The sequence below is a fragment of the Callorhinus ursinus genome, unplaced genomic scaffold, assembly GCF_003265705.2.
Source record: "Callorhinus ursinus isolate GAN/ISIS: 27379988/994484 unplaced genomic scaffold, GSC_fseal_2.0 scaffold8, whole genome shotgun sequence".
Taxonomy (NCBI): domain Eukaryota; kingdom Metazoa; phylum Chordata; class Mammalia; order Carnivora; family Otariidae; genus Callorhinus; species Callorhinus ursinus.
In genome coordinates this window covers 7,328,822-7,398,264 of record NW_027397070.1, presented here as the reverse complement: position 1 = coordinate 7,398,264, position 69,443 = coordinate 7,328,822, and the positions used below count along the sequence as shown (strand labels likewise).

The 69,443-nt window shown below is 36.9% G+C and overlaps 3 long non-coding RNA genes across 3 annotated transcripts; 1 reads left to right on the top strand and 2 right to left on the bottom strand.

The window, feature by feature from the left end:
* Window positions 1-21,121: 21,121 nt before the first annotated feature.
* Window positions 21,122-24,328, bottom strand: LOC112821796 (uncharacterized). Its single transcript, XR_003207550.2, has 3 exons — window positions 24,248-24,328; window positions 21,528-21,703; window positions 21,122-21,374 (listed from the first exon to the last, which is right to left on the bottom strand). It is a non-coding gene; the product is annotated as an uncharacterized lncRNA (long non-coding RNA).
* Window positions 24,329-24,592: 264 nt separating this feature from the next.
* On the bottom strand, window positions 24,593-46,708 carry LOC141373153 (uncharacterized). The gene is made up of 4 exons (XR_012378856.1): window positions 46,617-46,708; window positions 25,998-26,135; window positions 25,202-25,281; window positions 24,593-24,676 (listed from the first exon to the last, which is right to left on the bottom strand). It is a non-coding gene; the product is annotated as an uncharacterized lncRNA (long non-coding RNA).
* On the top strand, window positions 26,099-52,691 carry LOC141373154 (uncharacterized). Its single transcript, XR_012378857.1, has 3 exons — window positions 26,099-26,201; window positions 26,680-26,792; window positions 52,625-52,691. It is a non-coding gene; the product is annotated as an uncharacterized lncRNA (long non-coding RNA).
* Window positions 52,692-69,443: the final 16,752 nt, after the last annotated feature.

Below are 69,443 nucleotides of genomic sequence, written 5' to 3'. Positions count from 1 at the left end.
GGTTGACCTTGAGGCTCTGTGAAGGCAGGCAGTAAATACTAAAGCAGAGATGTAAACAGACTGCCTAGACATTGAAGGGATACCCCAAATGTACACGTAGAACCTCAGCAAAGTCTGGAAAACTTACTGCTTTCAAGAATTTAAGGAATTCTCTGTCCAATCATTAGCTAACTATTAAGCTAATTGAATAGTGACTTCAGTAACCACAAAACAACAAGAATACAGGCTTTCCGGAATAACAAATAATTGAGGAAAGTCACTTAATGAACAAATAGTAGCAGTAGCAACAACAATGAACCCTGGAGTAGAGAATCTGATTTCTAGAGTTGTCACATTATGTTAATTTAAAATGTCGAGTTTTTAACAAAAATTTGTGAGGCATATGAAAAAAAACAAAAAAATATGGCCCATACACAGGAATAACAGCAGCCAATAGAAACTGCTTTTGAAGGAGTCCAGATGTTGCACTTACTATACAAAGACTTTAGATCAGCAATTTAAAATATGTTCAAAGAACTAAAAGAAGTTATATCTAAAGAACTTTTAAAAATGTATTAGAATGGAGTAAATGGAACTGTATAGAAGCAAAGTTTTTGTATATTATTGAAGTTAATTTGGTATTAACGTGACCAAGAATATTATAAATTAAGATATTAATTGTAAAGACCAGAACAGTCACTAAGGAAAATAACTCAAAAACATACACTAAAGGGTGATATTGAACTAAAATGGTACACTAGAAAATATCTGTTTAACACACAAAAAGCCAATAATGGGTGAATACAAGAATGAAAAAAGATATAAGACATATAGAAAACAATAGGAAAATGGCATGTGTAATCACGTCGTATCAGTAATTACATTAAATATAAATGGATTAAATACTCCAATCCAAAGGCAAAGATTGGCAGAATGAATTAAAAAATGCAATCCAACTATATGCTGTCTGTAAGAGACATATTTCAGAATGAAAGATTCCAAAGATTAAAAGTAAAAAGAATATAAAAGAATATACTGTGAAACATTAACTGAAATAAAGCTGGAGTGACTATACTAATATCAGACAAAATAAACTTTTAGAAAATAATTGTTACTAGGGATAATGAAGGACATTTTCTAATAATGAAAGGATCAATGCATCAAGAAAACATAACAATGATAAACATATATACACCCAATGACAGAAGCCCAAAATACCTGAAGCAAAAACTGACAGAATTGAATGGATAAATAGGCAAGGCATCAATAACAGTTGGAGACTTTGGTACCCCAATATCAATAATGGATAGAATATCTAGACAGAAAATCAACAAAGGATTAGAAGACTTTAAAAATACTATAAAGCAAATAGACTTTACAGACATTTATTTAACACTTCACCCAGTAATGGCAGAATATACATTAATTTTAGTGTACATGAAATCTTCTCCAAGATAGACTATATAGTGGATCAATTTTCAATAAATCTAAATACATTGAAATCATACCAAGTATGCTCTATGACCACAATGAGATGACATTTGAAATTAATAATTAAAAAAGTAGGGGAAATTCACAAACATGTGGAATTTAACAACAAACTCCTTAGTAACAAATGGGTCAAAGAAGAAATCACAAAGAAAAATTAGAAAATACTTTGAGATGAAAGAAAATGAAAATACAATATACCAAAGCTTGTGGTATACTACTAAAGCAGTGCTTAGAGAAAAATTCGCAGTAAACATCTATATTAAAAGAGAACAAAGATCTCAAATTAATAACCTGAGTTTGTACCCTAAGAAACTGGAAAAGGACCTCTAAACCCAAAGCAAAAGAAGGAAGAAAATAAAGATTAGAGTAGAAATCAATGAATTAGAGAATAGGGAAAGAAATAGAGATGAAGGGTTAGTATCTAAAATCTATAAAGAACTTATCAAACTCAACACTCAAAGAACAAATGATCCAATCAGGAAATGAGCAGAAGACATGAACAGACATTTCTGCAAAGAAGACATCCAAATGGCCAACAGACACATGAAAAAGTGTTCAACATCACTCAGCATCAGAGAAATCCAAATCAAAACCTCAATTCTTAACAAAACACTAGCAACCCTAATTCAGTTAGAATGGCTAAAATTAACAAGTCACGGAACGACAGATGTTGGCAGGGATGCGGAGAAAGGGGAACCCTCCTACACTGTTGGTGGGATAGCAAGCCATTGCAGCCACTCTGGAAAACAGTATGGAGGTTCCTCAAAAAGTTGAAAATAGAGCTACCCTACAACCCAACAATTGCACTACTGGGTATTTACCCCAAAGATACAAATGTAGGGATCCGAAGGAGTACGTGCACCCCGATGTTTATAGCAGCAATGTCCACAATAGCCGAACTATGGAAAGAGCCAAGAAGTCCATCAACAGATGAATGGATTAAGAAGTGGTATATATATATATATATATATATATATATATATATACACACAATGGAATATTATGCAGCCATCAAAAGAACAATATCTTGCCATTTGCAACTATGTGGATGGAACTGGAGGGTATTATGCTAAGCAAAATAAGTCAATCAGAGAAAGACATGTATCATATGAGCTCACTGATATGAGGAATTCTTAATCTCAGGAAACAAACTGAGGGTTGCTGGAGTGGTGGGGGTCGGGAGGGATGGGTGGCTGGGTGACAGACGTTGGGGAGGATATGTGCTGTGGTGAGCACTGAATTGTGTAAGACTGTTGAATTACAGACCTGTACCTCTGAAAAAATAATACATTATATGTTAAAAAAAAAAAAAGATAGCAGGAAGAGAAAAATGAAGGGGGAAATCGGAGGGGGAGACGAACCATGAGAGACTATGGACTCTGAGAAACAAACTGAGGGTCCTAGAGGGGAGGGGGGTGGGGGAATGGGTTAGCCTGGTGATGGGTATTAAAGAGGGCATGTATTGAATGGAGCACTGGGTGTTATACACAAACAATGAATCATGGAACACTACATCAAAAACTAATGATGTGTGGTGATTAACATAACATAATAAAAAAAGAAATAGAGAAAAATTGATGTAAACAAAATCTGGTTCTTTGAAAAGGCTGACGAAATTGGGAAATCTTTAGGTAGGCTGAAAGAAGAAAAAAGAGAAGAGAGAATATATTACTATTGATATTACAGAAGTAATAAGAACTATAAGGGAGTACTATGAACAATTGCCTGGAAACACATTATATAACTACGTTAAGTGGGAAAATTCCTAGAAAAGTTCCAAACCACCAAAACTAAATAGACATAAAGAAAGAAAGAAAATGTGAATAGATCTGTAGTAAGAATATGGAATTACTACTACAACTACTACTACTGCAGCTACTACTACTTAATTCCCTGTGAAGGAAAGTCCAGGCCCAGATGGCTTCACTATGAATTCAGTCAAACATTTAAAGATGAATTATGCCAATTCTTTACAAAGTCTTCCAAAAAAAAGAAGAGGAAAAAATGACTTTCTACTTCATTCTGAGCCCAGGATTAGCCTGATACCAAAACCAATCACAAGAAAGAAGCACTATAGACCAATATTCTTTATGAATATAGATATAAAAATTCTTAACAAAACACTAGCAACCCTAATTCAACAACATATAAGAAGGATTTTACATCACGACCAGGTGGGATTTATGTCAGGAATGCAAGGTTGGTTCAATATTCAATAATCAATCAATGTAATAGTCCATATTAATAGAATAAAAGAGAAAAACCACATGACCACTTTAATAGATGTAGAAAAAGCATTTGACAAAAATCCAGCATCCTTTCATGATAAAAATATTTAATAAACTAGGAGCAGAAAGAAAATTTCTCATCTATGAAAAAGCGCTTTTGGAAAGGACATTTATGAAAACCCACAGCTAACGTAATACTCATAATGCTTAATGTTCAAGACTGAATCTTTTGTCCCTAGGGTGCAAAAATCCATTCTCATTACTTCTATTCCACTTTTTTTCCGGGAGGCTATAGTTGGGAAATTAGATAAGGAAAAGGAATAAAAGACATGCAGATTGAAAAGCGTAAACTAAAACTACCTCTATTTGTAGATGACATGATATTTATACAGAAAATCCTAAGGAATTCACACAAACAAAATTATTAGAGTTCAACAACATTACCAGATGCAAAAACAATATATAAAAAATTGTGTTTTTATACACTGGCAATGAATATTTCAAAATCAATTTAAGAAAACAATTCCACTTACAGGTGGGGGATGGGTTAGCCTGGTGATGGGTATTAAAGAGGGTATGTATTGAATGGAGCACTGGGTGTTATATGCAAACAATGAATCATGGAACACTACATCACAAACTAATGATGTAATGTATGGTGATTAACATAACATAATAAAATAAAATTTAAAAAAAGAAAACAATCCCACTTATAATAGTATCAAAAGAATAAAGGCTTTGGAATAATTTAAGAAGTGCAAGACTTGTGAAAAATACAAAACACTGTTGAAAGAAATTAGAGAAGACTTCAATAAATGGAAAGACATCTTGTGTTCATGGATTTAAAGTCAACATTATTTTAATGGCAATGCTTCCTAAATTGTTCTACAGATTTATTTCAATTCCTAAAAAAAATCACAGCTGCCTTTTTGCAGGAATTGAAAGCTGATCCTATAAATCAGACCTTGGGACATTATTCAGTCATAAAAAAATAAAGTTCTGATACATGCTATAACATGGATGAACCTTAAAGATATTATGCTAGTGAAAGAAGACAGACATAAAAGGCCACATATTGTATGATTTCATTTATATTAAATGTTGAAAGTTGGCAAATCCTATCAGTGGTTGCCAGGGGTGGGGGGATTGGGGAATGGGAAGTGACTGCTAATGGATAAAGAATTCCTTTTTAGGTGACAAAAAAATGTTCTGAACATAGATAATGGTGATGTTTGTACAACTTTGTAGATATACTGAAAATTGTTGAAGTGTACACTTTTAAAAAGTGAATTTTATGGTATGTGAATTATGTCAATTTAATGAATGAATGAGTTAATGAATTGAATCAACTGAAAATCATCCATGAGCCTTTGACTGGATCTTCCCTTCCACATTAAATCTTTTTCCTGACAGCTAGTCATCAATGAGAAACACAATTCCTTGAATCATAGCTATCTACAAATGCCATTGTATACTACCTCTGGCTGTTATGTGCTGGACTAAATATATTACTGTATCTAGTTTCATTAAAAACTAACATGGTCAAATTCTGAGAAAACTGTATTGAGCTTAATTAATATTTTGTTTTTTTTTATTTTTGAATTGTTAAAACTTTTTTTAAATTTTTTAATTTTTTTAAAGATTTTATTTATGTATTTAATTGACACAGAGAGAGAGAGAGAGAGAGAGAGAGAGAGACAGTGTGAGAGGGAACACAAGCAGGGGAAGTGGGAGAGGGAGAAGCAGATTTCCCGCCGAGCAGGGAGCCCGATACGGGGCTTGAATCCCAGGACCCTGGGATCATAACCTGAGCTGAAGGCAGTCACTCAACCAACTGAGCCACCCAGGTGCCCCTGAATTGTTAAAACTTCTTAAGGCTTATATTTTTATATTTAAAATTGGGGAGAATGTTTTTTTTTTGTAACTACCGTTTTTACTAGCCAAATTATTCACAGGTAAGGATGTATTCAGGGCTACTGTAGACTGCATGACCTCCCAAAAATATATTATCTTCATATAAAACAATATTCATCTCATTAATAAACAAATTCAGATGTAGTCATTATGATGTGTTAAGTTCATATTTTGATAATAATGATATGCTGTTCTTTTGTAGCAATGGTTGGGTAGCCACAAATTATGTCATGTCAATAGAGAACTAAATGTGAATTTTTGTGATAAGTCACTGAATTATTGTGGCCATTTATTAGCTCAATGTCAGTGGCTTTTCTGGGTGTATACATGAGGATGTGTCATGATGTCTGTGGAGTTGAAATGTCCTTTTCTAATTCAGATGATAGTGTATTGGAGTAAGCATTTATACACTGGTTGTAGATTAATGTGTAATACAGCCATATAAAACATCTATACAGGGGTGCCTGGGTGGCTTAGTAGGTTAAGCGTCTGCCTTTGGCTCAGGTCATGGTCCCAGGGTCCTGGGATTGAGCCCCACATTGGGCTCCCTGTTCAGCAGGGAGTCTGCTTCTCCCTCCTCCTGTCCCTCTGTGTGCTCTCTCTCTCTCTCAAATAATAAATAAATAAATAAATAAATAAATAAATAAATAAATAAATATTTAAAAAAAGTAAAACATCTATACAATACCACATTTTTTGATGAAATAAACAATTCTGTTCATTTGTGTCAGTTATGAGTTGTCTTAGAGATGATGAATCAAATGAAATGTTCTCTCAATCTGGATAATTTCTAGTAATGCTAAATCAAATGGATTGAAATAATTTTTTCATCTGTGCTTCTAATTGAGTCAAAGCTTTTGATTGACAAATCTGGAGATTTTTCAATGTGGGTGTCTTTTATGTTTATCTTTATTTACCTATATAGTGATCCATTAGCGGAAATAATAAATTTTCATAACCATAGTGAACATTAATGTTGACTAATCAGAAAACATACATTTAGTCTTTTGGTTGAAATATATATGTTTAAATACAATTTAAATTAAAATAATCATAAAAATAATGAACATTAGTTGAAATCCTGCTCAAAATACTTTACATGCATTGACATCTTAAAGGTGAAGTAACTAAATGCACAAGAGGGTAAGTAAGTAGCCTGAGTCCACCCAGACCACCCAACTAGCCAGTTGCTGAGCTGAAATTAAAACTAGGCAGTATGTTTTCAGAGGCCATTCTCTTAACTACTTTTCAACACGCTTCTTCATAAAAATAAGGAAACTAGGACACATTAGTGGTTATTAGTTTTAATAACATAGTTATTAGTTTAATAACATAATAACTAATAACTAATTAGTAAAAACGAATAACATAATAGTTATTAGTTTTTTTCCATGAAAAAAACAGAGGAGGAATTAGGTTGGAAGAATTTGCCAAAGTGTAGTTCTCAGATTATTTGTGGATCTTCACAGTTACTAGCAATTAGCATGACAGCCATTTCTTACCTCCAGTAAAAAAAAAAAAAAGTCAAATATTTAAAAGTCATATCAGGTATATCAGATATTTGGTCAACCATAGATTCAAATATTAGCTGATATTAATTGGTATGAGTATTAGTAAGAACAAATTTCCCACTGCTTCACAAACTTCCACCCAAACACCTCAAAAAAGAGAGAAGAACGAACTGGCATTCCAAGGAGACCTAGGGAGGGACCACGCTTGGACTGAAGTATCTTGCTGAAACTTTTATCTTACAAATATATATGAGAAATTCTTATGCAAAATATATTCAATTTCACAAAAAATCTGTTTAAGCACAAAAATAGGTTTTACCCAACACTTGGCAATAACTTGACATTCTAGGAAGATATACCATGTTGAATCTGGATATGCTAATTGAGTTTAAGAAACACAGGATTTTACCTCACATCCATTAAGATGGCTACAAAAAATACCCAAAACAAACGAAGTAACAGGTATTGGCAGTGATGTGGAGAAATTGGAATCCTTGTGCACTGTTGGTGGGAATAAAATGGTGCAGACTCTGGAAAACAGTATGGTCTTTCCTCAAAATATTAAAAATAGAACTACCATATGATCCAGCAATTCCACTTCTGAGTATATACCCAAAATAATTGATTTTATTTATTTAAAGATTTTATTTATTTATTTGAGAGAGAGAGAGAGTGCAGGGCGAAAGAGATAGCATGAGCGTGGGCATGGGGGTTGAGGTGGGCAGAGGGATGGGGAGAAGCAGACTCCCCGCTGAGCAGGGAGCCAGAGCTGGGCTCCATCCCAGGACCTGAGATCATGACCTGAGCTGAAGGCAGATTCTTAGCCAACTGAGCCACCCAGGTGCCCCTACCCAAAAGAATTTAAAGCAGTTTTGAAGAGATGTTTGCTACAACATGGATACACCTTTAGGACATTATGCTAAGTGAAATAAGCTACAAAAGATAAATACCAAAGGATTCCATTTATATGAGGTACTTAGAGTAGTCAGATCAATAGAGACAAAGTAGAATGGTGGTTGCCAGGGTCTGGGGTGGGTGGAATGGGGAGCTCTTATTCAATGGGTACATAGTTTCAGTTTTATGAGATGAAAAAAGTTCAGGAGATGACTGGTAGTGATGATTGTACAACACTATGAATGTACTTAATGCCACTGAACTGCACACCCTGAAAATGGTCAAAGTGGCAAATTTTGTTATGTGCATTTTGCCCCAATTAAAAACAAAAAGAAGGAATATAAAATAATAAAAAATAAAAATAAATTGAAACATTTAAAAAAAGAATAAAAAGAAACCCAGGATTATGTGATAAAGATATCAATTTCCTGTGCATAATATATATTATTTCACTGCTATTGTCTTCATCCAAACTACTTGGATCAATGTCCTACTGGGTCACCTCTATAGCCTCATCCTATAGGGTGACCATATAGTTGTTAACCAAACAGGCATCTTTGAGAATGAGAGAGAGCACTATTAATAATGTCTCAACACAATTGGCATAAACCAGGATTGTTCTATTCTCAACAAAGAAGCCACAGTCATCTTTAAAAACTGTCAGGTCATGTTCCCTGAAAACCTGCAATAGCCTCCTATTTCCACATGTAGCTAATGGCTACCATACTGGATAGTGCTGATCTGGATGATGTATATCCCCAACCTATCTATTTTTTCCTTAAAAATTGGCTCTCCTTCACTTAAAGGGGCTTAATAATTTCCATAATTTATAGCTAATGTGTAAGCTCCACTAGAGCAGGGACTGTATGTTTATTCACTTCTACATCCCCAGCATTCAGTCCAGTGTCTGATGAGGTAAGGGCCTTAGATCTGTTGAAATGAAGAATGATAATATTAGCAGTATTCAAACAAAATATGATTTCATTTTAAGACCAGAAAAATGTTTAGAAATACAGCACAACATTTCAGGAATTGTGTTCTGGAACTATCTATTTTTTCTATTTCCAGTTTCTCTGGTGAATATTGTAGTAGATAATAGAGAAATATTTGGACCAAAACAGAAATAAGTTGACATCAACGTATCAAGATTACGTCAGTGTAACTGGTATACCATGTCGGAAAAGTGGAAAACATATTTGAATTTCCTTAGCCACTGCTGAGTTTTTCATTTTTCTTGGGATTGCTTGATGCAATGGAAATATTCAATATATTGACTTCTAGTTGAAATATATCCATCAGTTGGGACATATTTTACAAATCACTACCCTTTGCAGCTTTCACTTTTGGAATATGAATGAGGAGGGAATGGGAAATATTGGTGGCCTGCAGGAGTCACAAACAAATACAAATCCGTGTGAAGTCCTACTTATCCTCTTCTTTATTTAACTTGGCTCAGATGAGGAATATGTAAAGCTCTGTAAGCGTGTGTATGAGAGGGAAAGAAAGAGAGAAAATGGAGGGGGGAGATAGAGAGGGAGGGAAAGAAAGGGTTGAGGGGAGAAAGAGAGAGAGCGAGAGATGGAGAGAGAGAGAGGACAAAGTGCTTATTCATGAAAGTCAGAGCATGAGAATATGGTACAGGGACTGGTATCATTATGGCTCTGTGTTCCGGGCATAGTTTTCAGACTGGGTCTATTATAAGTCAATGGATTTTTCAACTTTATTATATTAAAAGGAAATTATGAGTAGTATCTGTATTTTATTTATTCCCGCATTCCTCACAGCACCAAACTCTCAGTAAATGATATTTAAAAATGATAGATTCCCAATTAGCATTTGTTATCAGTCAGTGGCTACCAAAATTACATTTCAGTAACAATATGTGGATATTACCCAAATTTGCAAAGATTTGTGACTATAAATAGTGATTTAAAAGCTCAACATTTCACATATGCAATGCAAGTATCTTCTTGATGTATTGAATCATTGTCATAAAAAGTTTTATCAGATGACTAATGATGCAAAGGTGAATACTGAAGATATTCTTGTTAAATGGATGGGCAGCATACCCAAAGGCATTTGAGGAAAGAATTTACTAAACATTAATCTACATGCAGCCTCAAGCAAGGTAGGTAGGAAGTAAAGACCAATGGTAAAGATTTTTCTGTTATTTTTTAATTCGTGGCACAAAATTAGGTTAGCTCATAGGCGCACAGAACTTAATCTCTTTCCTCTGTGTCATTCTCTTCTTTTATAATTTGTATACCATGAAGAGGTTGGAGAAGCCTGTTAAAGTACAATGGCAGGAGAACAGAAGATCAGGGAAGAAATCCAGTAATTAACTTCACTCTGCCTGGCAAGTAACCCATTGGAAAGTTGTGGCTCTGGACAATAAGTTGGTAGGGGCACTTGGTTATTGCAGCCTTTCATTTGATGTGAGCTGCCTGAATGCCAAGAGTTTGATCAGTATGTGTTAATCTAGTTAAAATAGGCATTTTTTCTCAAAATAAACTGGATGCATAATGTATGCATCTCAAATCCTGATTTATAGCAAACTTCAGAGATAAGGATTTAGGTAGAGTTGCATTTAAAACAAACACTTCGCTATCATCTGTAAAAATGTGGTTAGTCTAACCTCAAGATCTAGTCTTTCCAGTCTTTTCCCTTTATATACACATGTACTCACACATATACGTAATGAATGATGACGGCATATAATAAAATAATACTGCACTCTCAAAGCCAATTACCTTTTAACCTACCCAAAACAATACCCATTTACACTGATTATGTGGCAGTTGGCCCAGCTGCCTTATGACTTCTCTTCTACTGAAGTTGCATTCTATAAGTGACAGAAGCTTTAACCTTTATTTAGTGGGAGAAGCCATTAATCTGTCTTCAGACTTTCCCCTACCTCCCACAGAAAAAACAATTTTCTCTTCAAAAGTTTGTTTGGAAATGAAACTGAATTCTGTGTTTCCTCTACAGATGGTTGACCTCTTTCAGTTGGTGGCTGCATTACTCATTTAAACAATTATACAGGTCAATATAGTGTAATCTAAATTATTTAGTCTCTTAGTGTTTTTCAGACACGACTGACAGTTGGAGAGGATCCAGCTGCTGGTTGTACCTGGATTTGAACTCCACCCAATGATAACAGTTTCAGTCTGAATTCCGGAGCCCATCCATTGACAGTACCTACTAACCCACTTGCTAGTCTTGCACGTTGGTCCCGAGGGAGTTCTAACTTAATAATCAATATGCGGACACAGGACGATTAATTATTTTTGAATGAAAAGTTTAAACTGTGTGTGATTCTCAAGGACTCGTTATTACCTGGAAGGTTTTTCCTTCTGAAGCCTAACTTTAAAACACCTTTCTTTTTTGTTTGTCCCCCACGGGGAGCAATTCAAATCTACCAAATAGACTAGCAAAATATTATGATAACCTTTTCCATCCTAATTTGTACTGGAGGCTGAGTGTGTACTAGGATCAACATTAATTACTGTATAACATTTCAGCAGTGTGGTTCATGGAAATGTCAGGGAGTTAGCTAAAGGGGACTTGGGGTCTTGGAAACATCAGGGGGGAAATAGCTAAAGAACACGTGCTCCCCAGGACAATGGGGATTTACAAACATGAAATTTAGGACTAAGGTGCAAATAAAACCGAGGACTAGGATATGAATACTCAGCAGATCCAGTAAAAGATTTATCAAGGTGGAACAAACACAATGCAATACAGTCTGGTGGTCTTTCCACCATCTTTAAAAATTTTATAAAATTAGTAAAATTTAGGTTCCAGCGGTGAACTCAACAGCTTGTGAAAATGATTCTTTAAATAAGGGATCTAGTTTGTTAAAGTTAATATATCAGTTCGAATTAATGAATTTTAAATTCAGATTCCTTTTGTAGCTTGAATTCAGACTAATTACAGGTTTTAAATTGTCACTAGTCGGAGCTCAGCCAAGGCATATTTCCTCTCTTCTTTACTTATACCCTGAGAATTCATGAATCAATTTTTTTCTGGGTCATGACTTTGCCCCACTAGGAGTAGAGAAAACCCTTCAGTGAGAAGAAAATCCAATGGCAGGGATCCCAGTCAGTCAGAATTTATACGCAAAATGCAAGGAAGTAAACGACAGAGGAAATTTCCCAGCTCTGAAGGAAAAAGGCTTAGAAATCACATATATAATCGAAACAGTAATGAATTTAGTAAATACTTTCAGGCGCAGCAGTATACACTTCTATCCTGGTAATTTAGGATTACTGAGTATTTTAGGAAAGGGACTGTTTTTTGCAAGCCTTTTTTTTAAACAGCAGAGGTCACCTTAGTACAAACCTCTTTAGGGGGGAAATGCTTTCTGTTCAGTGGTGATAAATTAAGTACTTTTAAACCATCAGCAAGTCTTCTCTTATTTCACTGAAGCTCAAAAATCAAACCCACATGCTTAGTTGGATTTTTTTTAAAGTTAGACAGAATGAAATTGTTTTAAAATTAAATTGCTTTCAAGTCTATATCCTTTTTTAAAAAAATGATTCTTTTCCAAAATGAATGAGAATAAATAGTATGAAATAATCGTGGCATCAATTATACCTGCAACTTGCTCAACAAAATTCCATGTTGTATTTACTATTAGAACAATATCCAGTAAATTGTTCTGGCTCAGCTACTGGGCCTTATTTTAAAACTAATTGTATCTATAAAGTATATTCACTAACAGAGAATAGCTAGTAGCTAACTAAATGTAAAAACTTCCAAAACGGGGAAAAAAGTTATTCAATAAAGCTCCATTTAATAAAACATGAATTAGTTTAGATAAATTGATAATAATCTTAATTTTTGTTTTGTAACTCTTCTAACTTTAAATTATATAGTTCATCTAAAGTTGCATTATAAGCTAGTATGGCTTTCAGATATTTTATGTTTCAGATATTTTAAGACCCGAAGGTGTACAATAGAATGTTTGCTTTATACGATTCCATGTAAAATATTCTTTTAGTTTCTAAAGCTTTTTAGGATATACTTTTAATTAGTAATTATGTCTAGTTACAATATAGAATCTTTAAATATTTAATCCATATTTTCTAATGGACTCTTTATCTACAAGATATAATCAATTTTAAACAAATACTTCCAATATCCTTTTATTATATATGCCAACATATCACTTTTATATTATAATGAACAACGTAACTATTTTGACAATGAGAATAAGATTTCCTAACATTTTCTCCTTTTTCTGCCCTGTCCTTCTCTCCCAACAGATGACAAAGTTGCTCTAAGTTTCCAAACTAAGACTGCTAAGACAATTGCCATCTTTCAGTGAATGGAAGGAATATTCAAAGTAATAAAAATGCCCAGGAAATTCTTAAAAGCTATTTTAGATTTTAATCACTTTATTAGATTTCTTGCTTGAGTGACTTGTGCAGAAAACATTTTATCTATTTTGTTTTCCTCTGATTACCAAACTGTGTTAGACACAAAAGTCTACTTGAAACTAGCTTACAGTTTAAAGACAGGTTTAATAACAGGTGAACACTGGAAAATATGCAAACAAAATGGCAGACATGAATGACTTCATTTAAGGCATAATTGCTTCTCATCAACCCAAGAAATCATGCAGAAACAGTCTCTGTTTTACCCAGCCAGGAAGAGACCAGAGAAATCACTCAGGCAGAGATACTAAAAGGAAGGTCCATTCTTGGGTCTCAGCCAGACAACCACTCCACGCACAGATCCAAGCGTAAAGACAATAGTCCTTAGAATCACAGTTCATCATAACAGATAATTATACAGCAAGTAAGACAATAAGGTTTTTTGGCCTCTGACTATATAGACTAATTGCTGGCTATGGAGCTCTGCCTGGAAGGCATAAAGCACAGCCTCTGCAATGTCTTCTTATTATGTGAGGACTGGTGTAATTTGGGTGGACAAGAGGTTTAGTGTCTAGTGAATTCCATATGGTGGCTTTTTTCCCCTCTTTTGTGGATTCCTTTTTTTCCCCTGACAGACATATAGTGGTTTTCCAATAGCAGTATTCAAAGTGGCTGCTGACATATTTACCTGGAAGGAGTTTTAAAAGGAAATAATCCTGCCTAGTATTCCAAAGAAGTTTTCAGTTGATTTTAAAAATTGATTAGAAAAAAAAAAAGACATAAGAAAATCTGACCATTAAAATATAGGGTTTGCCTTTATACATTACAAAGTATTAAAATTAGGATATGATCTTTGGTTTTACTTAAATGCATATGGGTGTCAGCAGATTTGCTGAGTAATACAGGAAAACCCCAGAGTGAGCAAACAAACATTGCTTTCGAAAATGCATCTGGAAGGAATAAAGTCCCACCATTATTTTGATTTTGTCTTGTTTTGTTTTTTTTTGTTCCTTTCACTTTCTAACAAGAGCTATCATGATCACTTTATTTATTTATTATCAGGAAAGATGAAAGTTGTCTGCTTTGAAGATATTTACTTATGAGAGCGAGTTCTTGGCAAGATAGAAAGGAGGAACAGAGGCTCTGGAACAGTGACCTACTCATCCCCCATTAGAAACAAGTATGTCCCTCTTCAATTTGTGCGGCCCCCAACGCCAACCAATTAACTTGAAGTTGAGTTTTGACTCAAACTTGTGACCCTTCAAGCCATAGATCCCTCCTCTACATCTGGAGTCATTGAACCAAGTTAGGGTAAAAATAATCTCCGCTATTGTTTGTGTGTGTGTGTTGCTTCTTTTCCTTCCTTAAAAAAAAAAAAAAAAGAAAAAACAAACAACAAACAAAAACAACCCTCCCCCCCAAAAAACAATTGATGTTTTTAAGATCTACTGGAGTCTTTAGGATTCCTAGAGCCTTCTACATGATATTTGTATGTTTTCTATTCTTTAGGAGGGAAAAAGGGCTGGAGCACAATCATTTTTATTGAATAAAGTTTGCACTTCATGAAAGGCTTTCTTGCTCCCATGTACAAGCGCTGACCATTACATCATGCGCCCTGAGGCTTGTGCTAGAAAAGAGAAAAGAAGGCGAAATCAGCAAAAATAAAAGAGTCTTCCTGACTTGAATTGAAAAATGTGCTTGTTTTTTGTTAAACACCACAAATTTGCGGGGAGCCTGGCAAGTGTAATAGCATTCTGAGCATATGCTCCTTCGGAGGCACAAAGCCCTTGCTTAAAGAAATACACGCGAAATGTACACTTTGATCCCCAAGATTTGTTAAAAGAAAACTATAGTTTCCAAGCTCTGTCATCAATTTTGAAGTTAGTTTAAAAATTTGATTAAATAGGATTGAATATGCAGTACCCAAACCAATTTTACCTCATTTACTTTTATTGTAAATTAACTTGAAAATTTTTTTTCCAGTGGAAAAAAGAAAGAAGGTGGATATCTTTTGAAACAAGGTGAGCTGAGGATCAAAAGAAGCAAAAAAAAGAAGTCCTAAGCATAGTGAGTTTGCTCGGTTTCTTTTCTTATCTTACTTCTATTCTCTACAAATGCAGCGACATTTGGCTATTGGAGATGTTTGGTACATAAGGCTATGTATAACATATATACTCAGACATTATAAATAATATTATAATAGAGGTTCCAGGAGTGTAATGATGTGCATATGTCCAAAAAAGGCCTTTGAGTCATGTCTGCAGTTTGGTGGCTATTAAATACTCATCTCATTTTGACCCTGCATGTCTATTTTTAATTGGGAATAAAGTGAATTCACTATTTATTTGTGGTTTGATTTGCAGAAGAAAATGAAAACAAAACCAAGCCCAACAAGGCCAATCACTCTGCTATTGTGGCGGTATTTTAATGTATTCTCTTATTCTGTGTGAATTTTTTTTTTTTTGAAAGTACACAGATCTTAAATATCGTAGCTAGAGAGTTGATATGGTTTGGATTTCAGATGATAAACACTACCAAACGGTGTCATATTAAAATGTAAAAACTATGCATGCGTGCCACAGCCTCTGCCTGCTATGAGTTTGGTTGTACGAATGTTTTTTTGACTTCTAAATCACACATTTGCTAAAATGAGCTCTGCTAGATATCAGTTTGTGCACAGGCACAATGTGTCTCAGTCAGATTCATAAAACAGATAGCTGAACTAGACTTTGACTTTTGACATCAACAATCTGACTTCAATATTTCTCCACAAAAAGAGACTCCTGACTCGGTGCTGTTTCCCTGTGATGGATAGCTTTTCAGCTGCTGACAGCACGGAACATAATAAATGTTTTCATTAGCATTGGGGGCTGCATATCCCCACGTCTTAAGTTTTCCAGCTAGTGGCTTTGAAATGCCACCCAGAAACACCTGCAGCACTGCCTTGTCTCTGCAGAACTGCAAAGCCACTGTGAAAAAATATTATTATAAAGTTGTCTGTATATCAGCATTTCTGTGCTAAACAACCTTTTAATTGCCTACCCTCTAATTTTTCTCTGCCTGGAAACACTTGCAGCCACATATTTTAATTTAAGCTGCTCTGTTTGACTCCTCTGATCATCTGGGTTTTCATTGTCATTGCTTCACAATAATTTAATGTCATATATAATGGCATCAAATTGAGGAAAGCCCTAAAAGCTGCCAATCCAAAGTGATCTCAGAATGTTCCCGCGTACAAGCCTAGATAAGCTTGATTTGTTTGTGCCAACATTATTCATCACATTCTGTGTCTAACTGGGCCAGTGTTCTCTTGCTCTTGCATTTTCAAATCCTCTTTCAACATACACTGAAGCTTCTTAATCAGTGTGTTTTCTATACTTTAGTTAACAAAATGGTTGAAAGTATGCGTTTGCGACAAAAAGGAGAGGGTATTATGATGATGCTTACTTACCACACTACTATCTAAACATTTTACCATATTGTTTTTTTAATTGGTTCTTGTTTTAAAATTTTCATTTTGTTTGCCACTAGAAGAGGAGAGTTGGACCACATACGCAATTCAACATTTGCTTTAGATTTTCATTTAATAATATTATGGAGAGCTAACTACCATTAATGAAAACTTATTTGTGAGTCTACTCCAGAGCTGATCATATATGTCTTCTTGGGAGGAGAAGAGTTTTATTTTATAGCTAATTAAAAGTTTCTAAAGATGCCATGGATTTTTTTTTGTGCAAATTAAAATTAATTAGAGTTATTAAGGAGCCATGAAAAGAAGGATTTGAGAAATAGTGAGAAATATTATTTAAACCCTAATGGAATTCAGTGAAACCCACAGGTCTATTACAGGCCCCTGATTTGCCAGGATCACTGCAGGGAATCTAACATTAATAAGCACACTGGTAATTAAATCATTTGTTACTTTGTCTGTAATGTTGTAATGTTTCACTGATACTCTGTCAGAGCTCTTTGTGCAGATCAGAGCTAATCAAAGGTAATCAATTTTCAGCATTTGAGAAATCTGTAAATGATTATACATTCATCAGATCATTTAGTGGAGTGCAAGGAAAGTGCAATGCAATTAATCTTCCTGCATGAGGAGGAATTACCACCACAGAATTCAACAGTTATAATTAATTTCATTGTCTTGCTGTGAATTTTGATTGCTTTTCTTTGGACTGTATAGTACAAATGATGATTCATTGCAAAGTATTTGCAAAGCAAACACACCAGTGTGCTATGCAAATTAAAGTAGCTGTATAACAGATAGGTTTCAAACTTCCTATTTACTCAGGGTTGTTGAGTACTAATTTGCCAAATAATAATTGCTTGTTAACTTTATACACTCTTCCCTTGAATATCAAGATTGGTAACCAACATAAATAGAAAGCACGTGCTATTTTGTATCTTATGGTATGTATGCAAAATACTAGTTAGCACTTAAACTTGTTCACTTTACCAAATAACTTAAGCATTAAAAATGATTATTTACCTCTGAAATAATTTGCTACTTATTTTACTTACACAAAATAGGTAGTAGCAATAGATTATGCATAGAAATTTTCTTGTGTGTTGCTTTTTCCATTATTGTGACTATAAACGTTTAAGAGACTTTCACTGGAAACATGATGCATAGAATCTATTTATATCTCAACTGTTGCTTGTTTAAAAGATACGTAATTTTTGGTACATAGTAGGGTGTTGCCAGAATACATTCTCCATAATTTACAGATTTCCTATAAAATTTCTTTTCAGTTTCCCAATCCTCTGCCCATTTAAAGATGTGCCTGTGGAAACAAAAATCGATTCAAAACGACTGAAAGGGTTCATGTCACATTTTGTGCTAAAATGAAAAGAATTTAAAAATGAAATTAAGGTTAATAGCAAACAATGAAAGAATGTGCATAACTTTCACATTAATTGTTTGCCAGATGACTACAATTCCAAGGTACTTAAAATGTGGAGAATACTTTTTCTTTCCTTTAAATTACTTTGTGAAATCCAAGACTCCAATGTTTTCTCCAAAATTAAACTCTGTAAGCCTTAAAATCAGCTCAAATTTCTAAATGTCTAAAATTCACATAGATCCACAAACATGAAACCCTATTTTATATTATTTCTAAATCAAGAAGTTGAGATAGGTGCATGATTCCCAATCAAAAACCAATATAAAATGTCACTTTCCCCTCAAACACATTCTGTGTGTGATGTCACTGAGGCCTTTGGTTCAATGCATGTTGAGGAACAAAGTCACTTTAATTTTTTTAACCAATGAATTAGTTTAAATTAGTTTAAACCATTGCTTGCTAAAACCACAAGGGTTAATATAAGGCTTTGCTATTCTGAAAAATAAAAACAAACCAAAAAAGCTCGAATGGGTTAACTGACTAAATTAACACATTCCAAATAATGTGCGATTAAAATGTCAAGGTATTGTCACTTAGAATTCATGGTAAGATAAATAATACTAAGAAATAGAGCAAAATAATGCAAACGTAATAGTAAATCAATGCTATTTTTTTCTGGAGAGAATTAAATTATTAAATTGTCTGGAAATCCAAAGAGATAGTCAAAGGGCAAATGAGGCCCCAACCACTATTTTGCTGTCAAAATCAATAAAACAACTGGGAAAATTCTTTGATAGCATCAAATCTTGCATATACTTTAAAACATTTACCTAATGTGGAGATGCAATAATTCTGAGATTCCAATAAAAGACAAATAGTATACAGGTCAAAAATTCCTTGTTTCTTACGTTTAAGTGTACCTATATTATCTATTTTTTCATGGGAAATGTTTCTTTTCAATTTGTTCAGTTGTCCCATCTTTGCTAGTCTCTTCTCTTTAATGATTTCCCATTATTGCTGGGATCATGGCATTCCTATTTGACAGTTCTCTGTAGTTTTCGTGTTTGATGCACCATGCTGATCTCAGGTATTGCAGTTGGTTCAAGCAGTATTATGTGCTAAATATAGTTCAACTAATTTAACATTATCTGAACTGCCAAACTTAGAAAATTCACTTAAGAAAAAATAATCCTCTCATTTGATGCCTTCCATCATAATTCCTTAAGATTAAATTTGCAAATATTAACCCATTTGATCATGTTGACTAAATTCACTGATCAAATCATCTGGAAAAAGTCTCTTTGAGTTAGTAGAAGAAATAGAGACATAAACACAGTATACAAAGAAGAGGGAATAAAAGTTAACACATAATGCAGCATGTTTTGTGTGAGGATCATGGGCTTTGGAGTGAAAAAGACTTAGTTCAAATCCTAGGTCAACTTCTTTAAAGTGGTCTGAGCTTGGGAAACTTTTCTTATGTAAACTTTCTAAGTCTCATCTATCAGATGAGAATAAAAATCCATGTTGCGGGAAGTTGTTTTATTGCAAATGTACATTAACATGGTTGGCACATAGTAGGCACTTGCAAGAATGAAAGTTGCTCTTCTGACTCATGCAGTGAAAAAAAGAAAATGTGTGAGGTGATGATGGACATGGTAGAAGTAAGGGCCCTAACTTCTGGGTTTTATCTGTGAATGTAAATACACATAGTTTTCTCATCATATTGGCCTCTTAGTTACAAACATCGGTGGAACAAAAATATAGAAAGTTACTAATTGAGGAATTTAAAACACATGATTTGGGGTGGGGATAGAAATGTTATAGGTTTCTCCTTTCACTGTTTCCAAAAAGGTTTTCTTTCTTTTTTTTCCATTTATACCTTTGAACTACCTCAAACTTCTACTTCAGAATGTTCACCAACTTGGGTCTCTTGCATAGCTATTTTTTAAAAAGTTTCTATAGGTCTCCTTCATTTGCATCAAGACAGGCATGTTAGAAATGGTAGAATTATTTCAATAATTTCTACTAGCTGTTTCAGCATTATTTTTTATTAATAAAAACTAAAAATATCATTTTTGAGATTTACCATTAATTTAACTAAGCAATGATTTTCTAGATAGGATTGTAAAATCTAAGACTTTCAGAGAACTTTGGCTTATCAGAAGTCAATTTGAAAAATTCATCCAAGGGTCAATATCAAGTAGTCAAAATGGAAGCTCAATATTTTTTAAAGTAAAAATATTTCTGGAAAGATAGATTTTTTTTGAAAGATAGATTTTTATGGTATAGTATCTCCATAATTCTTGGTTTGCTGTCTTCTAAATCTCTTGCCAAATTTTCTAGTTTGAATATAAATAAAAACCCTTTAGAAGTGAAAAATAAAATCAGGAATAGTTTTATAAGACTGGAAAAATCTAAGTTTTGTTTTGTTTTAAGAAATTATAAATCCCCCCAAAAATATCCCTTATCTGTCATTTAAAAATTTGATGAGACTTGACGTTTCCCCCAGTGCAAATTTCAAGGAAACTGTCTATAACTCAGTAATTATCTTTATTAACAAAATATATTTGATGAATATTTGTTTCCACTGGTAATTTCCCTCTACTAAGTAACAATTGTTTTTCATTTTTCCTATTTTTTTTTAATTCAGAAAGTCTAATTTCATTTTGTTGGATATCCAAGTGACTTTGAGGAATCTCCAACTATAATAGCTAATAAAATGCAATTGAGGAATGGGCCATGTATGTTTTTGATAGATTTTGCAAGTGTTCTGTTAATTTAAAGCACCAGTCTGAAAATTTTTTTTATATAAGATGGAGAACAATATAAATAATCTATCTGACTTAAAAGTATATGAAAAAAGAAAACAGAAAACTTGATAGGTTCTTACAATATCATAATTTATGTGAAACATGAAAAAAACATGCATACATAACACCTTTCCTGTCTGGCTTCATCTGTATTTCTTTGTTGTCAAAACAGGTTTCCATATTTAACTTCTTTTTTTGATTATGCCTTTTCCTTTATTTCATGGAATGATATGTTATTATCTCTGAAGTGTAGATTTCTGCCAAGTTCTATGCACTTCAGTGTTAAGAGTATGGCCCACAACTCTGGGAATCTTTGTTGAAGCTGTAGAAATAAAATGAATAGTATAAAAGCTTGATGGCATCTGTGGATAGGAAACTCATTAAAGGCCCCAGCCCTCTGTTTTATTTCCAACCACATTTTCCCTGTGGGATTTCAATGTCTTGCAGGATGAAACCAGCAGGACTCATTACTTACAAAACAATGTTTAGAGTCCTTTCGTAGTGCTGGAATGCTTCTGCCAGTCAGGTAAAGAACCTAGGCCTTTATCCTTTTGGGGACAATGCCGGCCAGCTCACAAACTGCTTGGAAAAGTCACGCCTTTGAATGTAACTGCAGGTGTTGCTCCCCAAAGGCTGTTGGTTGGTACCCTCCTATGCAATGTACAATGGGATAATAGAAAATTCACTTTGGAATTCAAACAAAGTCTTAGAGAAATGGAAATAATAGGAACACAATTTTGAGACTTCCTTCGTTTTTCCCACGAACTATGGACCATGACTAATACCCTCAGGGCAAAAAACATCCCTTTGCCTTTAAGGGATGTATACAATTCAGTGTTTCAGATAAATAAGTTTCATGACCTCACCAATTCTGTGGCTTCCATTCATTTACTAGAAAATAAACTTAAGCAAGAGAATAAGGCCATGTTATGGACTGAACTTTAAGACAGTCAGTGTAATAAAAGATTAGCGCAAATGGGTAGAAAGTATAACAAGTTGTTTTATTTATTTTATTTTATTTTATTTTATTTTATTTTATTATTTTATTTTATTTATTTTTCCTAAAAGAAATCATTGCTTTAACTGGGTTCCCTAAATCAAATTAGTATAGTTCTGACTGAATTGCCTGTCTCTCTTTGGCAGTGTGGCTAGTGGCATTTTGGAAATATTCTTAGAACTTGTAAAATTCCTGCAAGAATAATAAGGACCTTGCCATTGTGGAATCAAAGAGATTCAATCACTTAAAGTAGTACTATAGGCTTGTCAAGTGGAATTGCTTTTACAGATTTGCTGAATAACTCATCCATAATGGCTGAAAATTTCAGCCATTTTGTTAAAACACCCAAGGCAGAGGAGATTAGTGCGCACTGTAGAAAAGCATATGTATAATCACGAAGAAGTTTAGACCACGTCTGCACCATGAAGTACCATTTAAACATCCCAAGTTCCAGTCATTACATTATGGAAAACAATGTGAGCTATCTGAAAAATGAAGTGTGGCTTGCTCTTCGCTGGCTGATGAGACTTCGATAGCATTTAAGCTTGGTAAAATGTATTTCTAAACAAAGTTGCTATCTTTACAGATGACAAGGTCATGTAGAATTTGACTGGAGGGAATTTAAAAAACAGTTAAATGTGGCAACGATAGAGAAGAAGTTAAACAGTGAGAAAGTGCTAACCTAGTTGTTGAAGAATTAATATCAATTAGAGTCCTATTAATAATAATAGGATCAGCTGACAACAAACATCTGGGTTGCTAAAATGAGAAACCATTAAGCTCTTCCCTTTTAAACACATTTTGACAATGGAGACATGTATGTTATTTTTCAATGGGTAAGTTTCAACTTGAAGGCTTCCAGCATTTATTTCCACAATTTTATCTTAATTTTGAAAAAGAAATCAGGAAATAAATTGCTGTCTTAAAGACTGTCCCTCGAGCCTCTGGTGCTTTGCAAGAAGCTATTGTAAAAGTGGGTTCTGGAGGGGAAAAGTGTATTTTTAAATGTCAAAATCACCGTATTTTCTAGGTGGGAAATGTCATGAATACTAGATTTTGTGCAAAAGCTCAAGTAGGCTTAAAGGAGAATAAATATTTTCCCTCCTCCTACATTTTGTATTTTGAATTTTGGGCGCTATATTTAGTTTGAATTGTATATGGTGTTCAATAGAATAAAAACATGTATATAAAACTTATCTTCAGCTTAAATTTAAATTCATCTGCTTGCTACCTTATTTAAACAATAAAAAGGGAAAATATTCCCCAGGAAAGATGTTTAAATACCAGTATGTAAACAATGATGTCACCTTGTAATTTGAATGAAATATTAATGGAAAGAAGAGCAGAGGAATATCAGAATATATTATGAATAGAGTAAATGCAACAGAAGGGTATTTTCTATCAAAGGAAAGGTGGTAAGACATTTAACAGATACAATTCATAGTCTCAGTACAATTAATGCATTTGGGATAGAATATATAGAAGTCATTTAGCTTCTTTGTTCCAAGAATCTCAAGAGCCTATACACATGTGGATTGAAAAATTGAGTCAGATGGATGATAATTCAATCAACAATATCTTTTGGTTTTCACTATTTGCATAGCTTTTGTCAGAGGTCATGCAATAGGTCAGCTGCACTATCAAGAATCCAAACTTTAATTCTAGCATTATTTCTCCAACACTCTTAGGTTCTCCATAGCAAAGTTGTCTACAGAAAAAGGATCGGAAAATTTCTCTTACACACAAAGCTATTTGGAAAAAATGATCAACTCATTAACCCATCTAATGAGTCATTCAGTAGTAAAAGTAGCATTTATTTGACATGTTCTAAATATTCCAAATCAGACTGAGCCCTTCTCTACCAACCTTCCCCATTCCAGTTAGCTGTGTCTAGGATTTTAGAGGAGGCCAGTAAATAGTAACTTCTCTTTCTCCTAAATTTAGAATCAATTACAAGCTAGGTCTTTGATTGTACACCTGGAACTAATATAACCCTGTATGTTAATTATAGTTCAATCATAAATAAGTAAGTAGGTAAATAAATAAATAAAAGATAGGCATTCGAAGCAGCTGGATGAAGCCAAAAATGCTAGCTTTAACTGGTAAATGGTGGAAAATAGGGTCTGACTAACAGGTGAACCACACAAAACACCACTCAGCAAATAAACCTCCCACCCCTCTCAGGCAGTGTCACATACCTGCAGGCCTCCCTAGCAGGACTAGAATCTCTTGACTCACAGGAGGGTGGACCTAGACATTCTCTCTGTTGTCAGGCAGACCTGAAGGAGAAAAATGCTGAGCTTTCTCCTGGATGCATCTTCAGAGAAATTGCTCCCCCTTTCCTGAGACTTAGATGTGAAGGCTGCCTGGGTCCTCTTGGACCTTTCTCTTCCTAGGAAATAGAGGGGAAAATTCCCTCTCCTTTAAGGAAAAAGGAGGAGTGGGGAAGAACATGTGTGTTTCTTTTTAACTTGTCTAGATTATTTTCTCATGTAGGCATTTAGGGACTAGAGAGGAGGATTTTATTTATTTATTTATTTTTTACCTCCATATCTGCATGTAGCTTCCTGTACCTCAGCTCGTGGTGCAGCTTCCTATGTGAGGATGTCTCAGCCAGATACCGATAGCTGGAAGAGGTGTAATAATGATGGTAAACCAATGAATTTTGTTTTGAAGGGGCTAGAGGAGATAGGTGCCCATACTTAGGTCTTGATGCATCATAATATGCCTCTCCCTCATGCTCATATTTTTGCAAGCTGTTCCCAGTTTGTTTGTTTGTTTTCCCTCACTGGTGAGTGACCCTTCTGTACCATTCAAATAAATCAGTTGATTTAGGAAAGTAAACTTATTTGAGAAGGACATGGATCCCTACTACTTAACTTTTTTTTTTTTTTTTTTTACACATTAAATCAAACCAAAGCATGCCATCACAAACAGGCACTGAATGGAACTGATTTCTGTTCTTCACGCATTAGATAGCCTGTTCTCGCTACCCAAGAGCCTACCTAGTTTCAGGGCCAGCAACATCAGAATCATGGGGAGGTGTTAGAAATGTAGAATCTTGCGTACCATTCTTCAACTAGAATGTGTACTTCACAAGGGACTCCAGGACACGTTAGCTTTTGAGAAGCGCTGGTTTAGGAAATTATTACCTTCCCCCAAGAGGTCAGCTGGTGGAGGAGACTCGGCCCTTGCTCTGCGGAGGCTCTTGTTAGGCAAACGACTTTTGGAGCTGTGAACAGAGGAGCGGTGGGGCCACACTGCTTGTTCTCATAGTTGCCAGGAGTGTGTTAGTTTTAGTCTAGTAGCTGGGACGGGATGTGGGGGGACAGGGCCCTACACCAGAGGTCCAGGACTATGAGCAGCACTGCGCATTATTCAGACAATATGGTCCTGAGTTTGAGTCCTAGATTCACCCCTTACCAGGACCAGGAGCTCAGCAAGTGGCTTGATCTCTCTCAGCCTCATATTCTTGAATGTGAAAATAGGAAAATGATAGTGACCTTGAGATTTATTGTGAAGATTACTTGAAGAACAGTATGGTAAGTACATGATGTAAGTAGGGAAATAATACATTTTGGCTTCTTTCCCCTTTACTTCCTGCAAGTGAAAAAGGTCCTTACTTATTTTAATAGTCTCAGTTTAACATCCTGTTTCTAGGTCAGCCAGTGTGAGAGATGTGGAGGGAGGGAGGTTCGTTCTTCCCTACCTGAGGCTCTCACCCTTTGTGACTGTCATAGTCACAGAATAGACTGTCATAGTCTATTCTGCTGCTGCTGTAGCACAAATACTCCTTGCCTGCTGATTGATCACCGACTATTCTCACAGCAACCAACGAAGTGGGAATTATTACCGTTTCTGTTTTCATAGATAACAAAGAGGCACAACAAAGTTATGGAAGCTACCCAAGGTCACCTAGCTTCTGAGAGTTCACGTTAAGATTCATACCCGATGCTCTACTTCCAGAGCCCATATCATTGGAACTACGCTAGAGACGGAATCGGAAGGATTCAGTCACTTTCTTTTATTGTGGTTTCTGTTGTGATCAAGAATGGGTATTTTCAGGTGAAGAGTAAAGTCCCGAATCTGTGAAGAAACACAGAAGCACATGGATGAGAAGCCAAGCCCTAAATCCCGACCTTATTTTCCTAGGTAAGAGTCACAACCCTCCCTCTAGCAGTAACAATGTCTTTACACTGTAAAGGTAAGTCATTTCATCTTTACTAATTCTCTAGGGAAATAAGCAATTCTTGCTTTTCACGGCCTACTTTAGAGAACTCTAGATGAATAGCCAATGGCTGTGGAGGACAAAATGGGCCAACGGCCTCCCTGGCCTTCCATTGTGGTCAACAGGGGGCTGTAGTCAATGCCCATTTACCTCCACGTGGAGAGCAAAAACGAATGTGAACTCAACTTACTTTTCTAGCCTCTTCATTAACACTGTTATTATTTCTAAATTTCATTATCGTTATAAATGATTTCTAATATACTTTCAATGTCTTAAAAGTTTCAAAACTGTACTGAAGGTGATATTGTTTTAATGGAAAACTAAAAACTCTGAATGCTGTTACTGTTGTGTTACTCATTCATTCATTTAACATTCATTAATATATATTGGACATCTTCCTAGGTTCTGAGCCTTATCATAGGCACTCAGGATGAAGCACTCAACAAGACAGAGAAGATGCCCTGTTATGTGGAGCCTACCTTCCTGTCAGAGGAGACAGAACCTGTTCTCTAGAGGTAAAGCCTCTGATGTCTCATTTCCTCAGGCTTGATGACTTTTAGTTAATGATGAGAAAAAAAGACCTAGAATGTTTGGTTTCATGAAATGCACCAATATTTTTTTAGCCACATGAAAAAAAAAGATTAATAAGTCTTTACTGGATGAAAACTAACCCATTTTGGCAAGCTCATGGCTTAGCACAATCAGAGTCTGTCAGAAAACACTGAATGGTGGTAATAATTTAAGTCAACAATATAATTTGCAACTGCATGTAAGACAGATCAATCAATATCGAAATATATGACCTTGGGTTTCTAGAAACATGTCATATAATGTCCAGAAAATACAGTGTACAACATGAAAGCATCTATCTAGCAATTGGTCTATTTATTTATCTATATACATAATACCTGATAAGTTTATTATTTTTGACACAACTGAATTTTTTGCCAGGTGCTATTACTTAATAGATGAAGTGAGAATTTTGATCACCTATACTTCAGTTATGATAACTCTTTGAAGGGAAATGTGCCTTGGAATTTTCCAGGTTATTATTATTCTGTGGAAAGGTAGTATTTCACATTGCTTGAAGAAGGTGCTCATAGTTTTACTTCTCATCCAAGACCCTTACATTTTCTATTTTAAACACTTCTTTTCCTCTGTTCCTGACATTTGAATTCATCATTCACGTTTGTGACATGTTTTCATATTATCTTTTAATACCGATGTCAGTACCAAACAGTAATAAGGGTGCAAACATCTGTTGTTTACTCTGAAATGATTAGCTTCCATATATAATAATAAAAATTTACCCTATTGCAATAATGTTTAAAAAAAAAAAACCCTTGCAAACATTTTGGACTCTGGTGATACCTTTAAAAAGGCAATGAAAAACCAGCTATATAAAGTTTGCCTGCAATTTGCTTAATCCCAGTACAATCTAGAATGAGTGGGAATAAAGTTCATTCCAGATAATTCTTACATTAAGGAGAGTCTATTAAATATATGCATAGGCCCTCTTGGTGTTGAACTCACCAAGACTCAGAAACAATGCAGCAAAGTGACAAAATCATATAGACTTTTGGTGTGGAAGGCCTATCATTTTACTGTCCTTTTCTATGTTGGCTGGTTGTTTCGTTGGTGACATTTAAGGACAAGGCACATTTGGTTGATAATATGCCGACTTTAAGCTGAATAGAAACATCTGGAGGAATCACATTCCTTTCCCTGGCTAACCTTTATTCCTCCTTTGAAATTCTGCTCAGGCATCATTTTCTGTAGAAGGCCTTCCCTAAGCCCCTAGGTTAGGTGAAATGTTTCTCTTGGAAACTCACAGCACCCAGTGGAGCCCGCTAACTGAGAACTCATCATAGGGTTATATTTGAATCATCTCATATATGAGCATCTTCCCTATTAGACCGCATGCAGAGACCCAGCCTTACTCATCTTTGTATCACCGGTACCAAACACAACCATCTATTGCCTGGTCGTAGATAAGTGGTCGAAGATAGACAAAAGGACAAGAGTTTGAACATCAGGTGATGTGCAAGGCAGGCCCAGGATTAAGTGATTATCTCTGTCCTTTAAGATCCAGTCATCTAACAGTCTAGGCATAAACAGATACTACCCTGACGCTATGCATAGGCTGCAGTGGGGGACAACAGAGGAAATTAATCAGCCTGCTAGAAAGGGAATGCCAAGGAAGCCTTCAGAAGATCTAAGGTGGGCATCAGGTATGGAAAGATGAAAGGTATACTTGTTGATTGCCTTAAGAGTAAGAGAGCAAGACAATTTTATGAAACTATAAATTGTTAAATGTGTCTTGAGTTTAGGATTTTAAGAGTGGTAGATGGTGCTGGAAAAGTAGGAGTTATAACAGGATGGACATAATTTGAAATGCGAAGTATTTAGTTTTTTAAGCTGCAAAATGAGAAGCCACTGAAAGATTTTAAACAGAGGAGGAGTGTTATGGTAAGATTTAAATAGGAGAGTGGTAATCCAAGGTAGGTAGTGTGATGGAAGTTGTCTTATTGGGGGCACATTGAAGAAACAAGGAAACATTTGGGAAAGGACTAAGCTGGAACTAAGGCATGGGAGTCAGGGATAGATCAGAGGTGTACTGAATAGATAAAATCAGGGGGACTTGGTGAATTAAGGATGAGGTGTCTGCAAAGTGAATTGAATTTCTGGACTGGTTCACGGGGGTATGAAAGTGACTTTCACTGAGAAAAGCAATACATGAGGATAAGGATGTGAGCCCCATTTTGGAGAACGTGTATTTGGGGAGCCTGGTTGACAAGGAAAAGGTCCAATAGACAGGTATTTGGGTCTGGAGTTCAGGGGCTAGGTGTGTGGTAGTGATACAGATTTGGAATTTGTCATGCTGGTTGAAGCTGTGGGTGTTATAGTGGGCACAGATGCCCTGGGGTCGCTTTTGCAATTTCTGTCTTCTAGCCAGCATCCCTACACCAGCTTCCTTATGGTTTTGTATCTAGTGGCCTGAACCCATGGAGGGAGGTACTGTGGCTGCTTTGTCTGCAGGCTCAGAGAGCAGGGGTTGTCTGGTTATTTCAGTGCCCATGGTAGACCTTCGCCATTGATTAAGGGGTAGAGGTGTACAAAAGCCCAACTCTGTTGCCTCCAGTTGGGGCAAACTGTGAGGTATAATTTGCCTTTTGGGACTCTTCCCCAAACTGTACCTGTGCTTGCTTTGTTCCCAATCCCCACTTTATTTCCTTACTCCCTGACTAACCTCCCTGGAAATTGCTTGCACACAAATAAATTCTCATCTCATGGCCTCTTTTTGGGTATGTCTACCTAAGGCATGTTGTGACTAAGACCAGTCAAGTAGAGTATTTAAAATGGAAAGGAAAAATATCCACGAGAGGAACTTAGGGGAGCGTCCCAGTTAAGAGGTAGGCTAAAAGAGCCAGATCTTGAATCCGACAATTATGGGTAAGGCCGTCATCAGGGCTGAACACTGTCCCCTCAGACCATCTGGTCTCCTCACCCCTCACTCTCTTTCTGACAGGACAAAATTCCTGCGGTTGCTAAATGTGAAGAGATGAGGGATTGCCTGATGAAGTGTCACAAAGACACTGTTAGCAAGGATGCTGAGAAGCATATCTTTGGCCATAATAGGAAAATGAGCCCCGGATGAGGGCCAAGTGGTTATTATGTATTTGTGTATTTCAGGAAGAATGAAAATTTAATACTTCCTATATGGGGAGAAGATGCCATTTCCTCCCTTTCACTCAGTATTACGTGGTGACATGTTTCTAGGCACACAAATAGAGATCTACATCATTATTTTAAATTACTGCATTGCATACTATTATGTATATTAATTATGGCTAAATAAATAACTAGTCTTTCATTGCTAGATACCTTGGCTTTTCTTATTATGAACGATGCTGTGATGAACGACCCAGGGCGTATATCTCTTTCTGTATGGTTGACTGAATATCTTCTCAGGGACAATTTCTTCAAGTGGGATTTGTGCATTTTGACACTGGTGGTTATACGAATTTTTTATTACCTTGGCATACCATATTCATGTGTATAACTTTATGTTCTCATGATTCAACATCATCTCTATTGTAAGCCCCCATTTCCACTGGATAATGGAAAATGCCGCCGAGTCAGTTTCAGGTTCAGTCAGTTCAATAAACTAACCTTACACTTGGTTAATGCAGGTTAAAAATTTAGCCATGTGGAGGTTTAAATTTTCTGCTCTGGTTTTCTCTCATCATATTGTCTCCAGAGTCAGTTCCAAGTTCCAGGTACATTTTGCAACTGCCACCAGACTCAGGAAGGGGGGGCCTCCTATTCTGGCTCTGAGCTGGCTCTGCACTGGCATTTTCTCCAGATGTGACTAATCAAGCTGCCTCCCTTGACACAAATGGTGTTCAGTGTTTCTTCAGTGATAACTAGTCTGTGGTTTTATTGGAACACTGCTTGGATCTTTGGCTCAACTGATTTCTCTGTGATGCAGCCATGTCCTCAGGTTTCTGGTTGGACCATTAACCGACTCTGTGTCCCCTTATCCTGGCTGTTTGACCCCCGAACCCCTGCTGGTTCTCTCAGCCAATCTTCACATTCCACTTGGTACGTGGGAACTTTGGATTGCCTTCCACATCAATTAGGGAACATAAAGACCCGTAAGAAAGGTAGAAAGTCCAACAATTTTCTCTTTATCGACCTTTTTGCTTAACTTTCATGAGAAAAGAGATCAGGTCACTAGGTAATTCTGAAAAAGAATGAGTTTGCAATGAAGGAGAGTAAAGTTTTGAAAGAGCAGCTGAGGAGAAAAGTGAACTATGGAGAAGAAATGCCAGGAAGTGTTAAAAGTGCAATATAAGTTCCAGACCATAAATTTCTAGTGGAAAAAAAAGAACTGGGCAAATAAGTAACATTTTCTCGATCATTACTCAGTGATAGGAAGGAGTTGAGGACTGGGAGAACACGGAAGGCTGTGGGACTGGAAGCTGAAGGATGTCAACGAATTGCGGAATAAGACAATATAAATGAGCTTGGACAGGTGGCAGGTGTGGTCAAAGAAGGTCATGGATTTTAATAGTTTAAAGGTAGGACATTTTGGGGGATGAAACAGTTTTTTGTGGGAGATGCTTGATGAAGAAGTGAAACCCACTAAACTGAGGAAGCCAAAACTCACCGTGAGACAGGGATTTCGTATGGAAATTGGAGCTTCTTAGAACAAAGGTTGAACTTGGGATGGAGAAGACAAAAAGCCAGGTTCCGAAGTGTTTGAAACATGTAGAGAAGTGACAGGGAATGAAGTGGAATGAAATAAAGATAATGTGAGGGACAACAGCAAGGGGGAGTAAAACATGACATCCTAGAAGGCAAATTCCTGAAAGGGGGAAAGATTTGATATGAGGGAGGAACATAATGGTCTGAAAGAGAAAACCTGAAATGGGAGGAGTAATTAATCCCTCCATTCCACTTCTCCAACTCCAGACATGCAAGATAGAGCCAGTTCTCAGGGGGAGAGCCAAATTTGTGTAAGGGCAAAGAGGCAGAGGGAGTTCATTTGGCAGCCGACTCGGGGAGCAGGAAGAAGCAAGCGATAAGGAAGTGGGAGTACAGGAGAGATGAGTGACCGGGTGGAGCTTGTGTTTGGGATGACGGGCAAAGCAGGCGGGGCTGCGAGAGAAACCTAGCTGACTGCGCTAATGTTCTGAAGAGAACGTTCATATGCAACTGTCTGCTATCGTTGCCTGGGGTCTCAGGAGTTGTAGGCCTCTTTATTGCCTCTCTGTGGCCTTGTCAGCAGAAGGTAAGTTAGCTTGAGGTATCAAACCGAATATTGATTAAAATACATTTGAGCATTACATCCAGAGTTGGGTGTTGAGAGCAAGCATGCATAGGCTTCATGTGTCAAATAAAAGTAGAGTTCACTTGTGGGACAAAGTGGTCGGAATTCTGATGTGAGCCCGGGCAGACCCTAGCCAAAAGTTGTTGAGTTTCTTAGGTTGCATGGTGTAATTTGCAACAATATTATTAAAGACATCAAAAGTCATCTTTTCCAAAGCAGGTGGTAATAGCAGCAAAAGAAGCAGTCTATTTTATCTAGAGTTTTAGGCTTATAAGAGAGGGTGAGGTGAACACCCTGCCAATGTCACAGGTAAATTTGACTAACTCTGTTTGTATTCTGTCATCCTTCAATTCTTATTTTGTGGCTATTACAACAAAATTGAACCCCTAATCTCATTAGGAAAGGAATACAAAAATAATAAGTCGAGAAATTAAGGGAAAAAGAAATGACAGCATGCTTGTTATTCTCTCGCTATCATTCCCACTTCTCCAAGAGAGTGGCCATAATATCAGGCAAGTACAGGTGCAATTATATGTTATGGTCCTGTCCCACAAGGGCACAGCTAAAGATCTCTGACTTGATTTGGGTCTTGGCTTTGCATTTCTGTTCTGTCTTCAATCAGTCATTTCCTGTTTGGTGTGAGTTAACAGTTCCCTTGGTGGATTTTTTTTTTCTCCCTCTGAGTCATCTTACTTGATAATGTCAGCCATGGGCTCACTGGCACATGTTGTATTGTCAATCTGTGATTCTCACTTTGGGCCATTTCTGTTGCTTGTGTCTCTTCTACTTGCAATTTCCCTTTGGTCGCCATCCCCTATTTTAGGAGAACTCAATCCACGTGCAGAGAAATATTATAGGTTAATCTCAGCAGGATGTGTGAGAAAGAGACCTTGGAAACAGGATGAAACTTGGAGTGTCATAATTCTATTTGCAGAGACTTGATCCTTGCTTACATGGACTGATCACAGTTGCTGAAAAAAAATAACTCTGTGATATTTTCATGGATTCAGCCATATGGCACCGCCCTACCTGAACCATCATTCTGTTTTCCCTTACAGACACTGAGGAATGCAATATGGACATCCCGTCTGACTACACAGTATACAAACTCTTTACCTAATGTTGCAGATGGGTTTCATATATCCAAAGGGCTGTTTATTAATGTGGATATTTTTTCTCTCACTTATTTACATATTGCTCAGAAGCCTGCCTACAACATGGAAATGATTTGCATGCATCTCATATCTTAGGAGTAAAGCACACTCCTACACAATAGGGCACATCATTTCACAGAGAGGCAAGTCATTTTGGGGTCTCCATTACCATGTTTTGTGGGGGCAGTGCCATAAACGCACTCTCTAAACAAATCACTCTCTACAATTTACTTGAACTTTTGAACAAATATAAAGAAGTGCCTAAATGCTTGGAAATAGTAGGGAGTGGTAGATAAACAGGACTCTGGGGGGTTTGGTAGAAGGAGTGCAGGCCTTGGAATAAGAAATGGTCCAAAACTAAAGAAATATTCCTGGATGATAAATTTATCTCATTATATATTTATCACCTGTGCAGCCTTGGAAAATATTTAACCTGTACCCACCTGGTTTCTCATCTATAAAACAGGAAAGATAACATAACACATATCATGAAAAGTTACAAGGGCCAGACAGTATGGACATGTGATTAAAAATGGTGGTGGAAATGGAATTATTAGAAATAGTGTTGCTAAAAATTAAGCATTATTATTATCTACATTTTCTGAGGACAAGAGTATTGACACTTCCAGGACGTCAAGATAATTGTCTTTGCTTGTCTTTACCCTGTAAGAGTCCTTGAAATGTATATTCCTAGTCCCCGTGCAAGTGTCTGGCAAGTAGCAGATACTCAATCCGTGTTTGTTTAATTAACTATAAAATTGATTCATTCATATGAAAAACATTTAATGTGCCTAAATAGGTATTCATATTTAAGGAGATGAAATCAAAATTTTATAGACAATCACTGGATAATTTTCTGGCAGAAAAAGAAATCAAATATGAAAAGAGATGTAGATTTTTTTTCCTCTTTACTTGCTTCAAACTCTTTTGATTTAGAAGTGGAAACCTGACACTTGGAAAACAACAAAAGAATAGGAACATCATTCATTGAATCTCTTCGTTTTTATCCACTGCCTTCCTTTAATAGAATGCTAGCTTTCCTGAGAACAGGGATCTTGTCTGTTTTATTTTTGCTAAAATCCTTCGCTGTGCCTACAACAGTGTCCTGGACATAGCGGTTGCCCAATAGTTATCGAATAGCTTTTTATCTCTTTGTATCTAATATCTGGAGAGAAGTTTATAATAATGCATCTTTCTTCCTCTTCATCCTTAGAATTATGAAGCTCACGGTCCTTATATTCAGGATTTTTTTTTTAAAGATTTTGTTTATTCATTCGACAGAGAGATAGAGAGAGAGCACACTTAAGTAGGCAGAGCAGCAGGCAGAGGGAGAGGGAGAAGAAGCAGGCCTCCCGCTGAGCAGGGAGCCCGATGTGGGGCTCAATCCCAGGATCCTGGGATCATGACCTGAGCCGAAGGCAGATGCTTAACCAACTGAGCCACCCAGGTGCCCCTCAGGATTTTTTTTTTTTTAATTCCAGTATTCATTTTTATTTTGAATGAAATATTTCTTCTTTTACTATTAATTTCTGCTTCTATCACTTGGTTAAACAACATCCAAATAATTTACCCTGCATACTTAACTTTGTTTCAGTCAAAATGCTTAAATTTGGTTATCCATAGCAATCAAATTACTATTCCTTTTTTGGTTCTGTCCGTGGAGACTCAGTCCTGGATTTTCAGGTATTCTGGTTTGGAGCAGACCTTAGCACAACAAGCTTTGTAGGAAAAAAATGTATATTAATTATTTTCTCAGGACTTAATTTTTTTGTTTCTATCAGATAAAACTTCCAGATGGATGACAAATCATAGAATCACATTTTCCTGCTATCTTATGGCACACTGAAACACTTGATTTGCGAGCTGGAACACAGCGATCTGACCATGTAACTGTCAACAACATAACCGGTATACACCTTATGCCTGGATCCTCTAATTTGCACATTTTTTTTCTGACACATTTGGAAAGTCTACAGTCTGAATCCTTCGATTCATGTTCACTTAGATGTTAGTGAAGTTTTAAAATATACCAACTCTATAGAAGTGGGATGATAACCAGTAAGCAAAATCATAGATGATTCCCAAAGCCAATTAATGTATTTTATTGGAACTAGAGTTAGGGCCAGCATCAGTTAAATGTTTTGCTTTTCTTAAGATCTTCTTATAGTAAATTTTCTAATAAGCATAGCTGGCCACAAGATGAAATGTCAGGCATACTAGGAGGGACTCAGCAGTGGAGCAGAAAGGTGGATTCTAGGTCCCCCAGCCCCTTGTTTTAGTTGAGTGATATTGGGCAAGCCATTTAAACTTTGGGCCACTGATTCCTCATAGAAAGAAGAAAGGGTTTCAATGAGGTAGTTTTGAGATCCTTTATAATCTCTAAATTTTTATGATCTACCAACCAGATAGGTCAATTCTAAATGATTAAAAAAACGATACCTTGTTATATGAAACAAAGCAAGTCTTTCAATCACAATAAGCCCTTTAAATCACAGCAACCTTTCCTTAGCCTTGCTTACATTTATATGACAAAACACCATGTCAATGACAGCCTCCGACCTAGATGATATCATTCATCAGTAATACACTTTAAAACATTCAAGAGGTTCAAAGGATTGCTCAGAATTTGTCTCATAATTTGAAGAAAAATAAACTGACAGAAATAGAATCCAAGGTCTGGGTTAGTGTGCTCTGGAAAATATTAAATGTTAAAAACAAACCAGCAATAGCAAAAATAACAGTAATTTGTGGATCATGATAGAGCTTAGGCATGTGTGTGGCTTATCTCTATATTCTAACATGTTGACAACAGTGCAATAATGATGTTTAGTTCAAACAATCTTTTTATGGCAGGCAGTATGTGAGAAATATTTTTGATATATTCATCATGTTTTTGTGTTTCAGGATCATTTTGCAAAAGCAGGCTTGAATCCTTCCTAAATGCGTGGTCCTTCGATTTGAACTGATAGAATATTATGACTTCCTTTGTCTTCTGTTTTGTGATTTTGCCAGTAGTTGAAACAAGGAGAACAATAGAGTGTACATGAATAGAATTGAGCATTTCAGAAGGTGTAAAGATACTGAAAGCTGACAAAAAAGGAACACTAATGAACCAAAAAAATTGGTTTAATTTCTCGAGTTAGGGATTTCTATATCTATATCTCAGTATCTTTTGTTTTCCTTTAAAAAAAGGACAAATACCTTATTCAAAGGGAATTAATACTTTCACTAATAGCTATATAGTACAATTTCTTTCAACTCAATTGGACTTTATGTAACAGATACCGAAAAGACAAGGCAAAAATGATACTAGTTTTTGCAGGGAAAAGGCACAATATAAAAATAATGGGACCTTAAATACATGTGTTAAAATTGTTTATTGATTTATTTGTACATATTTTTATGTGTAATGTGATTCTTGCTCTAATCCTTATCATTAACAACCAGCTTATCGGGTTATCATTAGCAGAAAGTCAATTGCTACATTAAAATGACCTTTCATAGCATACAAGTAGTTTGTGCTAGAAATCTGGGCAGTTGTTTATGGGGACTGTAAGTTTGTCTTAGAAACCCTCCCAAAGGCCTTTGTTCACCTTTCTTCAAGCACCATTTTGCCTCCTGTTCTGTCAACTGGAACCTCATGACCTTTCCCTTTAGTTCTCAATGCTGCCAATTTTTCAAACAATGAACTCCTTTCTCCAGAACTAACACTCCAGACTCTTCTCCCTCAATCTATTAATTTGGATATTTTAAATGTATACTGCAGTGTGAATAGATTTTGCTCTAGTGTAATTTGCACTTTTAATGCTACTTTTCAATGGAAAGGGATCTCTAATCGGTGGGTTTATCTGACGCCCAGGTGTAAGCCCCCGTTTATTTTCCTTCTTAAATGTCTCATCCTGCCAATAAAAGACCTTATTTAGGGGCGCCTGGGTGGCTCAGTCGGTTAAGTGTCTGCCTTCGGCTCAGGTCATGATCCCAGGGTCCTGGGATCGAGCCCCGCATCGGGCTCCCTGCTCAGCGGGAAGCCTGCTTCTCCCTCTCCCACTCTCCCTGCTTGTGTTCTCTCTCTTGCTGTGTGTCTCTCTCTGTCAAATAAATCAGTAAAATCTTAAAAAAAAAATAAATAAAAGACCTTATTTGGTGGGTGATGGTTGTTAAGGAAGGCACTTGTGATGAGTCCTGGGTGTTGTATGTAAGTGATGAATCACTAAATTCTACTCCTGAAACCAATACTACCCTATATGTTAACTAACCAGAATTTAAATAAAAAATTGGAACCAACGAGCTCATTTGGTTATATTTGAATTTTTTTTGTTGAAAAATAGTTTATTTCTTCACCAGAAAAGTATTTGTCAGGAAAACATCTCATGTTTTTCCCCTTAGTCTACATGGTCCCTAGTTTTGTACTGAGATATTACTCTCTGCCATTACACTAGATCCCACAGCTAATGGGTCCTAGGTGAGAGCATTTTAGTTATTTGTTCCGGGGCACAATGGGTCCAAAGACTTCACCTGCCAAGAAGAGCAATGCCTTTTCATGCTCATCTGTGTGGGATCTCTGTAGGCACTTCCAAAAGAGGTGAGGAGAATTGGAATTGCAGCCCCACGGTCTGCCTCTGCTTCTCTCTGCTCCAGCTGGACTTTCATTTTCCCTAGCCTGCCTCCAGGTCCCTAAAATTTGGTATAGGAATGATGGACCTGTTCCACACTATCTCGGGGGCCACATAGTATAGTTTCTAGCTGCCTCCACTTTTGGCCTTTGGAAGTAAAATTTCTTTCTGTCCAGCAAGGATATACCTTCCCTTTCAGTGTGTAGGTTGTTAGTGGTGGCAGTCCCATGGCCGTGAGACCCAGTCAGCACTGAGTTTGCAGCCTTCATACACTGGTCCTCTGTTCCTGGACCTCCATCCTCAGAATGGGGGGCTTAACTTTGCCTGGCAACACCAACTTTGAGCTTCACTCATGATGTGTTTTCTCTTAGGAGACCTTTGTTTCTCCATGTAATCTGGCTTCCATTTTCAATCCCTTTTAGTCTATAAGACATATTAGTATATGTTTGGACTCCTATTGAAGACCAGGTTCAAGTTCTTCTCCATGATGTTCACATATGACACCCAAATCGGAGGATGTGTCTCTTGACCTCTGCTTAAGTTTCTGTAAGCAGATAATGAGGCTCTGTCTTACGAGTGTCTGCTCCGGCCCAAATAAATCATGTGACACCACATTTCTTCATTTGGTCAGACTAATTTATTTATTCAGAGTACAGGAGGGAAAAAGATCTCTCTCTTCACTGCTAGTCTAAATATTCTATTAGTCAAGCTGCCTGCTTTGTTATGCGCTCGGGGAGAGTGCATGGCAGGGCATGTGGGAGTTATCATGACTCTATGATTTTTATTATAAATTCTTAGTTGCACATTCTAGACCAATAGATAAGAACAGGGTGAGTGGAACCTTCTTCCATGGTTAGGGTCAGAGGAGAAAAAAATTGGGAGAAGCAGGGTAAATACTAAATGAGCTTGAGTTTAGAAATAGGGAAAGAGTGATCCACAGATTTTGCAGGCAGAGTAGAATTTTGTGGCACTCTGAGGATGGATGACGAAACTTAGACATTCAGAAAGCTTCTCTGACTCTGACCTGGGGAATGGAGACCAGAAGATGGTGGTGGCTTGACAAAGTTTGTGTCAAGACTAAGAGAAACAAAGTCTGACCTAGATAGAAATAGAAGCTTCCAGAATAGTAAAGGCAAATAGAGGAAAGAGGTTTTAAATTGAAATTAATTATCCCTCAAATCTACTTTATTTTCAATTATTTCCTTATTTTAGAATCTTTTATACTCCCAAATTTTCTGCACACTCATAGAGGAAAATAGTTTTTTTTTTTTAAGACTTTATTTATTTCTTTGACAGAGAGAGAGGCACAGCAGGGTGAGCAGCAGAGGGAGAGGGAGAAGCAGGCTTCCCGCTGAGCAGGGAGCCTGAAGCACGTCCCGATCCCAGGACGTTGGGATCATGGTCTGAGCCGAAGGCAGATGCCCAATGACTGAGCCACTCAGGCGCCCCAGAAAATAGTTTTTATCAACTTGTCACATTTGGACACTGGCTAAAGGGGATGCCATGAGAGAAAGGGAATAGAGGATACAGAAAAGATTTTGCTTCAAGAAGTGGGCCCTAAGAAGGCACTAGGTCTTAGACTCTGAGAAGGGAACTCAGATATTAGGAGAAAATGAGAGATTCCCGGGCAGAAAGTATGTGTACAATATCTCCAATGTACATAATAGAAATTTTCTTATTAATCTACAAAATGTCTGGAATTAATGCTTTGTCTCTATGTGAGCATTTATTTTAAATAATCTTCAGTGAAATTAGGAATTTTCTGTTATACCCTATAATTAAATGTTGGTAAATATGATTAAAAGGTTAATAGGGACTGCCCCCAACTAAGAATATGAGATTTTAAGATTTTTGATTTACTTAACCAGAGGTTGGCAAGTCATAGAATGTATTTCTTTAAGAATAGTTTCTTTTTTTGGGGGGGGGGCTTTCAAGTCTAGTGAGGTCATCATATATATGTGTTGCCAGAGAACAGTGTCATTAAAAATGAGAATTTCTTAGGTCAGAATCAACAGCAGTTTCAACAAATGATGTTTCATGAAAGTCCTTAATCAGTGAATTGTTTTTATGCAACTGGTTCTGGAGATTTTGAAGATAGAGTCTTGAGTGTTCATGAATGCTAAGTGGAGTGTGTCTCTGTTGTCTCCATATGATTTCACTGGTGTTTCAAACAGGATCACAATGGTGGGAGAATTGATAAAATTGTGTCATAAAATTGGTGCAGGAGATTTTATTCTCCTGTAAGGTTGCATCTTAGCGTTTCTTTAATATGAAGGCCCCCACATCACACTGATGGGGAAATCAATGCCCTAGTCTGGTTACCGTCCATCTCAGAGTGGTCCTAAAATATTAATACCCTGATTGTGCTAGTGTTGCTGGTAAATTGAAGGGATTGAACTAGAATTTTATTTTATTTTACTTATTTTATTTTTAAACATTTTAGTATTTTTTTATTTATTTGTGTGTTTTTTAAAAAAGATTTTATTTATTTATTTGACAGAGAGAGACCCAGCGAGAGAGGGAACACAAGCAGGGCGAGTGGGAGAGGGAGAAGCAGGCTTCCCGCTAAGCAGGGAGCCTGATGCGGGGCTCGATCCCAGGACCCTGGGATCATGACCTGAGCCGAAGGCAGACACTTAATGACTGAGCCACCCAGGCGCCCTGAACTAGAATTTTAAAGTCACTTTAAATTCCAATTGTATGATTCTTAACCTGATTCTTTATCAGCTAATTGGGGGTGAAGAGATTTAGATCTTTAAAATAATGCATCTTCTGGGGTACCTGGGTGGTTCAGTTGATTGAGCCATGGCCTCTTGATTTCTGCTCAGGTCAAGATAGCACAGTCGTGAGATGCAGCCCGGCATCAGACTGTGTGCTGAGTTTGGAGCCTGCTTAAGATTCTTTCTCTCCCTCTATCCTCTGTGTCCTGCCGCTAGGGCAATGATGCACACACACTCTTTCTCAAAAAATAAAATACAATAAAATATTGAATCTTTCCATCCCATTCATTATTCATTTTATTTTATGACATTTAATAGTTTTATAGTTTAGTGCTTATTTAGTATTAACTTTCGGTCTTTTCGAGTTTTGTTGTTGCTATGGTGGGAAAGTTAATATCATCCCACATCAAAAAGCTCTCTCATAATTTCTACGAGATTTTTCTGTTGACAGTCTTGTATTTTCTAGGTAGATACAGTAATATACCTCATGTACTTGACATCTAGAGTAGATAATTTTTTAGCATTCTTTCCTCTACATGACAAAATTATTTTCAGTAATAATCATGAAATGAAATAAGTAATATAATGGCCAGAAAAGAAATGCAGATTAGAAATTTTAATTGAAATTTATACTTATATACATGCCAATTAAAATTAATATATAAAAATAGTACAAATATTACAGTACTTATGAGGAAAAAATCTGTGGATTAATAATATTTAATTATATTAATATATTTTTTGAAAAGAGAATAACTATATATGTAGTCTGTCTCACTAATAAATAACCTTACAATTTCCATTTTTAAGGCTTAACTTCTGCAAATTTCTCAATTAAACTGTGGAAAAATGAATCCTGGTATATTCATGTTTAATAGTAGAGCTAGGTTTATAATCCATTTTTGCTCATAGTAGATAGACTTTCAATTAGTTTTAAAGTTTTTTTCACATGAAGCAAGACATAAACAAATATAAAAAGTCTTAAACATAAGAATAACATTTTCAGTGATTTCCAAAGATCCTGTTTCTTTTTTTTAAAGATTCATTTATTTATTTGTGAGAGAGAGAGAGAGCATGGGAGGAGGAACAGAGGGAAAGGGAGAGAGAGAATCTCAAGCAGACTCCCACTAAGCGTGGCGCCTGTGTGGGGCTCGCTCTCATGACCTTGAGATCATGACCAGAGCCAAAACCAAGAGTCGGACGCTCAACCAAGTGAGCTACCCAGGTGCCCCAGATCTTATTTCTTATTTATTTATTTATTTATTTATTTGACAGAGAGAGACTCAGCGAGAGAGGGAACACAAGCAGAGGGAGTGGGAGAGGGAGAAGCAGGCTTCCCGCTGAGCAGGGAGCCTGATGCGGGGCTCGATCCCAGGACCCTGGGATCATGACCTGAGCTGAAGGCAGACGCTTAATGACTGAGCCACCCAGGCACCCCAAAGTCTCCATCTTTTAATAGGAGAACTTAAGTTGTCATATTTATTGTGGTTATTGATTTTCTTGGACTTATTCTCTTATGTTCCTATGAAACATGCTTTCTTCTTGTGTATTTTCTTTTTTTCTTTAAATTTTTTATTGTTATGTTAATCACCATACATTACATCATTAGTTTTTGATGTAGTGTTCCATGATTCATTGTTTGTGCATAACACCCAGTGCTCCACGCAGAACGTGCCCTCTTTAATACCCATCACCAGGCTAACCCGTACCCCCATCCCCCTCCCCTCTAGAACCCTCAGTTTGTTTTTCAGAGACCATCATCTCTCATGGTTCGTCTCCCCCTCTGATTCCCCCCCTTCATTCTTCCCCTCCTGCTGTCTTCTTCTTTTTTTTTTCTTAACATATATTGCATTATTTCTTTCAGAGGTACAGATCTGTGATTCAACAGTCTTGCACAATTCACAGTGCTCACCATAGCACATACCCTCCCCAATGTCTATCACCCAGCCACCCCATCCCTCCCACCCCACCCCCACTCCAGCAACCCTCAGTTTGTTTCCTGAGATTAAGAATTTCTCATATCAGTGAGATCATGTGGTACATGTCTTTCTCTGATTGACTTATTTCACTCAGCATAACACCCTCCAGTTCCATCCACGTTGTTGCAAATGGCAAGATCTCATTCCTTTTGATGGCTGCGTAATATTCAATTATATATATATACCACATCTTCTTTATCCATTCATCTGTCAATGGATATCTTGGCTCTTTCCACAGTTTGGCTATTGTGGACATTGCTGCTATAAACATCGGGGTGCACGTACCCCTTCAGATCCCTACATTTGCCAGATCTTTTTTCTTAATATATTCCACAAATTGTAATACTGTCCATGTCCATGTTCCCTAGGTATTAATTCTATCTTCCAAATATCTCTGTGTATAAAAAAGTTCCACTAAAACATCCTCATCAGAAAGTCATCATAAATTTCTATTACATTTGGTTGAAACATCCAAAGCTTTTCTTCTTTTGCAAAAATTGGAGGAAATAGTTGAATAATACCAAACATTGTCATTATTTGATCCATTGCTGTAAAACAAGTGTCAAGTTCTTAGGGGAAATGATCAAGGCATTCAAGCCCAGTATCTTTTGTCTTTTTCCTGGCATTCATACAATGACAGAATTTAAGTCCAGTTCACTTTCTTTATCTTTATAATCACTTTGATATTATTATATTTTGTTTAAAATCTGTTCTTTAAATGCAGGAATATGTAATGGAATAGAGGTTCTAGACAAGAACAATGCCTGAAGAAGCAACTTTGACTAATTCTGAACTGTTATGAACTTTTCTCTCAATAGAAATCAGTGTAACTGAGCCCTCTGTCAGGGACTGACTGTGTAACTAAGAATTCTCCATATTGGCTTCCAGATATATTATAAGTTATTAAAAGAAGAATAATAAAACGTGCTAGTTTAAAACATATGTATATTTACAAAAACAGTCACCAAAGCTGTAGTTTTAAAACTTAGACTAACAATATATATTTTTTTCAGAGAGAAGTATTTTATCATTGATACTGTTTAGAGTTGCTGGCTCATAGTAATAATAAAAGTAGACTGAATTTTAGTTGGTTTGTTACTGTTTTGAAGTCTTTTTTTTTTTTAAGGATTTTATTTATTTATTTATTTTTAAAGATTTTATTTATTTTTCAACAGAGAGAGACAGCGAGAGAGGGAACACAAGCAGGGGGAGTGGGAGAGGGAGAAGCAGGTTTCCCACTGAGCAGGGAGCCCGATGTGGGACTCAATCCCAGGACCCTGGGATCATGACCTGAGCTGAAGGCAGACGCTTAACAACTGAGCCACCCAAGCGCCCCAAGGATTTTATTTATTTGAGAGAGAGAGAGAGAGAGAGAGAGTGCCCAAGTCAGGGGGCGGGGCAGAAGGAGAAGCCGACTCCCTGCTGAGCTAAGCAGGGAGCCTGCCGAGGGGCTGGATCCCAGGACCTCAAGCTCATGACCTGAGCCAAAGGCAGCTGCTTAACCAACTGAGCCACCCAGGTGCCCCATGTTTTGCAGTTCTTACAGACAACACATACCTTTATGTATCTGAGGTGAACCCCTCCTATCACTACATTGTAGCAGTGATAATGGGTGTTCTTGAATAGCTCCTGACTGAAATGAAATTGTCTCTAATTTTTCCATTACATTTAAGTTTTCCATAGCTATTTTGTACATAACCCATTACCAAACAAAAAAAGATCCCTTCCATTGCTAATTTACTATTTTTTAATAAAACCGAGTGCTGAATTTTATGAAATGATTTTCTGTGTCTACTGTGATGATTATATGGTTTTTATTCTTCAATATGTAAATACCACATTAACAGTTTTCCAGATGTTGAAGCATCCTTGAACTTTTGGGATAAAACCTACTTCATAATGTATTTTTCTTTTACATACTGCTTTTAGTAATTTGCTAGTATTTTGTTTCTAAACATTTATAAACAATATAGGTCTAGAGGTTCTCTTTTTGAGTGTTACTCTTTTTTAATTTTGTTGTCAGGGTCACATCTCGGTGAATCAGTTTGGAAGGTTTCCACATTTTGGGTCCTCTGTAAGAATTTATGAAACATAGTAATAGTCTGTTCCTTGTAGGCTCAGTCTTTTTTTTTTTTTTTTTTTAAGGAGCAGTTTTATATTTTGTTATCTTCTGTCATTCCCCTAATTCAGTTTATAATATTGTAATACTGAGTCTATCTCAATTTAAAATATGGATGTGTTACCCTCTTCAATCTCTCTCTTGGAAATGTAGTAACTGGTTGAGTCCTCCAATAGCACTGTTGCATTGGTGTGGTATAGCTTCTTTCTGTGTGGATGGACTGTGTTGACTTTAGTTTCTCTCTTGCTGGTGGTTTTCCTCAAATGCCTGCCAATTCTCAGTTATCTCTTTTCATGTGTAAATGAGGTTCTAGGTTGAACAGTATTGGTATCTGAAACAGAGTTTCAAGATATCTGCAGACAGGGAAATGTTGCTAATGGCATTTGAAAGCCCTTCTCGTCACTTCACACTTTTCACTTCCCTGCCGTGAGAAACAAACAGGCCCTAGGACAGTTGTAGCGAAGATGAGAGTGGATAAAAAATGATCCTTTCTTCCTGATCCAAATATATTCATTTTTAAGGATAGCATAATTAGTAGGAAACTATCTTTAATATCTGCGTATGATGCTGAAAACTTAATTACTAAAATCCAGTTAAATTTCCTTTACTTTTTGTTCAATGATTCAGAGATAACAGGGGTTCTGTTTGTCTTTAAAAAACGTGGAGAAGAATTTTCCATTTAGTTTGACGTATTCAAAGTCAATGAGATTCCTGCCCATGAGAAAGGAGTAAAGCAGTTTCCAAATTCTTAGTTGCTCCAGATAGAATTGCAACCATTTTACCACAAATCTAGGCTTCACATGTTTGTCATGGAATAGACAGGAGAAAAATATATTAGAAATCAAGTAATATTTTTAATTAAAAAACAATTAGAGCCGTGATTCCCCTAAAATTCCCAGGGAGGAATCCTCCTCATATTAAGACACATTAGTCAGTGCTCAGAGTCCAAGTCAGTGCATTTAGAAAGCAGAGTGGTTCTCTAGGCTATGTGGAATCCACCCTTGCCTCTGTTCTTGCTCTGATGACAGTACCATAAGAGGCTTCTGATGAGATGTGGAATTCAACTGAATTTCTGTAAAGCCATTGTTTAACCTCAGAAGACTGTGAATCTGACTTTTGCCAGAACATCCACAAAGCGTCTTCCCACATTTCCATGTTTGCCACTCCTTATTTGTGGATGCCAAGGTATCAAAGCTGAGGACTCTGCCAATGCTGTCCTGTGCTCTTGATATCACACAAACATTTTAGTCAAGTGGCTATTTCAGGGTTTTTTTCTAAGACTTGGGGGTGGGACAGTGATGGATAGTCTGGTGCATGCCTCTCACATAGTGGCCTAAGACCCTTGGATCTTTCAATCTTTCTTTCCCCCTCACTTCCCTGTTTCCTTAAGATGAGTTCTTTTCCAGTAAGTTCCTAGGTATTTTATGCAAATAAACCCTTGACAGGTCTCTCATGGGTGTTCTCAGACACAAAACCCTTTCTCAGTCACAGAGTGCAATCAGTTTAGTTTGCCAAGCTTGCAATCAGATGAAAGGACAAATAATGAACGCATGATAGTAAATAAATGATGTTCTGTTTTAAAAATCTAGGGCCTTGGGTAGTCGACATGATGTTCATTTTGCTATTATGTTTTATAATTTACATAAAACATATATATGCATATATATGAAAAATTTCAAAAATAAAAATGAAAAAAGGCTAAGTGAAAAAAGTCAATATCTAATTCTAGGATCTCTCCCTACCCAAAGAATTAATTTTTGAAATTATGGGTACACAGACTAAGACTACACACATAAATTTATGTAAAGATGGCTGATTTACATGGTATAACCTGATAATTCTGTTAAATTCCTCCTGTTCTTTGGATTTCCAACTCTGTTTTGTATCTGAGTTCAGAATTACTCTACCTTAAACTCACCTCTCACATGGGCTCTGCTCTGAAGAGGGAATTGAGGGTGAAGTTGCCCCTTTCTGCTTAACTAATGCGTTAACATACATTAAAGCAACAGGTTCTTTAACTGTCATCTTGAACGGTACAGGAACTCGGAACCTAGGAGAGAGAGGAAGGGACATGGCCAGTAAGTTTCAGTAGGGGAGACAGGCACAGCAATCAAAATCCTGGCTGACTGGGATGGGGGGCAAGAAGAAGGGGGACTGCCTTGTTACTGCCCTGTTCCTCTCTCTTTTCTTTCTGTCTAGATTAATCGCTTTTGTTTCCTGATTATTCCCTTTGAATAAAGTCTTCATTCCCCTCCCATGCATCCTCCCTGTTATCTTTCTAAAACACAAAGTTGGGCAGTCATTCTCTTCTTAAAAACCTTTAATGGCTCCTTATTACCACAGAATAAAATACAAATTCCTTAGAAGGATATTCAAGACCATTCCCTCTCCCTCATTCTACTTTTTTTACAGTATGTATTGGTGTTTGGGAGCTCACATCTTCACCTGGTTTCAAATCTTAAGTCTACATGTTGCATGACTTTGGGTGAGATACCAAGCCTTTCTCTGTCTTGATTTCCTCTTTTAGAATAATAATAATCCTAACTTTGCATGGGATCATTCTGAAGGGTAATGGAGTTAATACATGTTAAGTACTGAAAAGTGGTACAAGCTAAGTACTCAACTGTTAGCAATTATTACAAATATTGTGTAACCATAATCTCAATGAAATGTATGCTGAACTATATTAAAGTATTTACAGTTCCCAGAAAGTGCTAGGTGGTACTCTCCATCCTCCAAATGCCACAGTTTTGTTTATTCTATCCTGGAAGTTGCAAATTTAAGTATTATCAGGCATCTGGCAAAGCAGGGATGGGGATTGTGTGAATTGAGAGACCTTAGGCCTTTTAAGATATATATTTTAATACTATGCTGAACAAAGGAATCATATCTGTCATTTCTCCTCTACTTTTATGGAAAATTACAACCCGTCACTCATGGTCAACAGCAAATATTATTTCTTCCATTGACCTCTTTGATTTCCTCCCTCTTCTGTACTCACAGAGTGTTGACGTATTCATGCTCCCACCATAATGTTTATAATATTATAATTTAGTTGCCTACATAATTGTCTGTCCCTTTACATGTTTTTAGTTCTCTCAGAGCAAGCAAACTTCTTGTGTATTTTTGCTCTTCCGATACCTAGCCAGTGTTTATTATAATTTTTTGAATGAATGATGATGGTACCTGGGATACATGCAAATATGGAAAACCAATATGAGTAGAGATGAAAAAGATTAAGAAGCTTAGCTGTTGGGGCGAGCAAAGGCAAAGGTAAACTGCTCCCCATGTTTGTGTTCACTTTGACTAGAATCTCACTTAATGAATTGTTGCCCTACTCTGTCTTTGGGAAAGTGTTGTTAGCGACACCTCCATTAAGCCTCTGCCAATTCAACAAGCAATTAGAAGGTTTTTTTTTTTTTTTGATAAAGTAATAGACTTTTATTTCCTAAAGGGGGTTGGTTGGTTTTTGTATAAAAATTAGCAAGAACCATCAAAGTCATTGATAGAAAATACTCAATAAAAGATTATTTTTCAGATTTAGTAAAGATGGTGATTTTCTTCTTTGTTTCTTCCAGATAGTTTTTGTCAAACAAAATGAATGAAATGCCAATGATTTACCCAATTGACATGCTTCTGTTTCTACATACAACAGACAAACCAAAGCTAAACAACAGCTCTCTCCTACCCACACGCACACAGAACGAAACAAAACAAAACAAAAAACAAAATGGATAAACTAAAGCCAAAACCATCAATAGGAAGGGAGGTGGCAAGTGTCTGAAATTTGTGGCAACCTCTGCTGGACTGTTCAGGCCCACTGCTACTTCAGGAGCACCTGGACGCAGTTCTCACCTGCTCACTGTCCAGTCCTTGTGACTCATCAGTAGCTTTGCTGGGAGCCCTCACTTGTTCCTGGGTGTATCAGTGTGGGCTGCAATAACAAAATATTGTGGACTGGGTGGCTTAAACAACAGCAATTCATTTTCTCACAGTTTTGGTTGTTGGAAAGTCCACAATCAAGGTCTGGCGGGGTTCCCTTTCTGCTGAGAGCTCTCTTCCTGGCTTGCGGATGGCTGCCATTTCCTGTGTGCTCACATGACCTCATCTTTGTGTGCTCACCAAAAAAGAGGGAGAGAGAGAGAGAGAGAGAGAGATCTCTCTCTCTTCTCATAAGGCCACAAAAACCTACTGGAGTAAGGCCCCCACTCTTAGGACATTGTTTAATCTTAAATCCCTTCTGAAGGCCCTATAACCAGATAGAGTCACACTGGGGGTTGTGGTTTCAAAATATGAATTTGGGGGTGGGACATGCAATTAAGTCCATAGCCCTGGAGAAATGTCCTTTTAATTTGCTTTGAGTGCCAATTCACAAAGTCATTGTCTTTCTTTTTGGTCAAAACGTTTTTTGTTTGTTTGTTTGCTTTTATTAATTATAAGTACTGACTTTCTGTCTTTTGAACTTCTCTACACATGTTATTTCTAACTTTAATGAGTATAGTGAGTTTCGATTATTATTGGGGGAGGGTCTCAGCAAATAGGATGTCTTTCAAGGCCTTAAATAAAAGCATCAATCAAGGAAAAGAAATTAAGGTAAAGACCTGCCTTCTGAAACAATTGTGAACAATGTCTTTACCCATATTGATATCTCCCTGAAAAACAAAATCTCAGGGTTTATGTGCGATCATGTTCAATATTAAAAACAGCACCAGCAACTTTGTACTGATTCTTCTTAGCCCAAATTCTTAAGAACCCCAAATCTGATTTATAAAAATAGTTCTGACTAAATAATCCGATTGACATCCATAATGCAATGGATTAAGCAAATGAGAGGAAAGGAGATATTTTTAAATACATCTTTTTGGTGTTTCCAGTAAAGCTTGATTTTTTTTTTCCATCTCCCTGAGATACCCAGTCCTTCCTAGAAACTTTACTGTCATGATAGTACCTGCAGAGTGATACCACTACCAGACCTGGCTGTTTGTTTCTGAGTAAGAACAGCTGCGCGACAGACTGTCTGAACAGTCCCCATTTGAGGAGGCAGTTCAGATCTCTGACACCGAGGCAGTTCCGCACCAGCTGGCTCTGTGCTCGGTGCTTTGCTATTCCTGGATGATTTACCTGTTCTCAGCCCTGTCACCTTACTGTTTCTGCCATCTAATTAAAAACCCATGTTACTGGATTCACTCTGCTACAAATTAGCAATGCTATCTGTGTTCTTTCTGAGCCGAAACTGGCCATTTTTACTTTATGATACATGATTTATTTTTAAATTTATACAAGATGCTTGATTATTTATTTGTGGTATATTTTAGCTCTCTTGTGGAGTCTCGATCAGAGTAATCCTCTCCTAATGTATTCGTATAGAGTGAAGATCTAAATTTCCTAATCAAAATCATGTCAGCAAAAGTAGAGCTGCTCTTATGATAACATTTTAGTCTAGAAAATGATTTTCCTTTAAAAGGGATTCAATGGACATGATGACATAAAAAGAAGCGGCAAAATTACACACAATCAGTTCACATAATCAAAACAGCAATGTTTTATATTCAGCAAGGATTTCTTTTTTACTATAGTAAATGGAACAAAATAGTCCTTTTGGAATTCTGCTACTGTGTTATGGCTACAAATGGCAATACTCCTAGCATTCTACAGAATTAGGGACAAGCGTTTTCAAAACTTTAGGAGAAAGGATCCCATTGAGACACTGAGTCCCCAAATATACATTTGGATGAAATTGCATCACTAACAATGATATTCTACCTTCACTTTAACTTCGTTAGGAACTCACCATTAAACCAAGATTAGTCTACCTGTAAAAGGCCTAATTCATACAAGCAGTCAATTCAAATGGTTGCATTTTAATCATAACAACCTAGAAAAGAAATATTATCCTAATGTATACTTTGGAAGTGATTAAGAGCTATGGAGCCTTTCTAGATGTGTCAGAAAAACCTAGTCCTGTCTTGTGGGATGCTCCAAAGGCCTTTGTGCATGTTTCTGTCCATACAGTATTCTAGAAGAGTGTGTTTGTAGGGCATGTTCAGTTTCTCAGCAAGATTGGAGTTCTGTGGAGCAGGTATCAGGTATTATACATCATTATAATCCTAGAACCTAGCCTGGGCCTAATGTATGGTAGGTGCTCCAAAAATGATTGTTGATTGACTTCATGGAAACTAAAGGAACATGGAGTAGTATTTGTAGGGAGTAAGGTACTAAGTTAATTGCCTTCACAAGACGTAAAATTATAGTCTCCTCTATCTCTAAAAAAGTGGCTAAATCAATTTCATGAATAGATGTGGATAATCATAATCACACCTTTTTTATTAAAGGTTCTTTGATTCACGATCACACATACACACAGACAAACACACACACACACACACATCTTTTATGAATTTGACCTGGTTAGATAACTGCTTCCTATTCAGTAATCAAATTATCCTTTGGTCTTTTCTAGACTTTTGACTTGAAGGATTTTTTGTCTAGGTAGTGCATTTCTTTGCTTTTTATGGTGAACTACAGCAAACTTTGTGTGAATTTTGGAAACATCAGTTTACATATTGCAGTGGGTATATTTGGGAAGTAGAGATGGGGTGACAGAGTTGCTGGAGAATTTAAGAAGTTTGGAGGTGTCCCTCAGTAGTTAGGCTGCCTTTAATATGCTGGAAGTCACAACCTCAATTCAGGACAGATACATACTGCCACAAATACAGAAGCTTTTGTTATGAGCCTGGAGGTCACCAAGAAGTTTTAAGGGATAAAGGAACCTTTTAAGGGATAAGGAGAAAGAAGATTTGATTCCCCAGGGGCAGTTGGCCTCACCTCCTTTTTCCCAAAAGCCATTTCTTCCTACTTCAGACTAAGGGTGTCAAGAAAAAAAAGACTTTTCCTCTTCATGAAAGCAAACTGTGAAGATTCATAAATATTCTCAGATCGGAACGGAGCAGCCTGTAAATGGGAAGTTGTCAGAGATTACTTTGTGACTTAGTTAGAACTAACAGCATAACTGGCAGATGCTAAACTGGTAAGCTTATAGAACAGGGAATCTAGCCAGGGTGGTCGACAAGACAAAAATATAAGAGAGCAATAAAGTCGTTGACGGAAGCATGACCCAGAAGAAAATTGCTTTTGCAGTCATGAGGAGACAGCCTAATAGGTAGCTGAGGACAAAGTACAATGTTCAGTGTTTGCATTGACAGCAGCAGGAAATGGGTACAAGAAAGAAGGCACAGAGTCAGAAAAATAAATAAAGTTCTCATATCGGAGTAAAAAAAAAAAAAATCGGTGAACACAGAGAGGGAAACTGACTTCCATTTCTTGCTTATAGGAAATGTCAATGTAGAGCCCAAGAACTGGCAGTCTGATTAGGGAATAAAAAGAAAGGAGGCCAAAAAAAGAGGCCAAAGTCTATGATTTTGCATGCAATCTTCTTACAGAAGTGTATAAGTCTTTGTTATAGACTACACATGCATTTTTGTGTTTTACAGTAGGAACTTGTGTTTTGCATTTTTGTGCGTTTTTCTAAATTTTTTCTGAGCTTGGAAAATCTTCTAGCTTATATTATTTGTGATCCTCATTTTAATTTAAAAATATATTTAATGATGTTATGTATCTATTTACTTAAATAATCCTCAATTATTTGTAGGTTAAGGCAGATAATTTAAAAATTAAAAATATATATGTCTCAGTTAATTATATACATGTAACAATTTAAGCACCAATGTAATTACATAATATGTTTTATACATAAATTTATAATTAGGTGTACAGTGTCTACATTAATTATGTACACATATTTATTTAGGTGTTAGTTTAGGCATCCTCTAACTAATTATAAGAAGTTATAAAATGTATTTTTTTCCACTAACAATGTCATTTAATTCCTCTGAACTGATCAGCATTTTTCCCCTTTAATTCCTAAAGAAACTCTTCAAACATCATAAACCATACACAACTGAACTTGGGAGGACCCAACCAACATTAGGCATCATCTGGAAACATTTTATTGCATCTTATGCCACCTATCTTGAAAGAGACAACAGAGTGCCCCCATGAGCCTCACTGGGCTTTGAATGCACTATGGACCACACATTTGAATGCTTCTGACCTACACAGGAGACATTAAAGGCTGCTGTTTTGGCAAGGTGTTTGCATCGGGCCTAACTGGCAATAAAATAGCTTTGCTCCTTGGCCTGTGTGATCTTGTAAACTCCATGGTATTAGATGTGTCAATGGTGGGAAAAATGGCATGTAGATTTTATGGCAAGCTCCAATTGACAAATCACAACACAGACGGCACCCTCTCTCCTCTCTTCCTTTTCTTCTTTACTAAGTATTTTCCATCCTATTATATAATTTGACACCTTTATTTCTTTCTAAGCTACTAAATGCTTTTGTATTTTTGCAGCATTTCCTGCTTGATTTTTGATTCTTGGTTGCGATAAATTTTGTGGAAATCATAACCAGTCCCGGTTCCAACTGATGCTTACAAATGGAGAAAACCTTCTTTTAAGATGCTCTCCAAATGTGTAAGGCACACATCAGTAGTGTAATGCTAGAAACCTGCAGACAATAAAAAAATGCGTAAATACAGGTTTGCCAGGGTTGAGCATAATTTTACCCAAACTGCAAACATTAATGGTTTAGTTGGAAGCATGCCCGACTTTTGGTCCATTCTCTCTTTATTATTAAGGTACCCAAAAGACAAAATAACACCATCTGATACCTTGAATTACTGAGTAAACTTTCGTACTACTGAAAATGCACATCAGGTGCTTGGACAGAATTGCGGGGGAAGGACTGCCCTTGTCATCTGGTAAGTTATACATGTATGTATGCTGCTCACAGTTAAGATATATTTCCTTTCAAGAGAAGAGGAGAGGTTGAAAGTACAAAAAAAAAAAAAAGGCACTATTTTTCTTCCCCCCACAAATGGTATAGTAAGATCAACCCAATGGTTTTTAATCTAATAAATTTGGAAACATTTTTAATATTGGAGGCTATTTTATCCTATCTTATTTACTATAATATTTGCAGAAATAACTGCAACTAATAAAGAAAAACAATTACAAATGTTCTTTAAGGAACTGAACTGATCATAGATAGAGCCTCTTCATTTTCTTATTTTTAGCCTAAGACTTCAAAGGATAGATTATGTAAGTCAAAGAAAGGGACATTAAAAATCATCTAGTCTAAGTAACTTTATTTTACAGATGAGAAAAGTGTGGCCCAGGAAGGGAGCTTATTCATGGAACTGGAACAAAAATCCATGTCTCCTGGCTCCTTATCCCTATGCCTTATTTCATTACACACATGAAACAAGACGGGACATATTCAGCCTTCAGTACTAGGGACTACTTTGTCAATTGTTGTGTAAGCACGATTTTGATTGGTGTATGTACCAAGCAATAGGTACACTATGTACCAAATGTACGCGAGAATTATTGCTTGAGGGTAATATGAAGACTGTGATTAGATTTTTCATGTAGTAAGCAGACTTCTTGGATACTATTATCTTTAAGGCAAATATGAAATTCATTTTAAATTTGAGTATCTTAACAAATACACAAAAAAGCAGAGAAGAAGGAGGAGGGCTTTGAGAACAATGAATTTAGGAGATATGATTAAATTTTGATGTTCTGATGTTCCTTCACCTACATATCATTTGATAAAAATGACCTAAAAAGTTTTTTCTTCGTGCTCTCTCCTCAGCTCCCAACCATGTCATTTAACTAGCAGAAATGCAGCCTATTTGTACTTTTTCCCTTCTGCATCAGTTTCGATTCCTTTTTATATACTTGCTTTTATCTAGGTGTCAGATTCTCTCTAAATGATAGATTGTAATCTCAGCTATAGAAAAACGAAACTTACAAAATGGATGGATTTGATTTTAAGGGATGTGGTCTAGTCAGGGGGCAGCTACAGAGAAAAGAGCCTCTAGTGAGCTTTGGCATTACATGTGTTTTACGTTAACTCTTGGTCTCATGCATATAAAAATGTTTTGCAAGAAATTTCTCCTGTTGTGTTTTGTAAAATTATTTTAAAAATTCTTCCTCCCCGGGTCTTTCAAGATAATCCCAAACCTCTGGCAGGTTTTAAGTCAGAATGTGAATAATAATCTGAAAAACAGCCCATTTCTGTCACTTCAAGAAATGCCAATCCGTCATTTATTCAATCTTTTTATATATTGAGAATTCACTAGCACTATATATTGGGAATATTTAGCAATGTGAATGAGGAATGAATAAGACTTTCATGGAACCTATCATCTAATGGAGGAAGCAGGGACTATTATAACATGGTGTGGCAGACCTAATCAAAGGGTATAGGAACCATGCTACATGGAATAAAGTTGTGGCTTCTGTAAGTCAGGAACTGTGGTGAAAACATGCTTAGGTTTTTTTTTTTTTAAAGATTTTATTTATTTATTTATTTGACAGAGAGAGAGACAGCGAGAGAGGGAACACAAGCGGTGGGGGGTGGGGGGTGTGAGAGGGAGAAGCAGGCTTCCGGTGGAGCAGGGAGCCCGATGTGCAGCTCCATCCCAGGACCCTGGGACCCTGACCTGAGCCGAAGGCAGATGCTTAACAACTGAACCACCCAGGTGCCCCGCTTAGGTTTTAATTTTAAAAATGTATTTGTGTATTGAGTTGAAGGTCTGTGCAGATCCCATGATCCTCATTCAATGAATCAGACAAGCATCACACACCTTCAAGTTCTTACTGACAGTATGTAAAATGGGTCTTAAAAACAGCTGAACCTAGAAAGAAAATGCAGGTTAAACCAAATTATTTAAATAAATTCTTCACCCCAGTGAAGTTTAAAGAACCATATTTAGAGGAATCTAGTTTCATATGATCTTCCAGTGCAGTTTCATTTTAAGTTTTGCAATGGAGTTTCCAAATATCATACTCGTTTTAAGTACAAATATTACATAGAAACATATTTCCGAATTAAAAGAATATTTTAATAGTAGCAACAATTTAGTTTCTCTGTATTCTTACTGTTTCTTTGTTTCTTTCTCTTTCTCTCTGTCTTCCTTCCTTCCACCTTCCTTCCTTCCCTCCTTCACTCTTTTCTTCCTTCCTTCTTCCTTCCCTCCTTTCCCATTCCCCTTCCCCTTCTTTTTCCCCTTCTCCATCTTCTTTCATAGATTTTTTTTTTTGATAAAACGTAATCAGATGTGATTTGGCCCGAAGGAGTCATCTGTAGGAGAATGGAGCAGGGGAGGAGGGAGGAAGGAGTGGTGAAGTATTTCTATTCTTTTTGAATCAGCTTTGGCACAGTTTTGGTGGTGCTTGTGTTCCTTTATAGCTTTCACTTTCTCTATGCTCCAGGAACACTGTTTCTTCCCCTTAACCCTACAAGCTCAAGGATGCTCATGGCTTCCAATTATTGTCAACATCTAAGTGCCTGAGATCTAATGTTGGTTCCATTAATCTTGTCCACACCTATGTAAAATGTCTCTCTTCATTAAGTTCTCAAAAGTGCAGTTAAGTATTCCTTCTACTTCCCTCTGGGACCCTCACTTATATACAACATAATTTAAAATCCTGAATTTTCCCTGAGAAGTATCCTGGAGCTAAAGCCTCCGTGAGCTCATGGTTTGAGCCTCCAGATAGAGCTGGGCAACATTTGAAGCAACTGGTACCCTAGCACATTATAATGAAGCCAACTTCACAACCTGGGATGTCAATGTCATCACTGGACTCAAATCATCCTATGTTTTGGGATATATCACTTATAAGGCCACACTTTTAGAACCGCATTCTATATCAAGTATGATGTTTTTATTTGTAAATGGCAGAGAATCTAACTTAACAAGGCTACATATTAAAGAAGATGTATTACCTCTTATGACATAAAAATCCAAAGTAGAAAAGCCTTTAAGTTCCATCAGAGGAAAAGTTATTTTTGTGTCTTTCCTCTTCTCTCCCAGTACTGACTTCATTCTTTTTCCTTTCTTTTTTTGGGGGGGGGAGGGGCTGACTTCATTGTTATCATGGCTCCCCTCCTGGTTTACACATGGCCCTCACAACTGTCATAGCCACATCCTGTGCTTTACAGTATATAGAATAATTAACAACAACCACAACAACATACATTTTTTAAAAAATTAGGCAGGATACAGTGTGACTTGGCCAAAAAATATCTGAATCTGGAATAATTGAATATAGGAAAGGATACTTTTATTTTTCCTTAAATATTGGATGGCAGTTAAATATATTTAGGGACATATCTGTATTTTATTATGACACAATGACTTTAAACACTTCCAACTTGTGCCAGCCTACACTTATCCTTTTTTTACTTATAATTTGTCCTCAGACAGGAGTTCACTACATCATTATTAAATATAAGTGGTATATGCTTTTATGAGAATAGCAGTGTGCCAAACTTTTAGCTATTTAACAAATAGCTATGAAATTCACTCTGTTGGTCAAGTATTATTAGAAAGTATAGAAAGTTGCCAAGAGAATGCTGACGTGGTACTGTGTGAAAAATGCCTCCACATCTTCGGCTGGGCAGCGTCCCATCTACCACCCACTTCTGGTGAAGATAAGTGGGTTAGATGCTGTTCATGAGATGCATTGTAATTTGTTTCTCAAAGTGTGTTCCAAATGATAAAAATTTAAGGTATGGTAGTAAGGTTACATGGTTCAACAAATTTAGGAAATGATGGGTTAAAGGCTGAGTTCAAAATGTGTCTTTATACTTGGATTTCTCAGAACTTTTAATATGGAAGTGTGCATATTCCATATGCATGTGGTCAAGAGGGTCGTATGGTCTGCTGTGTTCCTCAAATATACTTATACAATAGAAAAATTTTTGAGACGACTGTTTGAAGGAGTATACCTATATAAATGACAGGTGAAGTTACTCACTTCTGAGCCTGGTTGTCTTGTACTTATATTTAGGATTTATCAATGTCTACATGGTTTGAAAAATTATCTATTCATTCAGTAGAAATTTCAGATTGCTCACTTTCTCCCTATCTTAGTCTGTTCAGGCTATTATAACAAGTTGCCATAGACAACTGGAGGGCTTATAAACAACAAGCATTTATTTAACAGTTATAGAGGTTGGGAAGTCCACAATCAAGGAGTCAGCAGATTCCGTATCCGGTGAGGGCCCGCTTCCTGGTTCATAGATGGCTTTCACTGTGTCTTCATGTGCTGGAAGGGGCAAGGGATCTCCCTCGGGCCTCTTTTGTAAGGGTACTAATACCATTCATGGGGGTTCCATCCTCATGACCTAATTACTTCCCAAAGACCCTATCTCTTAATAACATCACTTTGGGGGTTAGATTTCAACATGTGAATTTTGGGGGAACACAAACATTCAGTTTATGATACTCTTCTTGTTTGATACAGTGAAAGGGACCAAGTGGAGGCTCCCTAAACTTTGAGGCATATTCATCTCTATGAAAACCACATACATTATTGACAGTGTCCCATTAAGCTTGGGACACTGTAATAAGAGACCCTGACTGTAAGAGCCTCATGTTATGATTTGAAAGACCAAATTGACATTTAAAAAGTCATTAAATCTACCAGGTACTGCATGCCAAGTGACAAATATATGACAAGTGTTCAAGTTGGGGAGGGGGTCATCACGAAGGACTGAAAGCGTGGGAAAAGGCTTTTTGAAGAATGTAGGAGCTAAATTGAACTTTGAAGGAAGGTTAGGGCTTGTAGGAGATCTAGATGAAGAAGGCATTTTGAGAACCTATGATAGTGATTTCTTAGAGAAACAGGATGATTCCTCCGAATTACAGAGATTGTTTCTCCCACCATATTAGTAACTAGCTTTTTCTTTGTCTATGTAGATTGGACATCTTTATCTTTAAAAAAGGTGTAAAGAAAAGAATTCATTGGAGGAATTACAGATATCATCCACCATTTAAAGAGCTGATAATATCAGGAATGGTTTTAAAACATCTATATAACTTTGAAAATGAGAGAAGTTATAACATTTTATGGTATTTTTAGACCATGCCATATCTAAATGACTATTGGAAATCTAATAAGAACTGAAGTACTTGTCACAGAAAGCACCTTTTATTGTCATCTAATTTCAAAGTTATCTCCTAGGGATAGTGAAAAATCATGAACACCCAAAATTGTAGATTCTGTAATTTCCCCGCCTTTTGCAATTTTTCTTGTTTTCTTCCACAGGTAAGTTTTCATTTTAAAGAAATACATTTCTCTCCTTCCCAGTAGCAAAGTTAAAAACCTTTAAAAAGTTTCCCAAATTGATACTCTGTATCTCAGTTATGCCAGTTTCAACTAAACCAGGAAAAAGCCTCTAAAGGAAGCTGTAATTATTTTTTTCCACTTTAAGAAGTCATACAGAAGCCTGTGTTGGGTCCTTTAAATTCTAGTTGTTGTTTCTGAAAATTTTATTATTTTGTAAGCACTCAGCTGGAGTTAAGGCACTTGAAATTACCAAGCCAGTTTCAGTTATTTTTTTCCTAATAACCATTTTGATTCTTTATTCATAAAAGCTATTGACCCTAATCATTGACATCATGTTCCAGTGGCTTATTTACTTCATTTTGTTGAAGGACAAGCCTGACAACATAAGGATGTGGAAAGAGTTGTCACCCAAAGTCTAAGTCATTCTTTGGAAACCACAAAACCTTGGGCTTCTTACCAATACTATTAAACCAATCTTTATCAAAAATTTATAGAAAAAATTATAGAGTCTGAGATACTGTTAAAATTATAGCCCAAAGATGGATGAGCAAATCAAAGGTTTTATTGTCTCCTGGAGGGGCCAAACAAGTAACTAAGCAGTGATGAATCAATTCAAATATATTAAACAATGTTAAGAAATAGCTGAGAAATAAGGGTGCCTAGGTGGCTCAGATGGTTAAGCATCTGCCTTTGGCTCAGGTCATGATCCCAGGGGCCTGGGATCAAGCCCCACATCAGGCTCCCTGCTCAGCGGGGAGCCTGCTTCTCTCTTTCCCTCTACCTGCCACCCCCCCCCCACCGGCTTGTGCTCTCTCTCTCTCTGTCAAATAAATAAATAAAATCTTTAAAAAGAAAAAAGGAAATAGATGAGAAATCACAGTAGGGAGTGAGAACAACTGGGGCTACTGACCAGGAAATACCCAGTGTGATGGAGAGGAATTTAAATTATGCCTTTAAAAGAAAATGAGGAGTTCTACAAGAAAAAGTGGAATCTGGGGAGGAAGGTGCAAATGAGGGGTATATCAAGAACAAAAACAGAGAGACAGGAAAGTTAAGGGATTCAGGGGATAGTGGGTACAGTTGGCCCTAAACAACTCAGGAATTAGGGACGCTGACACCCTGTGTTGTCGAAAATTGACATGTAACTTTGGACTCCCCCAAAACTTTACCAATAGCCTACTGTTGACGGGAAGCCTATTGATAACATAAACAGTTGATTAACACATATTTCTTATGGTATATGTATTATATGTTGTATTCTTATATTAAAGGAAGCTAGAGAAAAGAACATGTTATTAAGAAAATCATGAGGAAGAGAAAATAAATTTACAGTACTGTAAGAAATCCTGTATAAGTGGACCCGCGCAGTTCAAGCCTGCGTTGTTCAAGGGTCTACTGTAATTTCAATTGGATTGCTTCCTGGGTTGCCAGTGAGCAAACAGCCAGAGCAAAAGCTGGATGGTTGGTTGGGATCACACTGAGGTGCCCTAGGAGACAGGCTGAGAATTTGGTCTTCATTTGGTTTTGACAATGAGAAAAGGATTACTAAAGAAAACTTTATCACTGACATGTAGATTGTAGCTAAGTGTAGATAAAACTGAGGTTGGGTTACCAGGTAGGAAGTCACTGACTTAATCTAGTGGTATACCCTTGGCCTTGTGTGAGAAGGAGCCTCCTTAAGCAAAATAAAATAACTCAGGTTGAACATTAGAAGGCATTTGATCTAATAAAAATTTTTACTATCGCTTGATTCATTTTTCTTTTTTTTTTTTTAAAGATTTTATTTATTCATTTGACAGAGAGAGAGAGAGAGATAGCAAGAGCAGGAACACAAGCAGGGGGAGTGGGAGAGGCAGAAGCTGGCCTCCCGCCGAGCAGGGAGCCTGATATGGGACTCGATCCCAGGACCCTGGGATCATGACCTGAGCCGAAGGCAGACGCTTAACGACTGAGCCACCCAGGCGCCAATTCATTTTTCTTTATTCCCCAAACATAAAATACTGAGAGCTTTCCCTAATGCTTATTTTTATACTCTTTTTCTGTTCCAAAGATAATGATTAATGACAATAATAATTTCTTGTAGGTCAGAATACTTAATGCCTAAAGATGTTTTTATATTAATAGGTCATAAATAAATTTTTTTAAAAAAGTATTTGGCTCCTAAATTTTAATCATCCCTCAACCCAGCACTACTTTTCATATGTCTTCCTTCTGCTCCAGCATTCTTTTGTTTGGGGATTCAAAGGAATTATTATTTTTTGCCTTAGCAAAAAGACTAATACTGTGTGTTTTCCCATATAAAAAAACTTTTTTCTGGGATTCTTTACCACTTTCTACCATTCCTTCAATAATCAAGTCTTCCTTCCTTCCTTCTGTCCTTCCTCTGTTTCTCTATTTCTTTCTCACGTTCTTCTTACTCTCTTCATACAGAGAAAGTAAGGGTAAAATATAAAATATATTTATTTTATACTTCCTAACCAATTGCTATCGTTCTGCTTTAGTATTTTTGGACCATAATTCTTTGCTTTTGTGCTTTTATGATTAATCTAAGAGCAATTTCTAAAATATAACACATATTTGGTGTTTTTTTAAACACTACATATACATATATATATAGCTCTCGTATAATGAGCTATATTTTTCTTTTAAGATTTTTAAAATACAGGATTGTCAGATAAAAATACAGAATACTCAGTTAAATTTGAATTTCAGATAAACAACAATGAATAATTGTTTTGTATAAGTGTGTCCCAAATATTGTGTGGGGCATACTTACACTAAAAATTGTTTGCTATTTATCCAAAATTCAGATTTAACTGTGTCCTGTATGTTTTGTTTTGTTTTTTGGTAAATCTGACAACCCTTTATATTATCTAAATGCAAAATAATTAGGTATTTTTTAGGTTCAAGCAGTTAAACTCACTGAGACATCACTATAGGTATTTAGCAGAACTTTGCCAGCTGGAAATAACACATGGAAATACTTTTTTAAACAGCTTAGCCAATATAAACCATTCTTGATGTCACTTAATAATTAAGGAATTGTAGTCTTCTTAATAAAATAAAGCAAATCTCACTAAATAATAGTAAATATTTCTCGAGCTAAAATATAAAAAAGGTTGCCAACCCTATTCTACCTCCTAAAATTCTTTATTTTCCCTAATCTCTTGGAGCCAGTGATTCAAAACAATTCATTACTTATAGATAGTTTAGGTCTGGAACTGTGTACTGGTGTATTATTTAACTTTCGGAACCATAAAAATGACTCTAAGGTGATTTTTATCAACATGGGTCTATCTTTGTTTAGCCAGTTACTCCCAAGGTAAATTGGTCTACATTTTCCATTGAGACAGAATTTCTATTATATACTGAATGGACTATCCCCAAAATAATATATGATATATTATAAAAATTATTATAAATTATAAAAATAATGTAGATTGACTTCTACTTTTGGGAAGATAAATTAGATAGACTATTCCCTCAGTAAAACTAAAAACCCTGGAAATTATATATAAAACAAACATAAGGACATTCTGAAAAGTGAAGATAAAAAGGCACACCAGTTAGGGAGTTCAGGTCCCAGAATGAGTTCCTTAGGTTTTCCTTTTGCTTCACGCACCTCAGACTTGGAGCTGAAGAATTTGGTAACTGGGAAACACCAGTAAGTGCAGACACAGAAAGCTCCAACTAAAGCCTGCTCTCTTGGCCAAAGGACAGGAAAGGGGCAGTCTAGCAAAACAAAACTTTTGGAAAATAACTGCTTTACTTGACCAAAATGCTGTAGAAAAACAAACAAACAAACAAACCTGGCCCATCCCCTACTCACACCAGCAAAGGCCAAATGAGGAGCCTAGAATTTTACCCTCTCAAGGCTGGAATGAGTCTCCTCAAATCTCTCATTAGGGTAGTATCGGAGAAGGCTGAGTAGAGAGCAGAAGCTTTCATCCCCCATCAAGAAGTAATGAGCCCCCCCACCCCCCCCCACCCGCACCTGCCTCTACCCCTGTCCCATGATATCAGCAGAGACCACCTAGAGAGTCTGAATTTAAAGCGTTACCTAGCTATAATGAGGTGCCAGTCCCCTTCCCAACTAGGGTGGTGTCTTCCCACTGTCTTTCCCCAGCCCTCGTGGTGTCAGTAATGAAGGAGTCCTACCCTCCCAGCCAGAGACTCATCAGTGGAGGCCAAAGAGATACAAAGGAAGCAGAAGAAAACAGTAAAGAACAGAGATCAATAAAATTGAAAGCAAAGCAGTAGAGGAACTATCCATGAAATAAAGAGGTGGTTCTTTGTGAAGATTAATAACATTGAAACCTCTATCCTGTAAGTCTAGCAAATCTTACAGGAAAAAAAGAGGCAACACAAATTATCAACATCAGGAATGCAATGGGAGTATCACTACGGATTCTGCAGACATCGAATGAATAATAAGGGAATACTATACACCAGATGTAAAAACTGGGGCACCAAACACATGTAAGAGCTCCCTGGAGAGATGCTGGCACTCAGGAACATGGCAGAGGGAAAGTTCAAAGATAGATAGTGCCCACCCTCTGTGGTCTCAGGAAAGGAATACAGTCAGCCCTTAGATGTGTTTAATTATAAGCCTGCATAATTCAGGCTGCAGCTATGATGATAGGCTAATAGGGTTCTTTCACAGAAATATTGAGCTTTGGGCCTCTCACTGTGCCCTACAGGTGGTAGCTATTGAAGAACTTCCTCCATTAATTATAGTCCTGTGGGACCCATGAGCCCCACCAGTCCCCAGAGCCAAGTGATGTAGAGGTGTCTCCTGGCAGCGGCTGCAAAAATCAGGGTGCCAGATAAGTATCTCCCTTCTGAAAGATACTGGTGATCTGGAGTTAGGCAGAGAAAGAGGGCAAAGACTATGCCACTAGCCTCTATTCCCTAAGAGTACTTCTGTAGGCCTCTATAAATGTGCCAAATCAGAAGCCTGCCCCTCAGGCCAAAACTCCTAGACAAGCAAAAAGGCCTCTTTTTCAGGAAGACTGGAATGTGTTTCAGTCTGAGGTCTAGGCAGTGCCCTGGGAATGGTAGTCTGCCAAGTACTGTCTGATTGTTCTAGTCTCATGGGGTCTGGGAAAGCAGGCCACCTGGCCTCCAGAACCAGGCGATCAAGGGGGTATTCACTGGGTGACAGCTGCAAAAAATGGGTCACCAGATATGTATAGAGCCTCCCCCTCCATCGTGGAGCTCTAGAATGTGGCAGTGGAAGAGCATCAAGATTGCACTCACAGCTGGAGTAGGCAAAAATGGGATGCAAAGATGGCACCCACCAAAAAAAGAAAAAAAAAGGATAGGAAAAGGAAAGACATAAAAAGAAATAAAAGAAAAATTTTTTAAATGGGGCCCTCTAGCTTTAGAAAGGCTGAGTGAAATCAGAAAGATGGCGCCCACCAGCTTCCTTCCCCAGAGTGTTGCCCAGCTGGCCCCTGCCCTTCAGACCAATGCTTTAAGATTAGTAAATGAGCCTCTTTCACGTAAACAATGGGTGCTTTTCGAAGGGTTGCTTCTGCCCTGAGCCCGGGGGTCAGTGAATCTGCACATGGGCCCTTTAAGAACCACCCCGCAGTTCACTACCGACCATGTTCCTCTCCGCGCAAGCCCTGTTAGTCTTCAAAGTCAGAGGCTTTCGAGGCTCCTCTCTCAGGTACTGGTCTTAAAAGTTGAGGTGTCTTGGGGGCACCTGGGTGGCTCAGTCAGTTAAATGTCTGTCTTCGGCTCGGGTCCTGGGATAGAGCCCCACAAGGGGCTCCGTGCTCAGCAGGGAGTCTGCTTCTCACCCTCTGCCTCTCCTGCCCCTCCCCCGTCGTGCCCCACAAGCTATCTCCCTCTCTCTCTCAAATATTTAAATGCATCTTAAAAAAATGTTGAGGTGCCTGCTGTGGGGTACTAGCCCTTTGCTCCTCAGGAAGAAGCTCAGGGTTTTGAGTTCCCTGCTGATTTTGGATTCCCCGCGCTGTGGGTGGGGTTTATGGCTAGATTGTGCGTCAGCCTTCCCTGCTTGCTTTGGTGTGGTATCCCTCCTGTTTGCTCAATGTGAAGGGGTTGCTCTGCCAGTCTTTAGATTTTTTTTCAGAGAAAATTGTTCCATAGAGAGCTGCAGATCTGGTGTGTGTATGGAAAGAGGGAAGGTCAGGATCTTCCCAAGTCACCATCTTGAACCAGAACCTCTAAAATCTTAATAGTAAAGAGAACCAGAGCATCAGAATCAACAAACTTAGACGATCCCCGTTGAGGTGAATACGCAAAATAAAGCCATTATGTTTCTTCTTCTGTGATTTTCACACTCAGCTGAATTGATTTTGAGGCTGATCTCCGTGTATTTAATTGAGGGCATTTGGGGTGGATTTTAGTAGTTGCATTGAGAGAAGAGGGTTTATTATGTCTTGAATGTGGCGAAGTAGAACATTCTTTATGGATCATTGCAAAGAATATATTTGCCTTTCACAAAAATCATTCAGATCCTTACCTTTCAAAAAGATTCCAGGTTTTCTTTCCTTGAATGTACATAACTCAGGCACAGAAACACTTTTTTCTCTTCCTTTGTTGTTAATTAGCTTTTCTAACTTTTTTGGAAACAGTTTGATTCAGGTTTGATTACAGGTGACCACAGAGATGCTAAAAGAACATATGCAATCTTGAGAAATCTAGGAAATGTCATATTACTTGCCTATCTTTGTGTACTTTCAACTAGTATTATTTTCAAGGTGAAATAGGTGAAAGATGTATTATTTTAAAGATCTAGAAATTATTGAAAATTATGGGACCACTCTCCTATTCCTCTGTAAATTTTACCAGTGATATGCCTATCAAGAGCAATTTCATGGTTTGGACATTCAACTGGTGGCTGGTCAGAAGTGATTTTCATGACTCATCTCTGAGTTTCCTCTGATGTTTTCCTTTATTTTTACTTAGGTAGGATATAAAGAAGATAAGGCAATAGAACTAAAGTAAAATGGAGGTGGTCAGGCTGTTTGAGGGTCAAAATTGGCTTGTTTGCTCTGAATATTATCTGAGAACATTTCCTTACATATTACTTCAAAAGCCAGACTGAGTCACATATTGAGTACATGGGATAATAACAGTAGTATAGGTTCTTAAACAGCCTACAATTACTGTCCATATTTCAAAAGGAAATAGGTTGAAAATGTTACTTACAAGCTAAAAATTCTATTTTGCAAAACTACATATTTTCTGTTTTTGTGTGTTGTTTTCACATTAAGGCTTTTAATCAGAGCTTTTGATGTATCAGGATATAGAATGTTTGAATGAGTGGAGAACATGTCAAGGCTGGCAAAAAGTTGGTTGAATTTGGAAGTGGCTTCTTAGCAAAATCGTTTTCTGATTCTGGAATCAGAAATGGTCATGTTTCTAATATATTGGTATACTCAGACAGAGATGCCAATTTTTGAACTATGTGCCTCCTATCTGAAGATGTCATTTATTATGGCAGTTATTATCATAAAGACAAGACCTATTTTCTCCTCCTCACCCTCTCACGTGTGTTTTCGCTACAGAATTCGTGTTTCCCAAGACAAGGCCAATCCTACTTAAATGTACTGTTTATTTATGCTTGCTGGCATACCTAAGCTGGTACCTGCTTGTTACCTAAAATAATAGTAAAATGTTGAGGCCGTTAGGTATAATTTGGGAGACTGATCAAAGGATAAGACGGTATTTATTAGAATCCTATAATCTTAAACTTGTGAGAAACTCCATAGTTATGTTAGGAGCAGGATAATTTATTTATTTATTTTAAAGATTTTATTTATTTATTTGACAGAGAGAGAGACAGAGAGGGAGCACAAGCAGGGGGAGTGGGAGAGGGAGAAGCAGGCTTCCCGTGGAGCAGGGAGCCCGATGCCGGGCTCGATTCCAGGACCCTGGGATCATGACCTGAGCCGAAGGCAGTCGCTTAACCAACTGAGTCACCCAGGCGCCCTGGGAGCAGGATAATTTAAATATTGGATGACAGTAAGTGTAGAAGCCCAAATCTATGCCTCAATTATTCACTAAAACAATCTCCAAACTTTAAAACAACCAGACAATAAAAAAGAAGAATTGAAGTTATTTTGTAAAGAAAAGAGAATTAATTGATCCTGAGAACACTGGTGACATAGTAGTTTCTACTTCCAGTAAGGAAATGATGAATACCATATAATGTGTCGTCCAAACTTGGATAATTTTGAAAGTGAGTGGGTCCTATTAATAATTAAACATTAAAAGAAGTAGGCAAATAGCAGGATGTATAGTCACCCTAAGAATGATTTCTTTGTTCACTAATTTAACAGACACTCTGCTAAGTGCCTGGGGAAAAAATGAAGACACCATCCCTGTCCTCAAAAAGATCAAAGCCATGAAGGTGGAATATATATGTTCTTATTAGGAATTAAGAAAATAAAACTTTTTAGGGAGCACAGGGGAGAGGTTTCTCTCTGTAACTGAGGATGCAAAAAGATGCTATTAAGCCTTTAAAAATCTATAGGGTTGAGAATGATGAGCTCTCGCTCCCATTTGAGAGCTAAAGAAAGTGAGACTCATTCTATTCTATTAGCCAACAGCAGATGGGAAGCTCAAGTATATGGTCCCTGCGTTCCACTCTAAAACTTTCCATCCCACTATGTTATTCTCATGGGAGTTATCAGAAGAAAAAGGGACATAAGAAAATGCTAGAGATTTAATTTAGTTTTCTTTGGAGACAAAGGATAACGTGAAGCTTCTTTGTGATTGAGTATCCTTGCTGTGAAGAGAATACCTAAACAACCCAACTTACTTTTAACCTTATGATTCTTGGGGCACCTGGGTGGCTCAGATGGTTAAGCATCTGCCTTCGGCTCAGGTCATGATCCCAGGGTCCTGGGATCGAGTCCCGCTTCGGGCTCCCTGCTAGGCGGGGAGCCTGCTTCTCCCTCTGCCTCTGCCTCTCTCTCTCTCTCTCTCTCTCTCTGACTCTCATGAATAAATAAATAAAACATTTAAAAACGTATTAAAATAAAAAAATTAACTTTATGATTCTTAAATCACACATTGCACTCTTTTAATGATTTGAGATCTCTAGTAGGTTTTTTTTTTTTTTTTAAAGGAAGACTCTTTGAGACCAGATTTTCTTTGCAAGTTATCTCGTGACAAGGCATTGCAATTTGTATACCCTACTTCTAGGATAACTGAGCCTTTCACTACACCACATTCTAAATGGAATGTCATTATATCCAAGTATAGCAAAAGCAGAGCCTACTGTGTTTACACATCAACTCCACCAAAGTCCATTATGAAAACATTTCTCGGAAGATGCTTTATTATATTCTAGAACCATACTTGTTAGCTGGCTATTGTGCTAGTCTATAATATTGGGAATGAGCCTGCCTACATGTAGACATACACTCATTTAGGTCATGTTACATCGTTGAACTCTTCTATGATTTGTTATTTCTCTAATGCTACTCATTTCATTATTCATTTGGTTGACTTTAACTCAGTTCGCCACATATGACCATTGAATCAATCAAACAAACATGAATACCTAAGACTTGTTTTTAACATTGTTCCTTATTTTGGTATAAAAATGTTTATTCAGTATGTTTATTTTGAAGATGAAATTTTAATGATAGGAAATGGTAATTATAAGATAGTAATAAAATGTGCTGTCTTTGAGGCAGAAAGTGCAGCACTTAGCACAAGACAATGGCCTACATTCTCTGACTGACAGGTGGATATCACATTAGATGAAAATGATAAGAGTTTTAGTGGACTGAAGAATAACTTCCTCTTGACAGTGCCCTGACCCTTGACCTCTGGCCTAACTCTTGTTAGCTTCACTAACACAGGGTAATTGTCACAGGTGTAGGATAAAAGACATCTCTACAGAAGCTACCAACAGTCTGAGATTTCTTTCTTTTGATGACCACAAAGGTGCTGCTGAGATAAAATCATAAGTTCAGACTTTCTCAGATTTGGAAGGACATAAAAATTTACCCATGAGAAAGCAAAATCCCAAATACAAAGAGTTTTCTTTACTGGTTAGCTTGAAGATCACTGTTGTAACAGGGAGGATATGTGCATCAGGGGAAAGGGATGGCAAATATGTTACTGTTGTTACCTTGAAAGCATGTTTCATCCATAATTGTGACACAGGTGTAATAAAGGCTGCTCTATGCACAATAGATACCCCAAATTTTTATAATTATTAGTAAACTCTTACTATGTCATACTCTGGAAGTGTGTCTTATTCTAAAATGATTCTTTTGTATTTATATGCTAATCACCTTCTTCAAAAGAAATCAGGTCTCTGAGTTTTATTTAAATGTTCTCTGAGGGTAGTAGCTTTAAGAGTACTTACCGATGATGTGATAACAATTGTGATTTCTCTTGAAAGTTAATACCTCCTCCTGTAAGAAAATATATTGTATTCTCCTTTTTTAGCAACACAAGTAAGAAATTCAGAAAACACAGCGAAGCACAATGAGTTATGCAAATCCATTTCATAATAGAAGAATATTACAAGGGAAAACCAAATGACT